The following is a 72,089-nucleotide window of genomic DNA, read 5'->3' as shown; positions in this document are numbered from 1 at the left end:
GTGATGCAGCGGCTAGCTAAGGATGCCGAGGATGGCCAGCACCCCAGAAACCAGGAGAGCGGCCTGGAGCACTCTCCCATGGCGCCTCCAGAAGGAGCCAGCCCTGCTGACACCTTGATTGTAGACTTATGGCCTCCAGAAGTGTCTGAGAATACATTTCTGTTGTTTTAAGCCACCCTACTGGTGGTCATTCATTACAGCGGCTGCGGGAAACTCACACGGAGACCATTCGGTTCAGCTGAGATGTCTCTTGCAGAAAGCAGGGAGCCATTGAAGGTGTTTGAGCTCCAAGCTGAGGGACTTGTATTCTGAGATTGTAGGCAGGATGGACTGCTCTCAGGTTCTGAAGGAGCCAAGAAAAGCTGGAGGCCAGATCTAGGGTACCTCTCAGAACCATGAAGCCATACTGATTACATGTCAAACAGTCAAGCATGACCACCTTTATCTGCTCCCCAGGCTCTGATCAGGGTGTGTGGTTTTGTTTTTTGTTTTTGTTTTTTCATGCCAACACTGAAAACAGCACAAAAGTTACAAAGGTAGGTGTGAAGGAGATCTGAAAGGGCGTTTTCTTTCCTTTTCCCCCAATCCCTACATGGCGAAAATGGCATCCCTGCCAGCAGGCCTAGCTCTTAGGGGGAAGGAGAACCTGTGATCTGGGTAACTTAGAGGACCAGAACTTCTGAGAGCTAGGCCCAGCAAGAGACGCGTCCCCATCCCCATGGCCTTCTTGTCTAGTTTGAGTTTCCTTTGGTTGTTTGAATGTCCTGCAAATGTGTCCGCATCCTCCCACTTCCCCACGTGCTCATGGTTTCTTCTTTCTAGCACCCTCTCTCCACTGGCTTCTGTGCTGATATGGCCTCAGAGCAATGCTGCTAGCAGGTAGGTGGCCTAGGAGGCCCTGGTTACAGCAGTGTGGGTCTGTCTGAAAGAGCTTCAGATCCAATCATATGGGCATCGGGAGGAGTGGCGGTGCTATGTGGGCAAAGTTTTTCCGAGTAACGGGAGGAAAGAATGATCAGATAAACATCCAGAAGAACTTTATTTGCCCCCAAGGGGACATTTGTCAATGTCTAGAGACATTTTTAGATGTCACAACTTGAAGTTTGCTACTGGAGTTTAGTGGGTAGAGTGCACAGAACAGCCCTCACAAGAATTATTCAACCCAGTATGGCACTTATTCAACCCAATAAGCTGTACAGGTTTCTTAACCAGAAGGTAAGAAATGACAGTTATAAAGCCCATGCATGTGACCAGATAAGGGGTCAGATGTTTCTTCCCACGAACACACAGTTGTTGTGAAAAATATGAAAGATAAGAGCCCTGAAGGTTCACCAGAAGTGACAGCTAAGAGCAGAAAATGTGGGATGATTATTCATAAATATGACTGTGAAGGAATTAACTGTGGTCAGTGGTCTGAATGTGTTCCCCCTAAGTTTGTATGTTGAAACTTGATCACCAATGTGATGGTATTAAGAGGTGGGGCCTTTAGGAGATGATTAAGTCATCAGGGCGGATCCATCATGAATGGGATTAATGACCTTATAAAAGAGGTCTAGGGAGCTATCTGTCTCTTTGTCCTTCAATCTCTTCTGCCTGTGAGAACACAGCTCTGTCCTCTTCAGAGGATGTAGCCACAAGACATCCTCTTGGAAGCAGAGAGCAGCCTCACCAGACACTGAATCTGCTAGTACCTTGATCTTGGACTTTCTGGCCTCTAGAACTATAAGCAATCTGTTTCCGTTCTTTGTAAATTACCCAGTCTAAGGTTTTTTGTTATAGCAGCAGGAGTGGAATAAGACAGCCACTATCTCAGGATAGAATGACTTCTAGAAATAACTGATATGTGCACAGTACTTAATAGCTTTTATGAAGTACTTTGTTATACCTGATCAAAAACAGTGAAAACATTTTTAACCAAAATAGCAACATCAACAACAAAACCCACAGGCTGTGGCATGTAAAAGTTTAGTTAAATTTAGCTGGAACATAACTCAGACAAATACTATATAAATATATCGGGTTATCTGCATTGTTAGGTGACAGAAATGACTGTAAAAATCATTTTGTTTACTTGAAAAACTTTTATTTATTGTGTTCTTTGGCAAGTGGTGCAGGATATTAATGGGGATGTGGCATAATACATGCAAGAAAAAGAAGGAAGCAACCCATCATTTAAATATCTAGGAGAAATGCCGCTAACATCTTGGCGAATATAATCAATATCTTTATTATACATGGCTATCAATGACACATATATCTTGTGATGCTTCAATATATACATATACGTATATAAACATCTGCCCACCTGACTAAGTATTTATATACAGCATCACATCAGTTTTTATGGCTGAATGGCAATGCTATACTTTGTAACCATTTTTATCGTAGTCAATGGTGTGGTGAACATCAGGTGTTGTCTTTAGATAATGTAAATGTGAGAAATTGCCTATGGATTGAGAAAGGCTTCTGGTGGCATTTTTATTGTTGTTCGTGACAAGAACATCTCAAGTCCCTCCTGCATTTTGTATGCCCTGTCACTGGATAAGAGGCTTCCTGGGTGTGATGGTTAATTTTATGTGTCAACTTAGTTTGATCCAGATATGTGATCACATATTATTCTGGATGTTCCTGTGAGGGTGTTTTGGATGAGATTTACATTTAAACTGGTGGACTTTGAGTAAAACAGACCACCCTCTATAATGTGTATGGACCTCATCCAATCAGCTGAAGGCCTGGGTAGAATGGAAGACTGTTCTCCCCTGAGCCAGAACTATACCAGCAGAGGCCTTGTTTCCTCATCTGCAACATTGCCTCTTCCTTCCTCCCCAGTAGACTGCCTGTGGACTCAAACTGCCAACTTTTCCTGAGTCTCCAGCCTGCTGAGCTCCCTGACCAGATTTTGGACCCACAATCACATTACCCAATCTCCTAAAATAAATCTGATTCTGTATAACCACACGTGCTATTGCTTCTCTTTTTCTGAAGTGCTCTGACTAATGCACTGGATAAAGACTCCTCCTTGGCCTTGGCCCACTCTGTTGGGCTGTGACTTTTAGGAAAGGCAGGTCTGCAAGACTGGCCAGCCCCGTATTCCTGGCACTGTTCACAAAAAGATGGTTTTCTTGCTCAACGTAGTCACGGGATCCTGGTATTAACAAAGTCACTGGTATGTGCTTAGACTCACTCCCATGCTGGTCATCTCACTTGAATTATGTCACTGACAGTGAGTGGACCATTTACTTTCCAGATGGAGGGACAGGCTCAAGAGATGAATGGCATAAGAAAGATTGTGGGCACCAAAGCTACCTTGTCCTGCTCCTTGTCTGATGACCTACCTGCCCCATGAGCCTCCATGGTGCATTTGAGTGATGTTATTTTCTCCTGAAACATCTGCAGAAGGGAGTCCTGGGTTCGGCAGACCAGAAACCCTGCCACAAAGGACAGTGCAGGTAGCTGAAGGGACTGGAGCTATTTGGCTTAAAGAAGTCAGGTAGGTGGTATTTTCACAAACGAGCTCTTTATAGCATTGGGATTTGGTTTATGTGGTTGCAGGAAGCAGAGTTGGGAACAGTAGGTAGAAGCCGTAGGAAGGATATTTCACATCATGATAAGCTGTTTGGGGCCGGTCATGAGCTTCCTTTGATAAGAGGAATGTAAGAGAGACAGTTTGCAGAAAAAAATACAGCCTGCATTAGATAGGACAGCTTTTCACTTCCTTTCCAGCCCTGGATTCTGTGACTTCACACATATAGCCTGGGTGCAGAAGAAGCTACACGCTCCCAGACCAAGCTGGATAATGAATAATTAAATAGCCACTATGGAAAAGGCATGACATTACCCAAGCTATTTCTAAGGCAAGAGGGCCATCTTTGGCCAGGCAGTCACCTGGGTTCCTGGTTCTAGGCCACTGGGGCATGGGATGCCCACTCGCCCACAGGCACTGAAGATGGTTTCTGTAAACAAGACTCCGCTTGGCTTGTGGGACAAATGGCCTGTGCCTTGTGATCCATGGACTTCCAGGCGCTCTGGGTCTGCACACACTTACAGTACTACCATGCTCCAGCCAAGTGGCCAAGTAATTGATGACGAGCCCTGAATGTTGAGGATTAAACTGAGAAAACTTCTCCCTGAATCTGGTTTGAACTCATTGCAGCTTAACTCTCAAGCTTAAGCAGGTCCTAAGAGGACCCTTCTCCATCAGTTCAGGGGCAAGAGGCTCTGAGACTAGTGGTATATAACTGACCTCAGAGGGCCCAGCCTGGCTCCCACTTCCCAGGGGCTGGAGGGCTCCTACATAAATGGCTCAATCTCTGCTGCCTGCTTTGGAGCCAGTTTCCAACTGTTTCCTACTCCTGGGAACACTGGCAGATAAGAGTCGTTAGAAGGTGTAGACTTCGGTTTCTTCCGAATGCCTTGGACACTTGGGAATCTGAAATTTCAGGAGGGCAGAGGCCTGGTGTAGTGACAGCATGTGTGAGAATGCCTTGGGTTTGTTGTCCAGGGCCAGCTCAGGATCAACGTGATCCATGTTCTGTGGTGGTCCAAAGAGCTTTCACTGCACGGGACATCGGCAGTGTCCAGGGAGAGGGCAGGGACAGCCCTCTGCTCTGCTCTGATGGATGAACCTCTGTTATTTTGTTTTTCTCTGGGCATATGAAGCAGGAGAAAGATGGAGCCAACCTAGTTTGGTGGAGCTGCAGGAATGGCCCAGGGCTGGGCTTTCTAACAGGGATGAGAGATGGCCAGTGACAAGGGGATGTTTAGCACAAACAGAGAAGATTTGGGAGAATGTGAGAGCACTTTTCACACCTCTGAACAGCTGTTAGGAAGGAAAGAGGAGTATTCAATTCTGTGTGGCCCTGGGAGCCAAGAAGCAGAAGTTAAGAGAGAGTGAGTTGACACCTTATAAAGAAGTTCAGTAGTTATATTTCCAAAGGTGCACTGGCTGCCTCAGGAAACAGTGAGCTCCTCATCCTTTCAGGCATGCAAAGTGAGGCCAGCAGACAGAATTACATGTGGGATTGGTGATGTGGTGGAGGTATTGCCAAGATCAACACCAAAGCTCATCTGGGTGTGAGGGGCTGGATTATAAATACCTTTCTAGGTGTTCATATCAGTGAGCTACTGCCACTAAAAGGCTGAGTAACAAACCATCAGACATTCTCAGCCATGAATGACGAAGCACTGATTTATCTCATGCATCTGCAGGTTGGCTGGGGCAGCTGGTCCAGGCTGGATTGGCTAGGAGTAGCTCTGTGTCATATGATCCTCATCCTCCTCCTGGGACCAGTCAATGAGCCTGGGTTTCTTTGTCTCATTGCGATGGCAGAGGGGCAAGAAGGCAAGCAGAAGGGTGCACGGCCTCTGGTGACACCATTGCCTCTGCCCACTGCCCAAAGCAAGTCCCATGGCTGAACCCAAAGAGAAAAGGAAGCCTGCCCTACTCATGGACATAGGGAAGGGCAAAAAATTAGGACCAGTGCTGTGGTCTACCACATGGTTATGATGTCAGTTTTGTTGCACATACATCCACAAAATAGGTTTGCAAAGACTGGAGTAAGTAAGTGGGAAGCTCCAAGCAAACAACGTGGTTTCAAAAGCAGGCTCCTAAAGAAACCAGTGCTCCTCGCAGAATGCAGAAGTTTTGATTGTGTTAATCTTTGCTGGGCACAGTGTCAGGTCTTTGGCTTTTATGCTGTACCTAAAAATTTATAACCTACCTGGAAAAGGACTCAGGCATCATTCAGTCCAAATATTACCTTATTTCACAGTCTCAAACTCCAGGCCCAGAAAGGAGAAAGGCTTGCTCAATCTCACCCTGCCTCAATCCAGCTCTCAACCTAATGTTTCTTCTCCTCCCCTGCAGTGCCAAGGGCCAGCTGGGCTTGCTACACTTCTGAGACAAAGTGCAGGGACTACAGGTGAATGCAAATCAAACGTAAATGAAGCTTAGGATGACTACCTATGGTTGTTATGAGAATTTGAGAAGATGACAAATTTGTAATACCTGGCACATAGTAGCTATGCAATGCCCGATGGCTAGTGCGAATGTGAATCAATAAAGTACGGTGGCTGCTCAGAGGCAGGAAAGGTGGCATGATCGGGGGAGCAGGAACCAACACTGGCTTTAAGAAGACTTTCACCAGGCGCCAGGACAGGAATGGTTTGTAGGTGGCCTGTGCGGTCACACAGCTTTCTCTGCCCTCTTTCAGACTGGCTCTGATTTTGTGCACTGGATGGAAACAATGTGGTCCTAAAGATGAGGCAGATTTTGCCTGAGTAGAAGGACTGATGAGCTGAGTGCCAGTGCAGCAAGCAGGCAGCAGGAAGGGCCTTCTCCACAGCACCACTCACATTTGCCACCTCCCTAAAGAGGGCAGAATCCCCACCAGCCACATCCAGAGAAGTGGCTTCTGTGAAATTGTTAGCTGCATGTTTTCCAGGCCTTTCCAGGAGTTCTCCAACACATCCCACGTCCTGAGTGTTATGCTAGTTGGGAGTGAGGATGTAGAGCATGCCCTCAGGACACCCACAGTCTGCCAGGGCAGAGAAAACTGCCCAGCCCTGAGGTCAAACCAATGGCTCCTGGGTTGCAAGGACACTGAACTCGTTTGTTCAGTTTTACTATTTCCTAAGTTCTTTCAAAGCAGAGATCATGTTTTTTTCCCCAGCCCCTAACAGGGTGTCCTGCACACAGAAAGCACTCAATAAATGTCTGTCAAAGGAATGAGCATTGGATTGGTCTGAGAGGTTACTAAGTCTTTATGGAGGAGACGAAACATGACCCAGGCTCTGATGGATGGGATTGAAATCCTCGATGGTTGATTACTTTGGATATATACTTGCTTTCCCTACACTCAATGCTTCTGCACAAATTACCGTGCATAGACTTAGAGACAACCTTAACCTTTATGGTATTCCACACAATTGTTTATGGTCAAGGAACTCACCTCACAGCAAGTGAAGTACAGCTGTGGACCCTCACTTGCAGAATTCACTGATCTTGCCATATTCCTGCCATTTTGAAGTCTCTGGCTTGATATTAGGTTGGTGCAAAAGTAATTGCTGTTATTGCCAAAAAGTACTTAAGGTTTTTACCATTAAAAGTCATGGCAGAATTACTGTAAATCAGCATTCAGTACATGGTGCTGTTTCTTCCATTGCCAGGATTCACAGGCCCAGGGATCAAGGAGTGGAAATGAGATAGGAAATGGGACTATAATAGTAGTGAGTGCTGCTGCCGCAACTCTGTGATCTCCAGGTCCTCTAAAAGAGATCCTCCTTGATCCCTAGTGATGCTCTAGCATAGCTTTTGTTTTTCATCTCTGTCCCTTTATACTCTGTTGACCTAGAGGTCTTAGTTCCAGAGGGAGGAATGCTTCCGTCAGGAGAAACAACAATGATTCAATTGAACTAGAAGTTAAGATGGGCTCCTCATGCCTCTGAATCAACAGGCAGAAAGAGAATTACAGGGCTGGCTAGGGTGATGGATCCCGACTGTCAAGGGGCAACTGGGTTGCTCCCACACAATGGGAGTTAGGAAGGGTATGTCTGGAACACAGGAGATCCCTTGGGACATCTCTTAGTATTACCATGTCTTGGAATCCAAGTCAATGGAAAACTACAACACTCAATTCAGGCAGGATTGCTAACAGCCCAGATCCTTCAGGAATAAATATTTGGGTCATTCACCAGGCAAAGAACCATGACCAGCTGGGGTGCTTGCTGAGGACAAAGGGAATTGGTGATGAAAGAAGTTATAAATAGCAGCTAAGATCATGTAGCCAGTTGCAGAAATGAGGACTACAATTATATTTCTTCTCATATTTTGTTGTGAATATGTTTTTTGTGTGTATATATATATATTAATTAAATGATTTTGTTTTCTTCTCTTGCTTATCCTCTTATCATCACACATATATATTAACAGCAGCCAGGTTTATGTCATAGTATTTAAGTTACAGAATATCAAGAGAGAAGAGTGGGCATCACCCAAGTACATCACCTCCTCTTCTGCAGAAGGGTTAGCAGGTTTTCGGTTGTATGCAGGACAGTTGTGTTATGTTTGATGGGAGTATGACTGTGTCATTATCTTTATTTAGAGATTAAGCATGGGTTCAGGATACGTATTTAGATTCCAGGTTGACAAGGAGTAGACTGTTTTATGTGATGGTCAGTTTTATATGTCAGCTTGGATAGGTTAGCATCCTGTTATTCAATCAAATACTAATCTAGGTGCTGCTATGAAAGGCTTTGTAGATGTGACTGAAGTACATAGTCAGCTGACTTTCAGTAAGGGAGATTATGCTAGATAGTCTGGAGATAACAGGCGCAGTCTGAGACTGTAGTCCAGAGACAGAATTCCTGGATAGCCTGACCTATAGATTTTAGACTTGTCTGGCCAACCTCCAGAATTGGATTTGCCTTTCCCCTTTCCTTCCCCTTCCTTTTGCCCTTCCCCTTCCCCTCCCCTCACCTCCCTCCCTTCCTTCGTTTTTTCTTTCTTTTTTTTTTTTTTTTAGATAGAGTCTTACTCTGTTGCCCAGGCTGGCGTACAATGGTGCCATCTCAGCTCACTGCAACTTCCACCTCCTAGGTCAAACAATTCTGCCTGCTTCAGCCTCCCAAGTGACTGGGATTACAGGTGCTCACCACCATGCCCAGCTAATTTTTTTGTATTTTTAGTAGAGACAGGGTTTCACCATGTTGGTCAGGCTGGCCTTGAATTCCTGACCTCAGGTGATTCTGCCTGCCTCGGTCTCCCATAATGCTGGGGTTACAGGCATGAGCCACTGTGCCCGACCAGATTAGCCATTTCTTTGCAATAAATGTTTTAATATGTCTCTCCTACTGGTTTTGTTTATCTGGTTGAACTCCATGATACAGAATATATGGACCTCAGCCAGTGTAAGGGGAGTCTGGGGAGAAAGGCATGACATACTATGGGGTGGGTCACAGAGACCAAAAGATGCAGACAAATGAAGGATACTCAGTCCAGTTAGGCCAGGACAGTCAGCAACTAACAGTAGGGAATAGTTGGACCAAGCAGTGTAACGCTTTAGGATTAGAATGTCAGGCTAGGCCATTAAAGCTCAGTGTCGTGGATAGTGGAAGTCATTAAAGGCTTTCACACTGGTATGGACTGATAAAAATCTAGACCTCAGAAGGATTCATCTGGCTTTTTGGCCTTGATGGGCTGGAGCTAAGAAAAACTGAAAGCAGGGAGGAGCCCTTTCATTGGTTCTGTTCTAGAAGGAGCCCATTAAATGCCACGTGCAGGAGTTTAACTGAGACTCACTTACAGGAAGCAACTCTGTGCATCTCTGATGAAGGGAGGTGGAGGCAAGATGTAGGACGATGGCAGCACATTGACTCAAGAATGGAGATGGGACGATGTGGGGAGACTGAAACTTCACACAGTAGATTAGATGCCTGCTGTCAAGTCTTTCTCACTTCTCTGCATGAGAGTACATATCCATGCTCTCTCTCATGAGACTTTTGCCGTTTCCTACTAGAGATGGAGTCTATTCCTCTGATCCATTATCATTGGGATGACTTTCTTCCACCAACAGAATGTAGGTAGAAGTGATAACATGCGTGTTCTGAGCCTCAAAAGGCTTCAAATTTCCGCTCATTATTGTGTGCTTTGTTGATTTGTGATAAGAGCCTTGTAGGCTCTAGCCTGAGTTACAGATTGAACACATGCTGAGTCAGTTGCAGTCCAACCCTCAGCCTGGTGCCAAGCTCATCCAACCTGCATTCCAAAGGAGGCCAGTCCAGGGAAGTCCAGCCCGGGTCACCGAATTCTCCGTTAATTACAGACCCACGAACATGAGGTTATATCCTTGTTATTGTAAGCCCCTGAGTCCCAGGGTGGTTTGTTACATAGCACTGTTGTGGCCATTACTGACTAATGCATTTTGTCCTTTTTAAGAGGGTGTGCCTGCCTCCACCAACATGGCGCATTCTCCCATAGCGCTGATGGTCTGTGATGACTCAAGAACTTCCCAGAAGAATCTGTTCAATTGTGGACCAGAGCTAGGGGTGAGGTTTGAGAAGCTGAAGGAGAGCAGAAGGAACACTCCACTGGGAGTCAGGAGACCCAAGTTCCAGACTCAGATCTGCCATGAATACTCTAAGTGACCTTTGGCTGATCACTTTCCTTCTCTGGGCCTCAGTTCCGTAACCTATGAAACATGGTCACACTAAATGCCTCCTCATTTAACTCTCTCCCCAGTTCAGATATTAGAACCTCAAGTTTATTGAGTGACTGTATTAAGTATTACAGTGTTTCACATCAGAATTCCTTTCCTATAGCTGATAAAAATATTTAACCACACTTTCAAACTCTCAAATATTGGTTATGGCGGTCCAGAGCTGCCTTGAGAAAGAGACCAAGGCTGTGTCCAAGCTTGGCAAGAACAAGTGCTATGGTTGATGGCCCCAGGGGTTACGGAGTGGGGGCACTGTGATTGGCCCCTTGAGGTAACTTCTGTCCACTGGGACAGATGCGTGCAGTGTATGTGACAGGCATGCTTGGGGGTTGCCTGTTCAACGGGTATTCCTGTGGAGCTGAGGCAGGTGCCCTTGGCTGCTCCTGGCACTGAGAGCTTTCTGCCCAGGTTTAACATACCTTACACCCAGGAGCAGATCCTCTGATACTTTGTAGCAATCACAAAAGCAAGAAGAATGTGGTTTCCTTGGGCTTCTTGGAAGGTACCTGGGAAGCAGGCTGTGTGTATTGCTCACTTCAAGTTTCTTGCAGTTGCCCATGGAAGCCCTCGTAATACTATTACCACTCTGTTTCGCTGAGACCTACAGCTGTGATGGGGTATGTGTGCACCCACAGTCCCCTCAGAGGCTCAGGAGAGCAACACAGCTCTGTCCTGGAGACACTCCGTCCCAGCTCCAGATATGCAGTTCCCTGTGTGGTCTTGGGAGGTAAGAGCCAGGAGGATGTACTTGACTCTGGGGTCTGTTACGGCTACTCCAAGATGTTCAGTTTCTGTAGAAAAGGAGTTCAGCTAGAAATCTTAGAACTGGAGGCTGAGGCAAGTCTAGAGTCTTTGAGTTACAAGCGACAGAAAAGCTGAACCAAACTGATTTACGAGGAAAAAACATTGTGGGTTATATAGCTAAAAAGAACAAGGATAGGATCTGGCTGCAGATTTGGCTGGACCCAGGGTTCAGACACCACCACTTAATAGTAACACATCCAACACTCCCTTCATATCTTGACTGTTTTCCCAAGCAGTGGCTCTGCTCTCAGGTAGAATTCCTCCATGTGATGGCTGTCGGCAGCTCCAAAATTCCTCATCTTCTAAAACAAAGACCAGCAGGGAGAGACTTTTATTTCTCCCTTTTTGTCTAGCAAAAGTTCCAGGGTGGTATTTAGTTGGACTGCGTAGCTCCTCTGTCCATCCTGAACCAATCACTGTGACCAGGAGTGAGATTCAATCCCTAAGCCAGGGTTGACCCCATTTCATTGCTAAACACATGGGCAGAGAATGGGGAAAAGGTTATGAAAAAACAGGGGCATGGCTGCTAGAAAGATAACAGCTCCAGCTATCCATGCCACGAGACAAGATCTCTGTTTTTTAGCTGACAGCTGACCCAGCCAGGAGACATTCCTGAGGCTAGGAAAAGCAACAAACAAAAAACACCCAGTCACTCATTATCTGGTGCAAAAACACCAGCCAACACGTATGTGGGTGTTTCCTACGTTCTCAACACAGTCCTAGGTAACTTAGAATTTATAAAAAAGGGAAAAATGGGAAATTGCAGCACCCCGGTCTTTAGGGACGTGCAATGTAGCTGAGGAGAGAAAAATGAGCACCAAACAGTGAAGGAAGTTGACTGATTGAGGTCGAAAGTGTTTGGGTCACACCAGTGCTCTGGAAAATGCAGAAGTGAGAAATTGAGGCGATTATTGTACCTGAACAGTGAGGACAAGAGCCCAAGGGAAAGTCTGGGTTTGAAAAGGCATGGGGAGAAAGGTGGGGTTCCGGGCATTGGGCTGGAGGCGGGAGGTGCCAGGATGACTCACTCAGGGGAATCTGGATGCAGAGTGGAGCCGGCTAAGCAGATGGGGAAAAGACAGGGCAGCCAGCATAGGGCCAGAGTCCAAAGAACCCAGACAGACCCCAGGTAGATTAGATTTACTCTGGCAGCAGCAGGGAGCCATGGATGGCTTCAGAGCAGGGGTAGGACACGGCTCTCACTGCCAGCTCTGCAAGGTGGCCTGGCACAGCTCAATTTGCATCCCCAAGAACTCAAGAGTGCCCACATTAAAAGTGTGTGTGTTAAAATATCAGGTAAAAAGGATAAATACAATGTATATTGTATGATCCCAGTTTGGTGGAAAAACATATATAAAGGTGGGACACTGCCAACTGGTGTACAGTGAGTACCAGTATTTACTGAACACTCCGGTGCTCACTACAGAGCACCCTCAGTTAATTAGTTCTCACCCTATGATGTGAGTATTATCTTCCTCACTCACAGCTCCAGGACTCAGTTTTATACGGCACAGGTGAATGGCAGAGGTGGTGCGATTCCAGATGTGTCAAAATGTACAGTAGCCCCTGTGCTGAAATGTTAACCATGATTGTGACTCTGGGGTAGATTACAAGAGGTTTCCATTTTCCTTTTAAAACTTTTTGGCCAGGCATGGTGGCTCACGCCTGTAATGCCAGCACTTTGAGAGGCCAAGGCAGGCGAATCACCAGGTCAGGAGTTCGAGACTAGCTTGGCCAACATGGTGAAACACCATCTCTACTAAAAATTCAATAAATTAGCCGGGCATGGTGGGGTGCTCCTGTAATCTCAGCTACTTGGGAGGCTGAGGCAGGAGAATCACTTAAATCCAGGAGGTGGAGGCAGTGAGCAGAGATTGCGCCATTGCACTCCAGCCTGGGCAACACAGCAAGACTCCATTTCAAAAAAAATAAAAATAAAAAACTTTTCAATAGCTTAAAAATAATCTACTGTGAATATATGTCACTTTTGCCAGTATAAAACAATTATATGTTTTTTTTTAAATTCCTCTAGCCCTTGTGCTGTGGGACCTTAGGCTTCCAGAGAAATTACCTATTACAACTAGCATTTAATTCCCCCAGCACTTTGTTTGTCACAAAGCCAGCTCACAAAATGGTAGAAAGAGGCTTTACTCTCAGACTTGGAGTCACTAAGATTGTCACAGCACCCATTTCATTCTTTGCCATTTCCTTTCATTGTAAAATTGATTTTAATCGCATAAATAAAATCAAGATAACTGCTTCTTATAAAATATTATAGATAAGACTAAAGTATTATTTGACCACTGCCCCCCCGTCCAATGGCCACCTGCAAGATAACTGTAAGTATTGATTGGGGTGTGTCCTAGACATTTCCCTAGTATTTACATACATAAACATGTATCCAGAAAAAATACAGTATTATTACATGTGTGATTAACATGATTGCATCTTATTTTATGTATCATTCTGCAACTTGCTTTTTGCATCCACCGGGATGCCACAACCTGTTCTGTGAAGCTGTGAAGAGCCAAGAAACGTCACACCAACACTGCACACAGAGTGTTTTCCAGGAAGGAGAAAGCCCTCCAACCAAGCACTCACTCTCAGGCCATGCCTGAGCTTTATGCAGCCTCTTCAGGCTAGAATAGTGTCTGCGCAGGGCCAGGACATGATGTGCACTCAGCAGGTGGAAGTTGTTATCCCTGGCCACCATCGGGGAGTTGAAGGCTTTAGTGACTTGAAGAAACAGTCATGGACACCTGCATGAAGACCACAGCTCCATCACTGCTTCCCAAACTGGGGCTCAGTTTGGTGTAGAAACATAGAAATGAAGCTTAGGGAAGGCCCTTCAATATTTGCTTCACCCAGAGAGTCAAGAGACATAGGAGCAAGGTGGCAGGAACTGGCAGATTTGTCCTTTTCTGGAAGAACTGTGCAGGCATAGGAAAAAGTCCCAGCAGAGGCGATAATAAATTAATAAAGAGGAGGAAATGGGACCACATTTACTTTCATTCATTGCATAAACATGGGGGTCTTCCACGAATCGGAGAATTGGGAGTTCGGGGAGAGCTAACTTTTCATGAGCACAGGTGGGCGGGATGTGAACTGGACTTCATCTGATGTAGAAAAAGATAGAGATGAATCATCTTGTGTTCTCAGTGTCACAGACGTTTTCATAATCCCTTTTCATGGTCTCTGGAAAAGAGCCTGCAACAGCCAAAGGATGGAAGGAGAACCCATGGAGGCAAAGCCTGGCAGAGGGAGGCCCAGAGCTGCCTCCCAAGCTGAGGCAAGGGGAAGCCCAGGGACTTCATGGAAGGAGGCCCGTCCCTGAGATTCGGACCCTGCACTTGCATGAACCCCAAAGTGAGTGTTGATTTAATGTTTGCACCCTCAGATGGAACCTCCCTTGCACCATCTCAGTCCTTGGACCAAACCCATTCATGACAGGAAGTAAGAACAAGTACAGAGGAGGCTGACCCAGGGCTCAAACACATCCAGGTTCAACGACCAACTCTGATCCCTTGCAGCTGTGTGGTGTTGAAAGCCTCAGTCCGCTCTGAGCCTCAGTTTTCTCTCAGGTAAGTGAGGAATCATAACACCCACCTCACACTCAGTGCACAGGTGCCAAAGAGCCTAATGCAAATGCTCAAAGAATGTTGGTTTCCTTTCGCTTGAAGTCTTTATCTGCACTGATTAGTAACAAGAGGTCCCCGACAGCCCCACACCTGGAGTCATGAATAAGACCCAGGCTCACAGAGGCTTGCACCATTCTCAGATCCCCTAACCTACTGTCCCAGGTCTGGCCAGCCTCCCTTCCATGTCATGCCAGTGGGTTAGCTAGCAGGAGATGACAGAAGCTTCTCAAAGGGAGGAAACCTTTCTCTTCTGAGCAGCCTTTTTCTGCTACACCTGTCCCCACCCTGTCGGACTGGACACAGTTATTTACTGTGAGATTGCTTTGAGTGCATCTGGAGGGATGACTTAGGGTGATGTTTGTTTGTGAGGCTGATACTGTTACTGAGCAGTGGGTCCTCCAGGAGCCCGGGTGCTTCCCTGAGCTGCTTGTTCGGAGCCCAGCTCTCATGTAGGGGGGCACATACCATTCAAATGCACATGCATGCCCCTCTGAGGGCCATGCACTGGGCTTCCAGAATAATTGCTTATACCCAGTCACTTCACCCAAATGTTTATACAGCTGGGGAGGATGAGAGTGTTGGTGAATAAGATCAGAAACCATAGTTATTGTGAGAATCACTTGGGAAAATAGATGAGAAAGTCTTTTTAAAAAGCCAAGTGCCGAGAATGCGGGGTGTGTTGAAGCTGCTCACTCCACCACAGCCTCTAGTCAGAGAGGTCCTTGGCCTGGGAGACACCTTTTCCCAAACCTGTGGCTGACTCCACCCCACCAAGAAAGGGCTGTCCCTGTTTGGGCTCCCCATGCCCTCACTCACTGCTGCCGTCTGTGTCACAGTCTGCTGCCAGGTTTCCTTTCTGAACTACTGCCCCTGATAGAGCCCGAACCCCGTTAGGGCCCGTGGGCCTGTGTCTGACTCATTTCCCTAAAACTGAGTGAATTCAGTAATAGTTGATCTTTAAAAATAGGTAATTTTTAAAAAATTAAAAGAGAAAGAGCGCCAACTGAAAGACTGGAATAGAGTGTCGGGCACTCCCAGAACATCTCAGCCGGCTTTGTGCTGGCATCATTGAGGCAACCAGAAGCCTGGGAAGGCTCACAGGTGGCCCGTGGGCTCAGTCTCTGGCTTCCGTGAAAGTGGTTCAGTCCCCGCACCATCCATGCAGCCCACAGCTACCATCCCTTTTCCATCTGAGTACTCCTGGCTTCCAAACACTGGCCTTTCCTTGGCCTCTAGACAAAGACTCCATCTCACAAGGCCCATGTGCACATAGCTCACGTTGCTGATGTCTTTGGGGTGCAAGGTGTGCCAACAGCCTCAGATACTGGGGAGACACCCCTTGGTGGTGGCATTTGCCCCATTGCTAATGTTTTTGGGGTGCAAAGTGTGTTGACAGCTTCAGATACTGGGGAGACACTCTTGCTGGTGGCACTTTCCCCGTTGCTAACATCTTTGGGGTGCAAGGTATACCAACAGCCTTAGGCACTGGGGAGACACCCCTTTGGTGGTGGCACTTGCCCTGTTACTAATGTCTTTGGGGTGCAAGGTGTGCCGACAGCCTCAGATACTGGGGAGACACCTCTTGCTGGCAGCATTTGCCCAGCTCAGCCTGAGGTCCCCGCTCCTCCTCTCTTTGACCTCAAAGGCTCTATCTTCAACTTCCCCCCATCACCTGGATTCACCTTCCTGATAGTCCTCCTCCTGTAAACTCAAAAGCCTTCTTCAGGGGCTGGAAAATTATACTAGCTTGCTCTGAAACATCAAAAAAAAATTTTTTTAAATCCTCAGGGGAGAAGTTCTCTGGTTTTAAGAAACACTGCACTGTTTCCTCCTTGGTGAAGACAGAGAAAGAGAAGAATGTTTCCAGCACTTTCTGGCATATCTGTAGTCACTACCACCAAAAAAGAGACACTAAATATGTTTTCCAGTAAGTTGCTCTGGATGAAATTTCCAGTCCACCCTCTTCATCCTAGTGTCCACTGGAGCCACGCCAAGCTGTGGAAGTTGGAATTTGGATAGCGGTCAGTCGGGGAAGAGCCAAGGTCTCACCTTACTGGGCTGGGGATTCCAGACTCAATGTGTCACATGATGAGAATCCCTTCAGATGGGCGCCCATTGTCAAAATAATTAGTAGAACTTTCTAGACTTATTCTAAAATATTTGTGTTATGATAATGGCTCTCTTGGCTAAAATTTAAGTAAGTATGATTTCCTGGGAAGAGGTGGAGAGAAAGAAAGCAGCTGAGTATATCTGGCGGAATCAACAGAAACTGCAGCTACATTGAGTCTGGTTAGCTCAAAAGAAGAGGAAGCACATGTCTCCTATCCTGGACATGTGGGAAGTTAGCCTGCTGTACCACTCCTGCTGCTAGGCCTGATGACAAAGCAGGTGGCTCTTCCAGGGCCAGAAGAGCTGTCCTGCAATTCTAGTTGGGTAGCAACCCCCCTCGGTTGGCTTGTGTGGGCTCCTGCAGGGTGGGTGAGATTGGGGTGCACCCTGGCCCTCTTCCTCATGCCATGTATGTCAAGGAGAAAGAAACTGGGAAGTAAGCACATGTGTTTAACCCGAACCTTGAGCGTGGCTGCTTTTGATGTTTGGCTCAGCTCAAAGAGAAAGAACCAGAGAAAAGAGTGTAGCCACGTTTGGAACTTGGTGACAGCACAACACTTGGCCAACAGTTGAAAGCTGCAGGGGTGCAGGTGCTGAATGAGAGGATCTGGGAGACCCAGGCCGGGCCAGTGAACAGAAGGCAGTGGGGGTAGCACTTGGAGCCAGGGAAAGCAGAGGCAGAGGCAGAGGAAGGGGAAGGAGGGAGGAAGGCATGGCTTCTGTAGGTTCTATAGGGAGTGCCGATCCTGTCCCCAGGGCTTCACCTCTAATGGAGAGAAAGAGCCCATGGACAGATGGTGAGGCCAGAACCCAATGCTGTAGTGGATAGAAAAACAGGTCAGGCATCAGGGAATTGGTCTCTGCTCCTTGGCTGATGCATCTTGGGGTCTTGGGGGCATCTGCTCACTTCTCTCAGCCTCAGTTTCTCCACCTCTGTGTGCTCTTAGTGACCTTTAGGGGTCCTTCTTGCTGCCTCAGACTACTTCTGGAAAGAAAGGAAGTCAGAGTGGGAAAGCGAGTTAAGAGGGAGAAGTGGGGAGCCTCCTTCTCTGACCTCAGTGTGAGTTTGGCAGCCAACAGGGAAGGCCCCTGCATGGGTCCCATGACCCAGTGCTCCAACAGAGCCCTGAGTTCACAGAGCTGGGAATGCAGGAGATGGGTCAGACAGAAGTATCAGGAGCAGTCTGGCAGACAGATGGCCCTCGCAGGCGAGCAGCTCAAGCAAAGATGGCCATTCCCAGCAGCCCCAGCTCCAGTCTTCCACTGAGAGACCCCAAGCCTGGCTGATCACCTGAGGTATGGGGTCTTCTGCCTGTTTTTGGCTCACTTGCTTGCAGCAGCCCCTTTCTAGAAAACTGTTAAGGAATTCAACACCCCTGTCTCCTGAGCGGAAGATCTCACAGCCTGCAGAGCCACGAGGATTGGAACTGGGGTCCTCCATGAGGGCCAGGTCAGGTTAGCCTCCCATCCCACATCCAGCCTACAGGGGTGGGGCCAACCCTGAGCCTCATGGGGCTGGAGGATGCAGGCCTGCTGAAAGCAGGAAGCGACAAACCCATTGCAAAGAAGAGCCCACATCTGCTCCTTTGTAGCAAGAAGCTCAGCCTCTAACAGAGCCCCCTCCTCAGCCACGTACCAGTCACCATACCCAGGTGAGGGCATGGCATGTGGATGCATCACAGGGGCACTGGGGACATTGTCTTGCTGATTAAGATGTTGTCTTGCTCTCCCATCAACCTGAAATTCATGTTTCCTTTTTTCAAATAATTATGTCCTATTGACCCTTTAGGTAGATCGTGCCGTACCTCCTCCAAGAAACATCCCCAGGCTACACTAACTCACATAGCATCTGGCATTTATCAGACTCCTGTTATAAAATCTTGCACTTAACATTTCTTCCACCATCTCACACTTGTTAAAATTTTTCTCTGTGTCTAACATGGCATATAGAACCTTATTCATGGTGCACTGTTGAAGAGGTTGTTTAAAGGTCACCAACATTCAAGAAGTACCCCATTTTCTTCTATCACTTACAGTCCACTGTCTTCATTTTACAGACAGGGAAGATGAGGCTCAAAGACAGGATATGCTCAACCTAAGGTCTACCTGAATTCACATAGTAAGTCAGTGATAGGGCTGTGCCTAGAGCCCTCAGCACTGCGACTTCAATCCCACAACCAATTCTGTCTTTTTGGGACTCTCTTTGACAGATGGTTTTCCTCCACATGGATGCCTCAGGTTCCTGAGAGCTCAACCCCATGGAAGCAGTTTATGCAGTGCTGGGAAGAAGCCCAGCTTCTTCTACCAAGCAAAAATTTGCTTTATTGCAACCTCCATCCACTGGTCCACCTTTGCCTTTTATTCATTTGTGTTTCTCTCATTCATTCATTCACTTGTGCCAGGTGAATTAAATAAGAATGTCATGCCTCCCAGAGCTGAGACCGTTGCAGAAAGTATTAAATGCCCAATGTGAAATTCTAAGCACCAGGAGGGGAGGGGCTACATCTGTGCTCTCTCCATGTATCTCTAGGGTTAGCCAGAGTGAGTAACACTGCAAAAGTGCCAATCAGTATTTATGGAATAAAAGACTACAATGAATGATAATGATATGAAACAGGAAAAGGGTGGTAACAAAAAGCAACCGGCTACTTATGCTTGTGTTTGGGTTGGGGAAGGAATAGTTAAAGTGGGCTTTCCCAAGGAGGTGCCTTTGAATTAGGTGGGAGTGGGGCTGGGGCTTCAGTAGACAGGGAGGGCCCAGCGGAGCAGAGACCACACTCAAAGAACAGGGGATGGCTGGGCACGGATAAAACCTTCTGTCTGATGCAATCATAGGGCAGGAATGGGAGAAAGGAAGAAATGAGGCAACTAGAAACAGCTGGGCCATGAGGGGCCTTGAACCTAAGCTAAGGTATCTGGAATTGACCTAAGGTGCAAGGGAGGCAGCAGTGGGTTTCTACACACTGAATGCAATATCCGAGCAATGCTTTAGAAAGATCACCATGGTGACCGTGTGTGGAATGCATCTGCCTGGCTCACGGTTTATGTGGGGACCCATCAGGAAGCTGGTGCAATTGTTCAGGTGAGAGATGATTGCAGGGCCGCCAAAAGACCAATCATTTCCCAGTTGAGTGGTAATTGGGCATTCCAAACGCAATCTCAGGGTCACCAGTGTCCCCAGCCATAACTTCCTCCCTGCTGCAGGCTCACCCTGCGTGAGTAGCTTAAGCAGCTTACAGCTAATCCTGTGCTGGCTCTCAGGCACCTCCCCAAACACCGTGGTGGCCAGCCCCAGGTGGGCAGAGCTGGGCTTCTGCACGAGTACTCTAACATCTTTCTCAGCCCTTCTCTGGGCCACCATCGGCCGCCACACAACCCCGAGCCTGCGGCATCAGTCTCCAGCGCATTCTCAACCTCTCTCCTGAAAGCCGGAGTACGGGGCTGGCAACACTCCCCAAGATGGCTTCCCTGGCTCTCAGGCCCAAATTGATTAATCATCACTTGATTCCAGCTATCAGCTCTGCTGCAATTGGCATATTTATTTCTAATCAGCTCTTAAAAATGGCATCATTCAAAAGTGCTTAACCACATTACTTAATTCTCAGCCTGTATTGCTATTGATTTCAAATATTCTCCTCAAGATATGGCTCATCATTCAATGCAGAAGTCTGTTTATATAATAATCTTATCTGGTTACTAAAATCTGTGAAATCTCTTCAATTGCCTCTAAGGCAAGATCGGAGGCTGGTTGCGAAATGAGTCAATTTTACTTTAATTTGGTTTATTTACAGTACATGTTTTAATGCTCCGCATTCCCGTCTTTCACAGCAATGCTGAGAATAAAGGCAAACATAGGCACGAAGGGAGGCCTGTGCTTTTCTCCGTCTGCTGGAGTCAAGGTCGCCTGACTGAGCTCCCTGGCTCTGCATGCCAGCCGAGGGCCTGCAGTGGTTCTCAAACGCCAGCAGCAACAGTGCAGTGCCATCAAAAGAGAACTGGAGGGGAGTCATACAGATTTGCTTCAAGTCTGCCATTCACTGAAGATGAGCAGAATACTCGACATTACCAAGACTCAGTTTCCCCATCTGAGAAATGGGGGTAATGTAGCATGCTTCCAGGTGTGTTAGGAAGACGACCAGTGACTCCAAGTTTCACCATTGCACACCATTGCTATTCTACACGTGAGAGTTCCCAGCTCCTTCGGCTTTCACTGAAAAACCTCAGGAGTTGCCTTTCACCAGACAATGCCTACTTCTCTTTGCCAATCTTGAGGGATGGCTCTTTGGAGCAATTTTTCTAGACATGGAACTCTGGAATGCAAAGAACAGGGGCCGACTTCTTTGAGTATGGTGGATTTATCATACAGTGCAATGAACGCTCCTGGAAGACCAAGGATGTGACCCAAGCAAGGTGGTCTGTGGCTCCCAGATCCAACATGCTTTAAATCGTATTCTGATCAGGAACTTTCTTGAAGTCTCCCTCTGGTGCCTCTGTCCCTCCCCAAGTGTGCATACCAGTTTCCTGTCCCTACGGACCAGCTGGCTTAATCCCAACTCCCTCCACGGCTGCCCCAACCTCTCTATATCACAGTTGTGGTCTCTACTCCCTTTGCTTTGAACCTACTGCTAAGTGACCGCCTCTTTTCGTGTCTCTCTGATGAAATGCCAAGCGAGAAAATGTGATCGAGTCAGCTCCTATGTGAGAGCCAGGCCCTCGTGTCACTGGTTATTGGCAGCCTGTAAACTGCTGTCTATTCCTGGGCTAGTCACCTGTGTCCAGGAAACAGAGGGCAGGGTCAGTGGTAAAGAACCCGGTCGTGCCTCCCCTGCAGAGCCTGAACTATGTCAGATTCTGGGTGCCAGAACTATATCTCAGGGTGCCATGTTGGGCCCCTAGCTTTGAGTTGCCCCTCTCCTTGTTAGAGGGACACTGACAGGTACGCAAAGATGCCACAGCATGTATGTGGATGTCACTGGGCTTGGGAAAGAGATGGTGGGATGCTAAAGGAACTTGATGCTATCCTATTCTTCTTACCCGCTAAGGATGTGAGAGGAGCGGGAACCCTAGGGTACTGTCTTCATCTCCCCTTCAGTAAGGCAGAGCTAAGCAGGCCCCCTGCATGCGGTGAGGCTCAGCCTGCCCCCTGACACTGCAGCTTTCTCCTGGTCAGGTGTGAAAGCTGCCATTTCATGCTCATCTTCTCCAATTAACAACAGCTGGTCCTCTATAAAACCAACTGGTGAGATGGTTTGTTATTGGAAGACAATGCAACATCATTAGGCATTAATGGCTCCCAGCCTCGTTTACTGGGGCCGAGTTCGCAGGGTTAATGTGGCGAGATGTTGGCCCTCACCCTGCAGAACTCCTCACTCCTCTTCTATTTTTAGATACCTTCTTCAAACTTCATTTTCTGAATCATGAACTGCGAGGCGGAGTGAAGGTAGTAGAAGGTCTTGATTTTCTGAAAGGGAAACGGTTCAGGAGGGGATGAAGCCACCACTTAGAAAAAAGAGATCATCACAACAATTTAATAGATAGCAAACATAATTGATAGCAAACAATTCTGAATTCAGAAATGTTTAAGGAAATGATCTTTTTGTGTCTGGATTAATCAGTCTGTTTCTATCAGCATCTAGATAAGCACTCCTTTTCCTCCCTCTCTCTGTCTATCCCTAGATCACCTCCTCTAGCTCATTTGAGAATTTTCATGCTCCTGGTTTGAAAGTTAAGAGGTGAGTCACGAGCTGTGTTCAGACAAGAGCCCTTTCACTGGTGATATAAGAGCTTGACTCAGAGAGATGATCTTGGACCGGCTGTGACCTCGAAGTCACACTAAACACAAGTGGCATTGAGAATAGCTTCGCTACATTTAATTCAAACTGTCCTGCTAATATGAAAATTTTATCATGTGCTTGTGCATTTCCTTGTGATGTAAAATCAAAGCCTTAGTCTGCTTATTCCTCTTGATCTTACTAATCGTGACCATTCTGATTCCATAAGGAGAGTTCCCCTTAAGTAAACAAATCAGAAATCTCCGTAACAGTCATCCATTCTCTTGGCAAACATTAAGTGACTACCAGTTACATATACCAGGCTTTACCCACAAAAATATCTGCCATTCCCAACAAATGCAGAAAAATTAGATGAATCTCATGGCTTTTGTTAAAAGGAAAATTTTCTATTCATCCTTTCTTATTTCTTCCTCCCTTTCTTTTTTGCTTTCTTCTCTCCTTTTTTTCCCTCTGTGTTCCTTCCTTCCTTCCTCTCTCTCACCACCTCCTTCCTTACTTCCTTTCCTTTTTCTGTTCCTTCTTTCCTTCTGATATGGTGGGATCTGTGTCCACACTCAAATCTCATGTTGAATCAGTCTCCAGTGCTGGGCGTGGGGCCTGATGGGAGATGACTGGATCATGGAGGCAGATTTCTCATGACGGTTTAGTACAATCCCCTTGGTGCTATGCTCATGATATTGAGATCTGGTTGTTTAAAAGTGTGGGACACATTCCCACTCTCTCTCTCGCTTGCTCCTGCTACCACCATGTAAGATGTGCCTGCTCTTTCTTTGCCTCCCACCATGATTTTAAGTTTCCTGAGGCTTTTCCTCAGGAAGCTGAGCATATGCCAGCATCATGCTTTCTGTACAGCCTGTGGAATCGTGAGCCAATTAAACCTCTTTTGGGGAGATTGGGGAGGTATAACATTAGGAGAAATACCTAATGTAGGTGACGGAGGAATGGAAGCAGCAAACCACCATGGCATATGTATACCTATGTAACAATCCTGCAAGATCTGCACATGTACCCCAGAACTTAAAGTAAAATAAATACATAAATACATAAATTACCCAGTCTCAGGCATTTATTTATAACAATGTGAGAACAGACTTATATACTTTCCTCTCTTCCTTCCTCCCTTTCTCCCTCCCTTCCTTCCTTGATTCCTACCTTCCTTCCTTCTTTCCCTCTTCCTTTCTTTCCCAAAATTTCCCAAGCATTTATATTTGCTGTAGACTTGATTAAGATTTAGTTTCTTTGCTAAAGAAATGAGGAATTTATCATCTGCATTAGAGTGGCCAAATGGCACCTCTTACTAAGAAGAAGGCCCAAAGCCAGGACTTCCAAACCCTAGTCCAGGAGCCCTGGGTCACCAGCCAACTTTTCTGGCATGAAGTTTGGGCAGAACCTTGGGGGTGAGCCGGCAATGGCGGGCAAAGCCCCTGGACTGAGACACTGCTTCTAGTTCTTTCTATGTTTACTCCCCTGTTCCCTGGATGTTTAAGCAAGTAAATCCTCTCTCAACTCTGCTAAGGAAATCAACAAGGACATATGATATCTATCCCTGGCCAATTCTATCAGGAGAGGAGCACCCCTAGAACCAGCCTGCTATGGCAACATCTACCTCCAAGGGGATGGGGAAACTTGGGACCCCCCTCCAGGACCATTTGATCCAGCCCCTGTAAACTGCCTGTAGTAAAGTTGCAGCCCTTGTGGGTTTGTATTAATGAAGGAGGACAATCCTTCTCTTAGACCCTGAGCAGGAGTCAATTAAAAGGACTCACTGTCTGTCCCACTCCTGAGACACTTAATCAAATTGTGCCATGAGCACTCACATTTATTTTCTACTTGTGTTGTTCTCTAAGTTTCCCTGGGAAGAAGGGTTAACATTAGTGCTACCTTATGCTCCCCAAGGAAAGAAACAGAGTCATACCTACGTTTACTTTACATCTAGGAACGAAAATTAGGATATGCATTGTGGCAAAGGATTGCTGCACCCTTTCTGAGAATGGGAAGTGATTTAGGAAATTCAGTAGTTTAAACACCAACAACATTGGGATTTAGGGCAGTCAAGTGACTTAATGGTACTTGGGATGTCTTCCCGGCTTTTCTACTTGCTGTGTGACTGCAGAAAGGATCCCACCTCTCTGGGTGTCAATTTCTTGTTTAAAAGTGGACTGTTCTGAAGAAGAGAAGGTGGATGGTTGCCAGGATCATAATTCCCTGCCCCTCTCTACCTCCAGCATTCACACCTGAGCCCAAGCCCAGCAAACAGCCAAGTACCCAGGAGTCCTTCAGCAAGCATGTTATGAATGAATGCATGAAAAACTGCAGTTTATATGTGAGAGACATACTCCAAGCAGCCACCCTGTGATGCAGGCTCTTTCCAGTAGGACTTTTGGAAAATCTTGCTAGATGTGTCTTTGTCTGGATGCTGATTTCCTGCAAACCAGCTGACCTGTATTTACAGTATCCACATTTGCTTTGGAAAAAATCCAAATGTCCACTTAACTGGGCTGGAGGCCAGCATAATCTTCCTATATTGTTTGTGACCATGAGATTAATGGTGGGCCTTGCTCCGTACCTTCTGGTGACATCATTCACCTAGGGCTGTCTCTTTGGTACAGATTACAATAATGGATTGGACTTTGCTGTGGCTGTCCTCCTGCTCTGTTTTAGGAGCCTGGGCTTCTGCAGAGAGGCAGCTTGGGAGACAGAGTGGCATCACTTTGGAGATAGGCGATGGTGAGGGCTGAGATAAGGTCCAGACCCTGCTCTCCTGCATACCAGCTGCATGACCTTGGGCAAGCTGCCTAATCTCTTTGAACCTCAGCTTTCCCATGTGTAAGTATCATAGCTCTTCATGCAATTATTGCAAGGATTAAATAAAAGAAGTGTTTCATAAATGCTCATTTTCTGCCCATTGCTACACATACTCATTCAGACATTTCTGTTGCCCGTGAGAAGATGGTTGAGTGGTTCATCTGGTGTTGAAATATGACATAGGTAACAACTAAACAACAACAATAACAAAACCAAGCCCACTAAGAAAAGGGCAAAGGACTTAAATAGGCATTTCTCTGAAAAACATATAGCAACAGCCAATAAGAACATACAAAGATACTCGACATCACTAATCATTAGGGAAGAGCAAATTGAAACCACAATGAGATACCAATTCACACCCATTGAATAGCGGCTAAAAACAACAAGAAACAAACAAAAAAAATAACAAGCGTTGATGAGGATGTGAAGAAACTGGGACCCTGTGGACTGCTGGTGGGAGTAAAACGGGGTAGCTTCTGTTAGGAACAGTATGGTGGCCAGGTGCAGTGGCTCACGCCTATAATCCCAGCACTTTGGGAGGCCAAGGTGGGCAGATCATGAGGTCAGGAGTTTTAGACCAGCCTGACCAACACGGTGACACCCTGTCTCTACTAAAAATACAAAAATTAGCCAGGCGTGGTGGCATGCACCTGTAATCCCAGCTACTCAGGAGGTTGAGGCAGGAGAATAGCTTGAACTCAGAAAATGGAGGTTGCAGTGAGCCAAGATTGCACCACTGCACTTCAGCCTGGGCAACAGAGCAAGACTCTGTCAAAAACAAACAAACAAAGAAAAACAACAAAAAACAAAACAAAACAAAAAAATGATATGGTGATCCCCCCAAAACAAAAGCATAGAGTCCCCTATGGCCCAGCAATGCCCCTTCTGGGTATACAGCCAAAAGAGAGGAAAGCAAGGACTTGAACATCTGTTTGTACACCCATGTTCATAGCAGCATTAGTCACAACAGCCAAAAGGTGGAAGCAACCCCAGTGTCCCCTGACAGAAGAATGATTTTTAAAAATGTGGTCTATACACATCAGTGAAATGCTATTCAGCCTTGAAAAGGATGGAAATTCCAACACATGCTATAACACAGATGAACCTTGAGGACATCATGCTAAGTGGCATAAGTCCAAAAAGACAAATATTGTACAGTTCCACTTACATGAGGGACTTAGACTATCAAATGTAGAAATAGAAAGTAGATGCGGGGTGCGGTGGCTCACGCCTGTAATCCCACCACTTTGGGAGGCTGAGGCGGGTGGATCAGCTGAGGTCAGGAGTGCCAGACCAGCCTGATCTACATGACGAAACCTAGTCTCTACTAAAAATACAAAATTAGCCTGGTGTGGTAGCACACCCCTGTAATTCCAGCTACTCAGTAGGCTGAGGCAGGAAAATTGCTTGAACCTAGGAGGTGGAGGTTGCAGTGAGCTGAGATCGTACCATTGCACACCAGCCTGGGCAATGAGAGCGAAATTCTGTCTGAAAAGAGAGAGGGAAAAAAAAAACAACAAAAGAAAAGAAATAGAAAGTAGAATGTGGTTCCCAGGGGCTGAAGGTTGCCAGGGCTGAAATGAGTAGTTTTAAGTGGTTACAGAGTTTTCAGAAAAAAACTCTGGAATTTTCTTCCTGAAGTCGCTTCAAATGCAAAGCCTGTATTTTCTTCGTCTTTGCATGCAGTGCCTGATATCTGTTAATGACTTGAACTGCAGTCTCAAGACAGAAAGCACGATTCAGCAGAAGATGACAAAGTCCCCTGTGCACACACACAGATAATACACATGTGCACACACACGGAGTGAGAGAGAAGCCTCTGCGGCGGCCCTGAGAATGGACATGGGGAGTGTTGAGTAAGCACATCGGAATAGAGTCTGCGACACCGGTTCAGAGGGTTTTGAGTAGTCCTGGCAAGGGCTGAGAGGGGCTGACCTCAGCTCACTGTACACCTGTACCTTGTTCCTCATGCAGAGCCAGGCAGTAATGAGCAAGTGTGGGTTCTGCAGTCAGGCTTTCTCATTCCAGCTCTAGCAGTTACCAGCTGTGAGGCCTGGGGCAAGTTATTTCACCTTTATGTGTCTTGGATTCTTCTGCTGTCAAATGGAGATGATACTAGAGCCACCTAGGGCTGCGGCAGGGACAGGGACGGAGGGAATCGCAAGCAGCATAAAGAGGGGCATGTGACCCGCTTGCCTGCAAGAGGAGCCTCTTCCCATCACTGTTCAGGCTCCACCCCCGGCCTGCTTCTTGTCCCTTCCCCACCCAAGCCTCGAAGGAGGAGGGTGGGTACTAAATGGCCTGGATGAAAGGCTTTCTGCTGGCAATTGCCTTCATTGCCTGCCATAAAAATACATCTATATTTAAATATGCTGAGATAATTCTTAAGTTTTATTAGTACTTAAATATTTTGGCATGTTTATTTCTCCTGGAACAATTACGGAGGTTTCATTGTTTTACTTGCAAAAAAGAGACTAAATCTCCTTTTACAATAAACCCCCTGACAGGCTGAAGATAGTGCTATCTCCAGTGTGTGTCCCATTATTGTCTAGTCAGCTCCCGGGGGTGCAGAAGCAGGACTGGGGAGGGAGGGGCGTGGTCCCCAGAGAGGCCCCTGTACAGGGCCCTGGACGTCTCCTGCTTGTCCCACCAATCTGTTTTCTGTGTTATCTTGCTTGTACCCTTTGGCCTGCCTGGGTGGGCCATGTGTTCTCTGCCTTCTCAGTGAGTCCTGGCAGTGGGCAGATCAGGCGGGAGACTTAGGGGACAGGGAGAAGAAGACAAATCAGAGTAGGGAGCACTCTGGCTTCCTCCCTTTGGGGTCACTATGGGCTGGGGTACCACTCCACCAATGGGCACAGCTCCTTCCAGCCAGCCTGCTGCCTCTGATCAGCCTTCCCAGGGCCCCTGATGGACACAGAGCCTTCAGTAGGGCTTTCCTTGGTGTGCCTTTGCCACCCACACAAAGGGAAGCACTTTTAAATCTGACAGTGTGGTTAATGCTAGTAACAGCTCTGTAAGTAGACTGGCAGGGCCGTTTTCCCTTATGTTACTGATGGGGACACCAAGGCTCAGAGAGGTTGCCTGCCTTGCTCAAAATCACACAGCTAGTAAGCAACGAAGCTAAGTCTGAAGCCCCAGGCTGCTGAACATAGGATCCAGATTGCTCCCACACCTGCTGGCTGGCTGTGATGGACAGTTAGATACAGGGCTGGAGAAGCACAGATGCTGTTTCTTCTCCCACCTTGGAGAAGACTGGCTCTTACCTGCTGCCCAAACCACTCATCTCCTTCCTGGGGTGAGTGAGGGTGCAGGAGGAGAGAAGTGCAACGCAGGGACATCAGGGGACAGAGGACTGGTCCGTGCCCTGTTTTAGCTGTGTGACCTTGAGCAAGTTACTTCAGCTCTCTGGGTCTGTGTTTCCCACTTCGCTTCCTGCCTCAGCCTCCCAAGTAGCTGGGTACTAATGCTTCGTTTCCCACTTCGTGTTTTGAAAATGGTACTTGCTGGGCAAGACTCGGAGCCAGAGTGATAATATCAGCTTGAGGAAATACTATGCGGGTTCGTGAGCCTGAGCCACGTGACCAGGCTATTCTAAGTGTTTTACCACTTTAGGTGTAATGTTTGGTTGAGATAGCTACTGTTTCTATTGCCCCTACTTGACAAATGCAGATGCCAAAGCCCAGGGAAGTGGTATGGACACTTCCCTCACCCCAATGCTGGCATCTGAGCACAGCCTCGACCTTCACAGAATAGGAGAACTGGAGGGGGCCTCAGGGTGCATCCAGCCCAAGTGGCTTTATGGGTGGAGAAGTAAGGCTCAGACAGCAAGGGCAAGTGCCCTGGTCAGTTTCACACAGTGATGGGCACCAGGCTGTGTGTCCCCAAATTCATGGTTTACCCCCTGTGGAGTTAGCAAAATACAAGCCTCTAAACATCAGCTCTTGCAATCCATTTCTCCAAGTGAACTGTTCTGCCTTCACTCCTTCTCCATGTGAACAGCGGGACCACCGAGCGCACCGAGCTCTAGGGTCCGGGTGGTCCCGAGCTCTGCTGCACACCAGCGCTAATGCAGCTCTTTGTCCTCGGATGGCAAAGCTGGTGTCCTGCAGGAGTGTTTCTCTTGTGAGCAAATGGACTGGACTGCCTGCTCAGGTGTGGTTTGTGGGTAAGCCAGCCCCCACCCACCCCGTAGTGATCACTGACTACAGTCTCACGGATGGTGGGAGAAGACTCCATCAAGCCTGGGACAGGGAGGGATGGAAGCCAGGTTTGAGGTGGAATGGTGTGCTGGTTGCATTGTGTGTGCCACAGATGAAGCAGGCTGCAATGTCTATCTGTGTGACTTTGGGAATTTCCTTCTCCCCTCTGAGCTTTGGTTTTTTCATCCATAAAATGGGGCATCCACAGCAGCATCTGACTTATAAGCAGGTGACATATGAAAATATTAATATATAACAAGTGGTTTGTAGGGGCCGTGACCAATCAGAAGCAATGCCAGCCATAAACCCTGATGCAGCTATTCTGGAGTCAACTAAGTATCCAACCATTCCTGGGTGATTGTCAAGAATCAGAGAGAAAGTGCACAGCGCATCACATGGCAGATGCACCCTACACAGCAGCTATTGTTTTATTGGTAAATTTCAAGAGCTCTGGTTTCCTCCAGGTTGTGACATTTTCGACATTTTAATCCTTTAAGGCATATGGTGGAAATTTTATTACTGCAAGTCTAGGTGTGGGGAAAATGCCAACCACTATGTGGCAAGATTTAATTCAATCCTTCAAACATTGGCTGAGTAACCCCTCTGCGTACAGCACCGGGAGAGAGGCAGAGAGGAATACAGCAGACTCTGTTCTCAGGAGGAGACCCCAGATCTGCAGGAGAAGCCACACAAACAACCCAGGGTAAATAAGTTAGAATGAAAGAAATGCTCAGTGTAGGGACAGGAGACTGGGTAGAGCAATGGAACAAAACACAAGCTTGGGGTCAGGCATTTTTCCCATTACCACCCCACCCCCACCCTGGCAGATTCAGTTCCCTGTCTGTTAAATGGGCCTATTAATATTTACCTCAAGGAGTTGTCGTGGGGACTAACTGAGGCATTGCCCTGTTGAAGCAGCTGGCATGGGGCTTGGCACCATGTGGCCCCCTCTTAAAGACAGGCAGCTGGCCTGGGGTTAAACACTTTTCCCCACTTAGGTTTGGGCAGTCTGGAAAGGCTTCCTAGAGGAGGGGGCATGGAGCTGTCTAGAAGGGTGAGAGGGATTTTGAGTGGTGGAGACAGTGAGGAAACAGCCCCAAGGAAGGCACAGAGGTGAAAGGAAGGGTGTGTGAGGCCACAGAAGGAAACTGCAGGCCCTGGAGCAGGGCAATGGTCTTTGAATGAGGGAGCAAGGTCTTGAAGAAGTTGACCGACAGAGCCTTTGCTCCATAGGTTTCTGCTGATTGTTCTTGTGAATTGATCATAATTTGGAGTGGAATGAATGGCTTCCATCTGAAGAATGTCATATGATCTAAGTCAAAAAGCAAACCCCAACAGAAGCTCCATTATGCCTCCTGCCCATGAAGAAATGGGGATGGGGGCTCAAAGGGAGTGGATAGGGGTCTATGGGAATGGGGAGAAGGACGAAGGCCCAGGGGGTGCTGACCACAGGCTGGAACATCAACTAGGCAGAGCTTATAGCTGCAAGGAGCCAGCTTGCCCAAGAAGAGCGCTTCGGTCTGATGATCACCATAGAAGAGGCTGGTTTCTTCTCAGTCCAGACTGCTGTGCAAAAGACCCCTTCCCCTTAGCCTGGGAATTACTAGCGGGAGAAGGAGCAAGGTGGTGGAGGAGGGTGGAGACCAGGAATGAAGAGGCTCGGGGAGGGAGGGAGGGATAACTCTCTTTGTTCTCACTCACCCAACACTTTCCAGACCAGCTTCGGAAAGGCTGGCCCCAGTCCCCGCCAGGCAGACTTGAGGCAAGTCACAGCTGTTTTGGCTCCTACTCTTGAAAATGTGGCTGAGACCTCACTCCGAGCTCTCTGTAAGGCCCTTTAGGAAGACTTGGAAGGAAGCCAGTAGTGGAGCCTCCATTGCCAAAAGAAACCCAACTCCTGTTATGCCCTTGTTTTAGACAGAGCTGGGGAAGAGAAGTAGAGTCTAAAGTCTTCTCATCTTCAAATAAGAAAGCCATTGCAGTTTCAGTCTGACTAGTGGGTCTTCCGTCAGAACAGGTCAGGTTCTAATGCTAGAGAAAAAGAAATATATTCTGAAGGTCCCAAGAACCTGGTTTGTGGAGAACAGCACGTCCTCCTCAGCCCCCACACTCCTCTCCCAGGTCCCGAGTGCCTGCTTTCCAGCTTAGCACTCAGAGAGGGACCCCCAGCACACAGCAGGTGCCCTCAGGTTTGTGATTGTCATCATCAAACTCTATCCGTCACCCTCATCCTCTCCCTGGCTGTCCATTTTACAGGTGGCAAGCTTGAGGCCAGCCAGAATGAGGAAAGCAGTGCTGGATGGAGCAAAGCCCAGGTTAGAACTAGAACACAGGGATCTTGTCTCCTCGACCTTCCTACTTTGAATGGATTTACAGTAGGAGGCTCTATTTGGGTCCCAGAGCTCAGAAATGGACTTCTAGGTCTTCATCTCCCTATGTCAGATGCAAATGTCAGGTGTCTACGCATTTCTCTGGAGAGAGGATTCACAGCTTTCACTGGGTTTTTTTGATGGCTGGTACTCTCATTCCCTGAGATGTCTTCAGAAAAAAAATTACAAGCCAGCAGTGCATTGCTGTGTTCAACCATTCTCCATCCCTCAGCCTGGAGGCAGGGAGCCCCGCCACCCGCCTTGCAACCGGGAAGCAGGTCCTCTTTCCTGTCTGGAAGTCAGCTGTCTTCACAGTCTGGGGAGGAGGCAGCGGGAGTGACAGCAGGCCCTTCCGTGTCTCCGACACATTTTCCCAGGCCCAAGCAAGGGTGCTAACTCATGCTTGCTCACATCTCCTCCCAAACCCATCCCACACACGCTCCCCCAGAACCCTGGGCACTCTCCGTGCAGTTGCTGTGGGAAGGCACCAGAGCTCCATGGCCATTTCTACCCCACCTTCGTTTTGACTAAAATGCTAGAAAAGGCTGGGGGTCTTCTGGGGTAGCCTTCTCATCTTACAGAGGGGGAAATAGGGAAGGAGCGTGCTCTCATTTACCCCTGTACTAAAGGCAGAACATGATTAGGAAAACAAAGCAGGCTTCAGATTCAGGCAGAGCGTCTTCCTCCCCTGGAAGGCCCCACATGGCAATTTTCGTGGTGAGGCTGGGCATTTCCAGGGAGAAGCCAGCATGCTAGATGGGCTGCTGGTCTGAGCCTCTCTCGTGGGCTGCAGACTGTGGGCTCCTGCCATCTGTCAGGAGTGCAGCCAGCCCAGGTAACCATGTGTAACCACACACGGAGGGGCTTGAGGAGCCGGGAGTTGGCAGAGAACAGAAAAGAATCCATCATTTATTCACTCCCCCACTCATTTATTGAGTTAACCAATATTTATTAAGTTGTTATACTCCAGGTGCTAATAACAACAACGCAACCAAGACAGGCCATGGAGGCATGAGGTTCACATTCTCATGGAACAGCAGCAGACTGAGCTCCACTGCAGGAGGAGGACTGTGCCTTGTTCCCTATACAGTTTAAAGCAGCAGCATCACATTCCGTGGAGAACAGAGGATGCACAGTGGGACCTGTTATTCACTTCCAGTTTCTTCTCGTCACTTACTTACGGTGAAACCCTTAGCCCAGTGTCGCTAAAGAAACCCTTCGCCCTTCCCCACTTCCCCCTTCCCCTTCCCCCTTCCCCCTTCCCTCTTCCCCCTTCCTCCTTCCCCCCTTCCCCTTCCCCCTTCCCCCTTCCCTCTTCTCCTTCCTCTCCCCTTCCCTACCTTCCCCTCCCCCTCCTTTCCTTTCCCTTCCCTTCTCCCTCCATCCTTTCCTCCCTCCCTCTTTCCTTTCTTTGTTCTCTCTCTCCTTCCTTCTTCCCATCTTCATTCCCTCCTTCCTTCCTTTCTCCCATTTTCCTTCCTCCTCCTTCATCCCTCCCTCCCTCCTTCCTTATTTTCATCCCTCCTCCCTCCCTCTTTCCCTCCCTCCCTTTCCTGTCTCCTCTTCCTTCTTCCATCCTTCCCTCCCTCCCTCCCTCCCTTCCTTCTTTCCTTCCTTCCTTCCTCCCTTACTCTCTTCCTCTTTCCCTCTTTCCCTCTTTCCCTCGTTCCTATAGAGATTCTTAGATGCTGTATCCTAGAGAAGATACTGAGGATGCAAAATGAGGCCCAGGAAGGAAGCTGACTAGAATTCAGATCATTACCCTACCACGTGAGGACTCCTAGGCATTAAGGGAGCTCAGTAAAGGGGCCCTCACCCCACACTGGGACATCAGGGTCGGTTTCTGCAGGGAGGTGATGCCAGCCTCCTTCTTTCTGCTGGCTGAGCACCTGTCGTGTTTCAGATGCCATGCTGGGGTCCTGGCATGGAGCAGTGAGGACAGGCCAGACTCCTCCCCACAGGGACCTTTCTGCCTGAGAGGTTGGCTGGATCTGCCTGGTCCCAGTTGGATGTCTCTGCTCATGTTGTACAGGCTCTTGGAGCCTCCTCTCTAGGCCTCTGGCCTCTCTTGCCCTTCCTGATCTGGGCTGGACCATCTCATCTTCTTCAGTGGCCTTTACCTTACTAATGGGAGAGGACACTCGTTGTCTGTCCCTAGCACTGCTCAAAACTTAGAGTGAAGAGTTCAGTCTTCACCTTCTGCATTTCCTGTGTTCTGCTGAGTGTGCGGAGCCAAGGACTGTGAGCCCGCCCCTGCTCATGCCTTGCAGAGGGCCTGTCCTCAGTGACCTACTACACAGAGAGCCCTGCAGGGGTCTTCTCTGTCCCTCTCAGAGCCACCTCTGTGTCTTGACATATTTCAAGGGCAGTTGGGGACCTGCTTTAAGGAGGAAGAGTGACTCCTGGGTTGAGCCAAGGGAAGCATTTCCTCCACTGTTTGGAGGTCTTCCCTGCAGTCATCCTTGTGCACACCTTTGTTAAAGTGCCCTGAATTGTGTGGTACTGGGGTACTAAGTCATATGGACTTTGCATGCCATTAGTGCAACACAGAAGAGAAATCAATGAACCTGTTATTCCAGTAAAATTCAGGAGTGGGGTGGTTTAAATAATACAAGCAATATGACCACTATGCTTAGCATAGGTATTTGATCTTTTAAAATAAGACTGTATTGGGCAGGAGTTTGAGACCAGCCTGGCCGACATGGTGAAACCCCATCTCTACTAAAATACAAAAATTAATTGGATATGGTGGTGCACACCTGTAGTCCCAGCGACTCTGAAGGCTGAGGTATGAGAATTGCTTGAACCCAGGAGGTGGAGGTTGCAGTGAGCCAAGATTGCATCACTGCACTCCAGCCTGGACAACAGAGCAAGACTCTGTCTCAAAAAAAAAAAAAAAAAAAAAACAAGCAAGTAAACAATAAAATAAGTCCTTATTATTCTAAACCAAATTTAAATTTTTTAAAAAAACCTGAAAAATTGCCAATTTCGTGTTTATCAGCTTCCTTGTTGTTCCAATAGAAAGACAGAATCAAAATCAAAACTTGGGTTTCAGACCCCGAGAGGCAGTGTCTGGTATGTGAAGGGCCAATATTATCCACTGTGAATTTGTTGAGTGACCCTGAGCAAGTCAGCTCACCTTCTGTTCCAGTCTCCTTATGTACAAAATAGGGGTGATGCCACCTGCACCGTGGGGTGTGGTACGTGAAATAAGAACAGTGAGGGAGTGTGGTTTTTTACATGATATCATTGGATCACTTGTTTGTTTGTTTTCTTTATTTTTAGCCTTCTTCCATCTACTCGGTAGTGGAGGCTCCAATTAAAGCGGAATGTTGCCCAGATATGAGGGGTCACTTCCTGTTGCCTCTAACTCACAGGGAGACCCAATTTTGAAGAACTGAGAAATGATGTTCCCCATAGGGAGTTCAAATGGAAGCAGAAGAGGTTTCTACACTTCAGGCTCAAGATTTCAACACCTCCTACTTTCAGGGCTAAATGCAATTTTTGAGGGTCCCAGAGCGTGTTCCCGGGTTTAGGATTAAAGAAACAATAGATAGGTCTGACTTCAAAAGCCAATCCTGGCTTCCGCAGCCTCCTCATTCCATCCGGAGCCATTGCTTTGAATTATACATGAGGCACTTGAGGGAGCTGCGATGCTTTTTCAAATATTTCTCTAATTGATGAGTGGGCCTTTGATAAATTGCTGTAGAAACAGGAGCATCTGATCACAAGAATTCTGTCTCGTTCCTCCTTGACAGATGTTTGCTTGACTTAAATGGGGTGCAAGGTCCAAGGAACTACTTCTCCCTCCTGGAACTTTCATTGTAAACAGAAAATTCTATGGTTTTGTTTTCAAAGCCAAACAAAGACAGTTCTCTGAGATCTGAAGTTTGGTGCCTGCCCTCAATCAGATGAAGAACTTGGGGACAGAGAGCTGAAGTGCAGGGTCTTATCCAGCCTGAGTTCTTGCTTTTCCCCCCAAGTCTTCCTCCCTGCTGCCTAAGGGTACTTTCTAAACCTCAGCTCCATGGAGAGAAACAAAATATTTAAGAACCAGGATACACAGGATACCTCCTCCCTGCTGCCTAAGGGTACTTTCTAAACCTCAGCTCCATGGAGAGAGACAAAATATTTAAGAACCAGGATACACAGGCACCAACTAGCCAGAACATCAGAATGAACACTAGCTACAGGCCAACACTGGGGCCTGCTGGGTTAGGCACTAACCTTTACTTGCCGGGACTCTAGGTCAGGGAACTGCAGTGCTGAAATGTGTGAGGAAGTTGGGCAATGACTCAGAGGGGCTTAAACTGTGGCTTTTTCCTAATTGATATGGAAAGATTTCAATATTTTCAAAACTAGTATGCCTATCCCAGTGTAGTTTTTGACGAATTCACTACTGGCCTCCCATCCCACTAAGAGTACATCCAAGTTTATACATGACATTTAAAATCCTTCTCCATCTCCCTCCAAACAGTCTCTCCCACCTCTTTTCCCTCAGTTTCTTCCCATACCCATACCCCTGAGTTCCAGCCACAAAGGTCTCCCATTCATTATCTGTACAAGTCAGCCCCTTCCATGAAGCCTGGCCTGACCCCACTCTAATTTTGGCCCCTGCCTCCAGCACTTCATCACCACTTCCTTCATATTGTCACAAATGTCTAATATAGCCTTTAATGCATTGCATTGCGATTTTTCTAATCTGTGTCAGATAATAACCTATGTAGGACATTGGTCTAATAAATTAGATTTATTGGGCTCTCATTCCCACCTGTTATTGCAGGACCATCAGGCCACCCTCCCTCCAATACTTCCCTAGTAATTTCTGAAGTCATTAGTATAGTTCATGTGCATTCACCAAAAACCCTTATTGGAGAGGAATCTCCTTTCTCTGCCTCCCTGCTTCCATGCAGAGGGACCTCTGCTAGCATAATATGCCTATCATGTCTTCATCTTATGAGTGAGTGAGAAGGAAATGGGCATGCAGGGACTCTCTTCTTACTTCCCTTTTCTTCTTGCTGCCTTGACATCTGCTACACACAGAGAGCACATCTTCTCCTCCAAGCCACATGCCCTGCAGAGGCTAGCTTGTATAAGGGAGCCTGTGTTTTTCAGGACTGCTATGATTAGATGAATAAGCACAATTCAGGGTGTGTTGGCAAACCTCTTGTCCAGATCTAAGCAATGTCCTCCAAGATGGCTTTATCAAGATCAAATGCTACTGCCTGATTCCATCCTGGACAGAGGGAAATGAGGGTGGGGGGTATTTATTCAAGACTTCTGAAAACCCAAAAGTTAGAAAGTCAGAAAACCCTTAGGCATTAAAAGGATAAGAGAGTATTACAAATGATCCTATACATGTAAATCTAATAAATAAAAGAAACCAATTATTTGAAAGCCACAAATTACTAACTCAACTAGGAAGAAATGGATAATCTCAATAGTTCTATATTTATTAAAGAAATAAAATTGATACTTTATAAAATCTCTGATAAACTTTAGGCAAAGATAGTTTCACTTCTACAATCTAGCAGACATTTAAAGAAGAAGAAACATCTATTCTATATAACCACTTTCAGAAAGTAGAATAGGGAACACTTCACAAGTCAAATTATAATGCCAGAATTACCCTGAAATCAAAACCTACAAAAATATCACAAGAAGAGAAAAACTATAGGCCAATGACTCTCATGAACACACAAATATACTCAGCAAAATGTTAGGAAATAAAATCTAGCAATATATAAAAGGAATAATATACCATAACAAAATGAGGTTTATCATAGGAATGCAAGGCTGGTTCAATAGTTGGAAATCGACCAACATAAGACATCATACTGTATTAACAAATGAAAGAATAAATGATACATAGAATATCAATTGACACAGAAAAAGAACTTAACACAATTCAGCATATTCAAGATAAAAATCTTTACCAAAATATAAATCAAATTTTCTTAACTTGACAAAGGGTATCTACAAAGAAATCCATAGCTAACATCAAACATAATGTGAAAAACTGAATGCTTTTTTCCAAAGATGGGAAACAAGGCAACATTTTCCATTCTACCTGGTGCTATTCAGCAGCATACTGGAAATCCCAATGAAATAAGTCAAGGAAAATAAATGAAAGGCATACAGATTGTAAAGAAATAAATAAAACAGTCCCTATTTGTAGACAACGTGACCACAGAACATCCCAAAGAATCTACATAAACAACTCCTAGAATTAATAAATGAGTTTAGCAAGGTTGCAATATATAAGATCAACATAAAAAATCAATCATATTTTATGTACTAGCAATAAGTAATTAAAAACTAGAATTTAAGAAATCAATACCATTTATAAAATTTTCCCAAAATGAATACTTAGCTATAGATGTAAGAGAACATGTACATGACCTGAATAAAGAAAACCATAAAACACTAATGAAATAAATAATAGCTAAATAAATGGAGAGACAAACTGTGTTCCTGGATTGGAAGACTTAATATAATTAAGAGATCAGTTGTCTCTAAGTTGTTCTATAGATGTAATGTACTTCTGATCAAAATCACAGCAGATTTTTTTTGTAGATATAGATAAGCTGATTCTAAAATTTATAGGAAATGAAAACAGAACTAAAATAGCCATAATAGTTTTGAAAAATGAGAAAAAGAATAAATTTGGAGAGCTCACACTACCCAGTATAAAGATGTATTATAACTATAGTAATCAAGACCACAGAGTAGCAGTGAAGTTATAGATGCTTAGATTAGTGGAACAGAATTTACAACCCAGAAATAGAAAGACACAGATATGACTGAGTGATTTTTGACAAATTCAATGTAAATGGGATTACCTTCTCAACAAATAACAATCTGGGACAATTGGACATCCATTACAAAACAAACCAAGGAAAACCTCACCCTTTATACAAAAGGGATCATAGATCTAAATGCAAAATGATAAAAAATAAAACATAAGAGAAAACCTTTCTGACTTTTAGTTGGGCAAAAAGAGTTAGATGTGACACCAAAAGCATAATTCATAAAAGAAAAAAATTGGTAAATTGGACTTCATCAAAATTAAAAAGATTTTCCTTATGAAAAACACTGTTAAGAAAATGAAAAAGCAAATGATACACCGGGAGAAAATACTTATAAACCAAATATTCTGTAAAGGACTTGTATCCAGCATATACAAACAACTCTCAAAACTCAGTAGAAGAAGGCATACAACATAATTTTTTTAAAAAGTGGGCAATTGTATACCTAGAAGACCCCATCGTCTCAGCCCAAAATCTCCTGAAACTGATAAGCAACTTCAGAAAAGTCTCAGGATACAAAATCAATGTGCAAAAATCACAAGCATTCCTATACACCAATAACAGACTTAAAGAGAGCCAAATCAAGAACGAACTGCCATTCACAATTGCTATAAAGAGAATAAAATACCTAGGAATACAACTAACAAGGAACGTAAAGGACCTCTTCAAGGAAAACTACAAACCACTGCTCAACGAAATAAGAGAGGGCACAAACAGATGGAGAAACATTCCATGTTCATGGTTAGGAAGAATCAATATCGTGAAAATGGCCATACTGCCCAAAGTAATTTACAGATTCAATGCTATCCCCATCAAGCTACCAATGACCTTCTTCACAGAACTGGAAAAAACCACCTTAAACTTCATATGGAACCAAAAGAGAGCCCGCATAGCCAAGTCAATTCTAAGCAAAAAGAACAAAGTGGGAGGCATCACAGTACCGGACATCAAACTATACTACAAGGCTACAGTAATCAAAACAGCATGGTACCGGTACCAAAACAGAGATACAGACTAATGGAACAGAACAGAGGCCTCGGAGGCAACACAACATATCTACAACCATCCAGTCTTTGACAAACCTGATAAAAACAAGCAATGGGGAAAGGATTCCCTGTTCAATAAGTGGTGTCGGGAAAACTAGCTAGCCATATGCAGAGAGCAGAAACAGACCCCTTCCTGACACCTTATACTAAAATTAACTCCAGATGGATTAAAGATTTAAACATAAGACCTAAAACCATAAAAACCCTAGAAGAAAACCTAGGCAAAACCATTCAGGACATAGGCGTAGGCAAGGACTTCATGACCAAAACACCAAAAGCATTGGCAACAAAAGCCAAAATAGACAAGTGGGACCTAATCAAACTCCACAGCTTCTGCACAGCAAAAGAAACAGTCATTAGAGTGAATCAGCAACCAACAGAATGGGAAAAAATTTTTGCAGCTTACCCATCTCAAAAAGGGCTGATATCCCGAATTTACAATGAACTAAAACAGATTTACAAGAAAAAAACAAACAAATCCATTCAAAAGTGGGCAAAGGATATGAACAGATACTTTACAAAAGAAGACATACATGAGGCCAACAAACATATGAAAAAATGCTCATCATCACTGGCCATTAGAGAAATGCAAATCAAAACTACATTGAGATACCATCTCACGCCAGTTAGAACGGCGATCATTAAAAAATATGGACACAACAGATGCTGGAGAGGATGTGGAGAAATAGGAACACTTTTACACTGTTGGTGGGAGTGTAAGTTAGTTCAACCATTGTGGGAGACAGTGTGGCGATTCCTTAAGGACCTAGAAATAGAAATTCCATTTGATCCAGCAATCCCATTACTGGGTATATATCCAAAGGATTATAAATCGTTCTACTATAAGGACACATGCACACGAATGTTCATTGCAGCACAGTTTACAATAGCAGAGACCTGGAACCAACCCAAATGCCCATCGATGATAGACTGGACAGGAAAAATGTGGCACATATACACCATGGAATATTATGGAGCCATCAAAAACGATGAGTTCGCGTCCTTTGTAGGGACATGGATGAATCTGGAAACCATCATTCTCAGCAAACTGACACAAGAACACAAAATCAAACACCGCATGTTCTCACTCATAGATGGGTGTTGAACAATGGGAACACACAGACACAGGGAGGGGAGCACTATACACTGGGGTCTTTTGCGGGGGGAGTGGGGGGACAGCAGTGGGTGGGGAGTTGGGGAGAGATAGCATGGGGAGAAATGCCACATATAGGTGAAGGGGAGGAAGGCAGCAAATCACACTGCCACGTATGCACCTATGCAACAATCTTGCATGTTTTTCACATGTATCCCAAAACCTAAAATGCAATAAAATGCAATAAAATAAAATAAAATAAAATAAGTGGGCAAGCAATTTGAACAGACTTCTCCCCAAAGAAGATACACAAGTGACAAATAAGTTCACAAAATTCAAAATAAAATAAAGCCCCAATGAAATGCTATTGGAATCTATTAGAATGGCTATATATATATAATAGATATATAACATATATTTGTAAACATATATGTATACACACATATATATGTTAACATATATATAGCATATATATGTTATAATTAGCCTAGGTCTATGGAGGGTTAGGGTGTGATGACATTGTTCTGTATCTTGATTGTGGAGGTGATGTTACATAAATCTATATTCATATAACTACAGGTAAGCATCGATTAAGGACAGGGATATGCTCTGAGAAATATGTCGTTAGGTGATTTCATCATTGTCTGAACATCACAGAATGCATTTATGCAAACCTGGATGGTACAACCTACTGCACACCTAGGCTATGTGGTAGAACCTATTGCTCCCAGACTACAGACCTGGACAGCAGGTTACTAGACTGCATATTGTAGGCAACTGTAACACAATGTCAAGTATTTGTGTATCTAAACATAGAAAAGGTACAGTAAAAAATATGGAATAAAAGATTAAAGAAACAGTTGGTCCACCTGTAGAGGGCACTCACCGTGAGTGGAGCTCGCAGCACTGGAAGTTGCTCTGGGTGAGTCAGTGAGTGAGTGATGAATGAATGTGAGGTCTAGGACATCACTGCACACTACTGTAGACTTTATAAACACTTCACACTTAGTTAAAATTCATTTACATCAATCAAATTTTTCATTTAAAATTTTTAAAAAATTTATTTAAAATACATTTATCTTAATTTATTTTAAAATTTTCTTTAATAATACATTAACCTTAGCTTGTAACTTTTTTACTATATCTCCTTTTGAAAACTTTTTGACTCTTTTGTAATAACACTTAGCTCAAAACTCATTGTGCAGCAATAAAAGTATTTTCTTTCCTTATATCCTTACTCTATAAGCTTTTCAAATTTTAAATGTTTTTATTATTAGTAGTTTTTTGCTTTTTAAAAGTTTTTGTTAAAAACCAATACACAAATCACACCTTAGCCTAGGTCTACAGAAGGTCAGGAGTATCCATGTCACTGCCTTCCACCGCTACGTCTTGTCCCACCGGAAGAGTCTCAGGACAGTAATACTCCTGGAGCTGTCATCTTGTTTGATAACAATACTTACATTGGGAATACCTGAAGGACAAGCCTGAGGATGTTTCACAGTTAACTTTTACATATATATGTACAATCTAAAATAATAAAAAGTGTAGTATAGTAAATACATAAACCAGTAACATAGTCATTTATTATCACCATTAAGTATTGCGTACTGTACATAAGTGTATGAGCTGTACTCTGATATGACTGGCAGTGTGGTGGGTTTGTTTACATCAGCATCAGCCCAAACACTTGTGCTATGATGTTACCAAGGCTAGGGGCTAGGATGTCACGAGACCATAGGAATTTTCCAGCTCCATTGTAATCTCATGGAAATAGTTGTGTATGTGGTCCGTCGTTGACTGAAATGTTGTTATGCGACTCGTGGCTATCTACACACGCACATGCACGAGCGTGCGTGCACACGCACAGAGCCAGCTGTCCTCTCTGCCAGTCTGTGACAGACACATTAGTTCTATCTTTGTCCAGTCCTTCCCATCCTCGTCCCAGAAGCTCCACGGAGACCTCTCAGCATGACCACTGTTTCCAGTGCCCGACCATCAAAGCTGCCAGGGGGCCAGCCTTCCTGTGCTCCCTAGAACCTGGCCCCACATTCTGCCCTTGGTGCTCCTCCCCCATAGCTGCCCTGGAGCTGCCACCACCACCGCCAAGCACCGCAGCTAGCAGGCAAGCCCACCGGCACCAAGGGGCTACATTGGGCTGTACCCTTCCACTGTGCACCAAAGCCATGAGTATCCTGTGCTCAAGGTGAACACAAAACCGTCCCCTCTCCCTCATCACACTTTCATACAAATGTTGCAAAACACTCCTGACTTGTGTCCTCGCTTATGAGAATTTCTGGAAAAGCAGTCCATGCAGCTTTATTTTTATTTGCAGCTGAGCGCCTGCCCTCATTTCCGTCACACCCTGCCTTGTGGCACAGAGCTGAACTCAAAGTCTCAAGGCCTGGGGCTGAGCTGGAAGACAAGCTTGCATGGAACCCCACGCAGTGCCCAGACTTGGCCTTCCCTCCAGCCACAGAAGCCCACTCTTCTCTTAAGCTGAGTGGGCTCTGAGGAGGCACAGGTCCACTGTTGTAGGCTGAATGGGGCCCTCAGGGAGATTCATACCCTAATCCCCGGAACCTGTGAATATGTTATATTACATGGCAAAAAGGGCTTTGCAGATGTAATTAAGGTTGTGGACCTTACAATAGAGAGATTATCTTAAATTATCTGGGCGAGCCCAATCTAATCACACAAGTCCTTAAAAGCGGGTAACTTTCTCCAAGTGAAGAGAGAGAGTTGAGGCAGAGGGAAAAGCCACAGAGACTGGAAGACTGAGAAGGACTCACTGTGCCATTGCTGGCTTTGAAGCCAGCGGGAGCAAAGTGACGAGGTATCCAGGTGGCCTAAAAGGGCTGAGAGAGGCACCTGGCCACCAGGCAGCAAGAAAACCAGGAGTACAGCCCTACTGCCACAGAGAACTGAACACCACCACCAACCTGCATGAGGCTGGAAGCAGACTCTCCCCGAGAGCCTCCAGGCTAGAGCCCAGGACAGCCGACACCTTGATTTTGGCCCCGTAAGACCTGGGGAGGAGAACCAGCAGAGCTTACTCAGACATCCGACCTACAAAACTGTGAGCTGATGAACTTGTGCTGTTTTGAGCCCTTAAGCTCATGGTAATTTTTATAGCAGAAACAGAAAGCTGACATGGCCATCATGCTAATAAACTCTGGCAGGCCCATCCAACTCACCCAGACATGACTGAGCCCAGTGTCCTGGGGTCACCCCGGAGCCCCCTTGATGTCTGCTTATCTGCTCTCTTAGCCTCCTGGCTTCCCACCCCACAGCCCTTTTCCCCAGCACTTGAGGACTGGCTGACGGACGCCTCACTGAATCCGCCCGTGGAAGTGCCTCACAGAGTCCAATAATTATTAATTTAAATAAATAATTCTAGCTCCTTCTTCACGATCCACCACGACACTGCAGGGTTTACTGCTTCAAACTTAGGCTTCTGGACAGCCTCATTTAAGGCCTCTCTGGAATCCAGGCCAAACATAAATGGTGACCAAGCAGAATCGGGGTGACCAAGTAAAGTGTGATACTTTCTCGAGAACATGAACAAGCCCTTACGCTTCCCCGGCTCAGTTTCCTCTGCTGTAACATAAGAGCGTGGGCCAGATGGTCCCCAAGTTCCTTCCAGCCTTAGGGATCTAGAAATAGAATAGGCTCCTCCCCAGCATCCCCACCACCAGGCTATGCTGGCTTCTGAAGAGCGGACACCGGCTCTGTGGAAAAGTGACCGTGAGCCCACTCCATCAGGGATCCCTGGAAACAGAAGTCAGAAGTGAAACAGCCCAGGGAATTTGGGGTGTTCATTCATTGTTACAGGCTGAATCCTGTCTCCCCAAAAGATATGTGGGAATCTTGACCCCTGGACCTGTCAGTGTGACCTTATTTGGAAATGGGATATTTGCAGATGTCATCAAGTTAGGATAGGGTCCTGAGGAGGGACCTTCAACCAATATGACTGGTGTCCTCAAAAGAACTGATGAGGTCGGGCATGGTGGCTCACACCTATAATCCCAGCACTTTGGGAGACCAAGGCAGGTAGATCTCCTGAGGTCAGGAGTTCAAGACCAGCCTGGCCAAATGGTGAAACTCCGTCTCTACTAAAAATACAAAAATTAGCTGGGCATGGTGGCACACACCCGTAGTCCAAGCTACTCGGGAGGCTGAGACAGGAAAATCGCTTTAGCCCAGGAGGCAGAGGTTGCAGTGAGCTGAGATCGTGCCACTGTACTCCAGCCTGGACAACAGAGTGAGACTCCATCTCAAAAAAACAAAAACAAAAACCCAAGAACGGAGAAGACAGAGACACAGGTTCTGAGACATCACGGAAGATGATCATGTGGTGACAGAGGCAGAGGTTGGGGCCATGCATCTAGAAGCCACGGAATGCCAAGAGCTGATGGCCACACTACAAGCTAGAAGACGCAGGAAAAGATTTTCTGCTGTGGTTTTCAGGTGGGAGGGGCATGGATACCTTGTCTTGGGACTTCTAGTCTCCAGGACAGTCAGATAATAAATTTCTCTTGTTTGAGGTACCCTGGTTTGTGGTACTTGGTTACAACAGCCCTAGGAAACAGATACACCCAGTCAGTCCTTAAATATTTCTTGGGTACCTACTGTGTGACACGCACTGGCCTAGACCCTAGACAGAGATGTAAATCACAAGAATAAAAGGTCCTTTCTTTGTGAAACTTTTATTGATGATTGTCCTGAGGGAACAAGGAATTTGTCAAAACATTCTGATTAGGAAGATGGTGTTTGCAGTCTTCTTGATTTATGTGGAATGGAATATGGGGTCATTTTCCAGAGAGAAATAGCAAATTTCAGAGCTGGAAGGGCCTTTAGAATTTCTCTAGTCCAAATTAATGATGTCCTCAGCAAGGGAACTTAAGTAGAGACTGTCCAGGCTGGCTCCTGGAGTCTGTGTGGTGGCAGCGCCACCCATGCTCCACGTGCTGGGGTGTCTGGACTGGGGATGAGGTCCACATGAATCATGGATTGGGGATGCTCCAGGATGGAGTTTTCTGGGACCCAGCTTTAGAGACTACAGTGGTGCCATAACTTGAGGGGGTTGTGGAAACAAAGAGGCTTTTGTATAGCACCTGGGTGTCCCCAACTCTACACAAGGCACTCACTGTCTGGGATTCTTCGGGAGACACGGGTGAAAAGGAAACCAGTGAGGGCGACATTTTGGTCTGATTCCTAAGAGTGGTTTAGGACTGGGTGTGGTGGCTCACGCCTGTAATCTTGGGAGCCCGAGGCAGGCGATCACCTGAGATCGGGAGTTTGAAACCAGCCTGACCAACATGGAGAAACCCCGTCTCTACTCAAAATACAAAAATTAGCCTGGTTTGGTGGCACATGCCTGTAGTCCCAGATATTTGGGAGGCTGAGGCAGGAGAATTGCTTGAAGCAGGGAGAAAGAGGTTGCAGTGAGTCAATTGTACCATTGCACTCTAGCCTGAGCAACAAGAGCAAAATGCCATCTCAAAAAAAAAAAAAAAGAGTGGCTGAGAGCCAGTGGATCCTGGTGCAGAGTAGACATTTCTCCTGCTGTACAGGACTCCCCTGCTGTGGGCTGAGGCAGGTGCTGAGACCTTCATACACAAGGAGGGGGCTGGGGAAGGTGGGGACGCAGGGAGCAGTCTCACACCCTGCACTGCGGCCTAGCCTGGCTGGCAGGCGGAGGAGCCAGCAGGGGAAAGTGGGTAGGATCAGAGGTAAAGCTATGCCTTTGAATTCAGGGAGACCTGAGCTCCAATTCCTGTCTGCCCGCTGCGAGTAGTATAGCCTTGAGTGAATTAAGTCACCACTGTGAGCATCAATTCTCTTTATCTGCAAAATGGATACATATGGAGTACTTTCTTCAGAGAGTTACTGGGAGGACTAAGTAATACAGCCAATGTAAGTAGTGAGCTGCCATTATTACTACTGGAGCCAGTGGAGGGGGTGCAGTGGGGAGAGTCCCCATAGGAATGGCTGCAGGCTGAACAGTGCCAGGAGAAGCAGGCGGGGACTGCTGGGGTGGCAGTGGTGCTGCCCAGCCTGAGAATGAAGAGTGTGCAGTCAGCCCTTCCCCTCCGTCTGGCTTTGCCAGGATAGGCTCAGCCCAGATGGGGACAGGAAGAGAGAAGGGGCAGGGACCAGAACAGCCACAGTGCTGCTGGGCTCTCACCATTGCCCTGCCCCAGGCCCCTCCCCTGGCCCCTGCTTAGATATGATTCTGTTCACAAAAGGTGCACTTTTGTCTTTCTGTCATCCCCCAGGGTGTAGCACCCGCCTTTAGAAGAACAGCCCAAGCTCAACCACATCCAGGGCTGCTTATTTCTGCTAATGGCGCTGCTGTCCCTTTGGCCTGGGTATTTCCTATTTCTTCACCCTTTCCCAATACAGATTGTCCCCAGGTCGTGCGATGTCACCTCATAAACATCCCCTGCATGCATCCTGTGCTCTCCAGTCTCTCATCACCGCTCTTGGCCGGGCGCGGTGGCTCACACCTGTAATCCCAGCACTTTGGGAGGCTGAGGCGGGTGGATCACGAGGTCAAGAGATCGAGACCATCCTGGTCAACATGGTGAAACCCTGTCTCTACTAAAAATACAAAAAAATTAGCTGGGCATGGTGGCGCGTGCCTGTAATCCCAGCTACTCAGGAGGCTGAGGCAGGAGAATTGCCTGAACCCAGAAGGCGGAGGCTGTGGTAAGCCAAGATCGCGCCATTGCACTCCAGCCTGGGTAACAACAGTGAAACTCCGTCTCAAAAAAAAAAAAAAAAAAAAAATCACCCATGCACCGTCTTCTCACCTGCATGGGTGATGCAAAGGCAATGAATATAATTTTTCTTCATCTGCCTGTCCCTACCCTATACCTCCATCAAAGCTGTCAGAGTGACCTTCCTAAGACACAACTCTGAGGCTGTTTCTCCCTGCTGCCCATCTGATGGCTTCCTGTTGCTCCCTGGAGGAAGGACATGGCTCAAACCTGGGCCAGTGTTCTCCAGAGTTTGTTCCACCTGACTCTCCATGCTCAGCATCAAATGGGCCGTGTCCCTTCCTGCCTCGGGGCCTTTGCCCAAACTACACTCTTTGCCAAGAAAGTTTTTAGTCTTTCTCTTGTTGTTCCCCAACGTACCTTCTACTCATCCTTCATATTTTTGTTCATAGGCCACATTCTCACAGGATTCTTCTCTTCTCCAGATTAGTTCATCTTCTCCTTCATGCTTGTCTCACATTGGCCTGTATTTTCCTTCCTAACATTTTCTCAGCTTGTGACTATATACTCACCCATGTGGTTGCTGTCTGCCTCCCTCCCAGGCTGTATGGGCTGAGAACACAAGGGCATGTTTGCTTGACTCACCATTTATCCCAGCCTCTAGCACTGCCTAGCACGTGGTAGGAGCTGAGTGAAGAAGTTATTGAATGAATTTATGACCCATCAGAGATGATGGTTTTCCTGTGTTCTGCTTGTGTTCCTGTGTAGCTACCAGGTGCCTCTAGTCACCTCTATCCACTTCCAAGCTTTCACACCAGCACACATGTGCCTCCACACTGCCACTCCTTCCGCGTGGCCATGGCTCCCAATGCATTTGATTGATGTTTCCTGCTTTTCACTAGACTCCGACGATGAGGAAGCCCATTGTGTTGCCCAGGGTGGTAAGAAGGAATGTACAGGAAATGAGGCTGGGAATTTGCTTGGGGTTTTAAGTGCTTTGTCCTAGAGTTTGCAGAGTCTTGGGTGGTGTTCAACAGGGGAATAATATAACACCAATACTCCCGGGGCACTCAGACATTTACATGAAGCTTTGCTCCAGAGCTCAAAGCTCTTGCTCTGGCTGAGTCCCAGCATGCCTGGGGTGGCAGAGGAAGGAGCCCAGGGCTTGAGTTGATTTTGCTGTGGGAGGCCAACCATCATTGAAGTGGCAGAGCTGGGGCCAAACTCCCAGCTTTGAAGTCAGATGCCCTTTTCAAACATCAGTGAACTCACCTCCCCTTCATGCTTTAAACCTCTTCTCCCTTTATGGCATGTAAACAGAGGTAGGAGTGAGAAATAGACCATTCACCCCTGGAAGAACAGGCATGAAATGTTCAGGGAGCTTCTGAATGTAGATGGAAGAAAGAAGCTTATAAGCAAAGTGGAGGCAAAGGCACCAGGCAGGAGAGAGACAGAATGGCCCCAGGCACAGAACCCACCAAGGAAGAAGATCCAAGTGCCCTGAGCTCCATGCCACCTGTCATTCTGTGAACACACTCTTTTCAGAGCCCTGGAAGGCAGGGCACGAGTGTCCTGCTGTCTGCAGTCTCTCCCAGCCGTGCCTTGGAGAGGTTTTGGCTTCCAGTGAGCTCTTAGAGAATGGTTTTGGCAGAGCCAGCTTGGTCTATGACATTGAACAACCCTTTTACATCCTGGGCTTCAGTCCCCCACCCCCAGGATAAAAGGGTGAGGCTCAGCAATTGCATCTCATGTCTTTACAGAGCTGAACTGCTAGAAGAGAGGGCCCCTGGGATCCTCCCCTTCCTCTGTTGTTTGCTGGATAGGAAGTCAAATCATTTCTCTTCCATGGTCACCTGAAGGCCAGGGGAGTGCCCAGGGACACAGGTGTCATAGACCAAGTTTAAAATCCTGCTGTACTCCTTCTGAGCCACATGACCTTGAGCAAGCTGCTTTTCCTCTTTTGACCACAATTTCTGTTTCCAAAATAAGAAAGATGACATCTTCATCATAAGGTTTTTTGGGGGTTCCTCAAAGCAATGCACATCACATAATGGACCACACTTGGGGACATTCACAGGGAGTGCTTCCCTTTCTGCATGGCAGGGGGAAGTGCCCATTCCATAGACTTGAGGCTTCTGTAGGGTTTGTGGTTACTCTGGGTTGGGTGCGGGGCACCTCCAGCTTCACCCAGCTAGCAACAGTTTTACCGCAAGCACACAGGCCTCTGGAGAAGAAATCCCATGTGTAGGTGCTGCTCACAGGTAGTATGGAGGATCACTTAGGATGGGCTGTGAGTGAAGAACTAGCCTGTCTTCCAGTTCAAGTGCCCCAGTCCCATATCCATTGCAAAGGGGATCTGTTCTATGTACCCGAGGGACCTCATCCCCTGAACCATGACACTTTTCTTGAATCTCACCTACAGAGCATACAGGCTCAGGCACAAAGGGAAGAACTGAGAGAGAGATCCTGTTCCACACGTTTGCCAACAAGCCTGAAAATGAACATTTGTACCCCAGAATTAAAGCCTGAAAAATTAATGGGAAATTTACCCTGGCAAGTGTGTGGCTCTGTTTGTCTGACACTTTAAAAGAGAAGGAATACCTCTAAGATCTGCAACTAGATTGGTCTTAGATTGGCAAAGGGACCTTGAGTTAGTCACTGAGTTCTGTTGACCATTGTTTTTACCATCTATAGAATGCACATCATCCTGAGTCTCCAATGATATTCCGGGGCTATCGTGAGAACCAAGTGGAGTCATGGTGGCTCATCTCAGATGTGTGGAATTCTCTGTGATAAGATAATTTGGAGGAGAAACCAGGAGGCTCGGGTTCTGAGGGGCAGACTTGGAACCAGACCTTGGATGACAAGATCTGGATTTGAATCTCCTGGCTGTTCCTTCCTAGTGGTACAATTCTGTACGATGTATCAACCAGCCAGAAGTTTCTGTTTCCTTAATTGGAAAAGAGCAAGAAGGGGATGATAATGTCCACCTAAGAGAAGTGTCACGAGCCTTAACTCCAGTCCAGCTGGTGAAAATGCTTCACTTGGTGGCTGGTCATAGGTGTTTGGGACACGTTACCTGGATGAATGGCTGGGTGTCAGCAGGCAGGCAGGCAGGCATACCAGCACACCCACCAGTGCCGGAGGGAGCAGAGCAGGGCATAATGGGGAGGACACCCAGAGCCACACGGCTACACCATCTTTGTTTTTCTTCTCTGTGGAGGTGTATCCTTCACCAACACGGCTGCCAGGACCGTTGCGCAGGGAGATGCCTGCTTTGTGAAACAGACCAACTCTCTGCACTTCAGGCCAGGCATGATTTAATGAAACCTTCTTTACCTGTGGCTGGAGCTACAGTTTTCAAGATTTTCTTGAAAACACATCCCAGATGGCCCTGGGTGGCTCACTTACTCTATACCGGGAATACATGCCTGGTCCTATTGGGCAGCTGGTCCCCATTCCAGGGACATAGTGGCCTAACTGAACACAGAGCTCAGGACTCTGGGTCTGTTTCCCCCATGCTTCCCACCCCTTGGCAATTCCATCAGCCACTGATCCTGCAGTGCCCCAGGAGTGGGTCCTGGGGTTCAGAGAGAGGTCGGGCAAGGAGGCAATCTGTGTGTAGGGAGGCCACCTGCATGGGGCCCCACCACACACCTTCCACAGGCAGGTCTAAAGTGCCCTTTGGGCCCAGAAAGTTTCAGAAGTGAAGCCAGCAGACTGCCCTCAGGGCCACTGTCCCAAACAGAGCTCCCATGTGCTCAGCCTTGCCCCTGACACCTGGGTGCCCCAAGAACTCTCCTGTCTTCATCTCTGTGTCCTCTGCACACCTCACTTTGTGCACTCAGGATTGTCTGCCTCAGTGCCCAGATGTGTTTAATGCAGCAGGATTTCTTGGCAATCACCCTCTGATTTTACAAACAGGCAATGCAAGGCACAGAGAAGACAGCTACGGCCCATGACCATACAGCCAAACAAAGAGAGAGAGAGAGAGAGAGAGAGAGGGAAAGAAAGAACACAGGTACAAAAACAACAACACAGGACTCTAAAATCAGGGATCTGTCCACTCCAGCAAAAGTCTTTTCAGGGAATCAAAGGTGGTAACACAGTCCCTAATTTTAAGGGTGGGGAAACTGAGACCCAGTGATGAGAAAGGGCCTGTCTGAGCCCATTAGGGGAAGAGTGAAGTCAGAACACGGAGTTTCCCTGAGCCCAGAATGCATTTTCCTGTCCAAAATAAATGGAGGTGAATGCAGCAATGGATGGGGCTTGGTGGTTGAGGTAAGGTGGCCTTTTCTGCATCCATCGTTTCAAAGCCAGAGTGTTAGTGCTCATCACCCACCCCTCTACCACCTTAGTCCATTTGGGCTGCTACAACAAAATGCCACAGACCGAGTAATTTATAAATAACAGTGATTTGCTGCTTACCGTTGTAGAGACTGAAGAGTCCCAGATCAAGGTGCCAGCAGATCCAACATCTGGCAAATGCCCGCTTTCCAGTTCACAGACGTCAACTCCAGTGTGTCCTCACATGGTGAAAGAGGCAAACAAGCTCCCTTATAAGGGCACTAATCCCATTCATTAGAGTAGAGCCCTCATAACCTAATTGCTTCCAAAGGTTCACCCCTTAATACTATTGCATTGGGGAATAGTAATCAACATGAGTTTTGCAGGGGACACCAGCACAGCAGGAACAATGCAATGAGCCTCCTGCCAGGAGACCTCCAGCTGTGTGCAAAGTTCTGGCTTGGGCCCAGAGCTGCCTCAAAAAGAACTAAGCCCAGCCCCTGCTGGAGGCTCCTGAAGGTCCTCAGCTGACCTGCTGACCTGTTCTCATGTGTGCAAATATAACAGAGTTTGGACATGATGGAGGAAGTGGCTCCCATGGAGGTGGTCCTGGGGAAGGTCATTCACTCTTAACATCATCATGTCCTTTATTCCATAAATGGAACTTGAAACTCCAAGGCAGAGTCTCCCCTCTTCCCTGCTAAGAGAACCATGATTTTGTTCAGGTGCCATGACATGTCCAACTACATACCTACTACCCATCCTCTTGTGCTATATAGCTAGGGGTAGTCATGTGATCAATCTCTTGCTAATGGGCTGGAAAGAGTCTTCCGGAAGTCTCTGGGGAACCTTTTGCTTTCATGATAAATGAAGAGAAGTGGCAGCTCACTTCACTCCCTTCCATCCAGCCTTGCCTGCAGACGTGATGTCTGGAGTTACAGTGGATCCTGAGCTCAAGGGGAAATCAAGTTTTGGTCAAGGATCAACCAGGAGACCCACAGAGTGTTGGCATTGTTAAAACACTGACACCTCAGCATTCACTTTTCTCCAGATATCTTGGCATGTGAGAAAAAGAAACACTTGTGGTGAAGCAACTAAAAGTTAGGCTTCATATTTGCAACCTAAAGCATTCCTAACTGATCTATATCCAAAGATAATGAATGAATTGCTAGGGAGAGGAATGAACTCAGGGCATCACCCCTTAACTAACAGTGAGCCCTACCTGAGTCTCCACATGGAGGCTTTGCTCAGAATGCCCTTCTCTGACTTCTCCCCTGAGCACTCTCCTTCTCCTCCCTCAAAGCCACTTCAGGTATCACCTCTTCTCTGTGACTTTCTTTGACCACTCCTCATTCCCTGCCCTAGGATGTGATCATCAGCTGGAATCACTCTAGCACTTTATGTACACCCCATTTATGGCCCTTTTGGAGTTTGGAACTGCTAATTAATCATAAACATCTTTTCCTCCACTTTCGACCAGTTGAGAAGTGGACATTCTAGTCAAACGGCAACCACATTCCAGCCTTAACACTAACAAAGCTGGACTGAAGGACTTGATGTGGCCGTGAGGGTTCCTAATACTTCCTTTCAGGCCTGGGCCTCCGTATCCAGGGAGGGAGAGCAGACTCACGATCAACCATCCCATCAACCCCTTTGCTTCCTGCCTGTCAAAGACAAGGATGCTTTTGAGAAGGAGGATGTCTCTGAATCACAGGCCATTGGGAAGTTTAGTACAGGAAAAATGGCCTGCCCACCAGCACTTCACTTCGCATCCTGACCTGCATTCTCCTGAAAGCTGAGCCCTCCACAAAGGCTTGTGTGCAGGGAGTATATTAAGAAATGCACAGGAGGGAGAAGAAGGGAGTAAACCAGGGAAAGAGGGAGAACCTGAGTTGGCCACCACTACAGGTGGCTGGAGGCATGATGAACTGCTCCTCAGGACTGCCTACCTGGGACCAATTGGAGATGCATTTATCCGTCAGCTCCCACCCTCCACCAGTCAAGCTGGCTCCAAACTGCTGACATCTCTCACTCAGGATGTGTAAGTAAAGAGAGATGCCAAGGGCTTGCCACACCATGGAGGACGAGAAGACCAAAGAGCAAGGAGAGGTGGACAGTGCAAGCTGGTGGGGGAAGCACCAGCCCATTCTTGCCCCATGTGGTTGGAGACTGCATGGAATGGGTGATCTAGGCTGTGGCTGGAGTGAGAGCAGTTGCAGAGGATCTGCCATCATGCTCAAGATGGCCTGATGCACTTGGTTAGCCAACAGTCACATGCTCATCTCTTACCCTTCATTTATTGATTCAATACATGCTTATTATGCTTATTAAGGGTCTACTACAGGTCAGACAGTGCTAGCCCTTGGGAATATAGGAGAGAGTTTCTGCAGCTTGGAAAACTTGGAATCCTGCAGGATAGATAATTTAAACAGATAATGATAAACACAAGTTAAAAAGTACATCAAAAGAGAACTTCCTTGTGCTATAAAAATAGGGCTCTAACCTATTCATTTTTTTATTTGTGTGTTTATTTATTCAGGACAGGTTAATGAGGCCCAGCAGCACACAGTTTCGGTTCTAGCCCTATGGATATAGCAGAGAACAAGTAGAAAGCTAGTAAACAAATGCATCTATATTATTTGGTGAGGTAGTAAGACACAAGGCAGGATGCAGGGAAAAAGGATGAATGGAGGACTTCTTTAGATAGGGTAAGGGGAGGGATCTCCCAGGAGGAGAGCAGACCTCATTCATCTTTGCATCCCCAGACCCACAACTCACTGGCAGGGACACCATGGATAAGCTAGTCACTCTCAGAACTTCTGTTTCTTCTTTTCACTCACGCATGCATCCATTCATATATCATCACGTGTTCAACATGATTTGCTTGCTTACTAGGTGCCCAGTAGATGCAATATAGCAGTGAACAAAAGAAACAAAAATTTCTGACCTCATGAAGCTTAAATTCTATTTGGGGAGGGAAAGGAAAAAAATAAATACAAAAAATACATCTTACACACCCTGCACATGTACCCCAGAACTAAAAATAAAACGAAACTAAAAATTAAAAAAAAAAAGAATACATTTTAGTCAACTGGTGAGGATATGGAAAAAAGTGAAGCAGGAGGAGTGTAGGGGAACCTATGGAGAGAGCGGGAGAGGCTGACACTGCAAACGTAGTGACTGGGGACTTTCTGGGGAGGTGGAGATGTGAGCAAGACAAGAATGAAGACAGGGAGTGGTCACAGGCTGGCTCAGGGAAGAGCCGTTGAGGCTGTGATGGCTTATTTTAGGTGTCAAGTTGACTGAGCTAAGACACCTAGCTGATAAAATGTGATTTCTGGGTGTGTCTGTGAGGATGTTTCCAGAAAGAAATAGCATTTGAATCAATAGAGCGACTAAAGAAGACCCACCCTCACCAACATGGGCATCATCATGTTGCTGGCCTAAATCGAAGAAGAAAGCTGAAGAGGCCGGGTATAGTGGATTACGCCTGTAATCCCAGGACTTCGGGAGGCCCAGGTGGGAGGATCACTTGAGGCCAGCCTGGGCAACATAGCATGATCTTGTCTCTACCCAAAACATAAAAACAATTAGCCGGGCATGGAGGCACATGCCTGTAGTTCCAGCTACTTGAGCGGCTGAGGCTGGAGCCCAGGCATTTGAGATTGCAGTGAGCTATGATCATGCCACTGCACTTCAGCATGGACAACAGAGCAAGATCTCGGCTCTGTAAAAAAAAAAAAGGTGGAGGGAAGGTGAATTCCTTCTCAGTTCTTGAGCTGGGACACCCACCTGCCCTTGGACATCAAAGCTCCAGGTTCTGAGGCCTTCAGATTCTAGGACTTACACCAACCTCCCTCTCTACCCTTCTCCAGCTTGCAGCTGGCAGGCTGGGAACTTCTCTCAGCCTCCATAATTACATGAGCCAATTCCCATAACAAATCTCCTCTTATCTGTCTAAATATATCCTATTGGTTCTGTTTCTCTAAAGAACTTTAATACAGAGGCAGAGTGAAAAGTGAAACATAGGTAAAAAGTCACTCAGAAATACTGCAATATAAGGTGTTTGCAAGAATTCAACAAGAGATTGGATCTGTAAAAACATGGCCCATAGTAGGTGTTCAATAAATGTCACATTCCTTTCCACTTTTCTTCTCAAATTTGTTAGCAAAATGGAGCTTTATTTTATTTAAAGTATTTTTTTGTTTTAAAAAAATTACAAGCTGTTTTCCAAGGCAGTTAAAGAAATGTAATCAATCGCACAGTGTCAAGTGACAGATGGAAAAGGAAATGAGGAAAGAACATAGATTGGAAAGGCTCACAGGAACATGTCACCGCTGGAAGGAAGTAAGGCAGTTACCTTCTCCAGAGCTTCTGGTCCACAACAAGAAATTTGATGTTCAGGGGAATGAAAAGGACTTGGCCAAGGTCAGCCCAAGAATAAGCATTAAAGGAAACTGTCTCTCATTGGCTGAAAGAAGCCCAGGAAAAGGGAGATTCCCTGTGTTCAGAAGTGGACAGGTCCCTTTATGCCAAAGGGCATGAAGGAGCACCAGACAGATGTGTTCTGGAGTGAGACAGATCTGAGGTTAGATCCTGAGAACATCAAGTGTTTATGAGGATGTGGAGTAACTGGGACTATCGTATACTCCTTGCGGGAGTATAAAATGGTACGACCAGTTTGGAAACAAGCCTAATAGTTTCTTATAAAAAGAAACATACACCCATTCAATGACCCAGGCATTCCACTCTCAGGTGTTTATCCAAGAGAAATAAAAACATGTCCACACAATATTTATAGCAAGATGTTTGAAGTAGCTTTATTCATAATCATGCCAAACTGGAAACCACCAAAATGTCCACAAACAAAAAAACATTGTGGTACATTTATACAATGGAATAATAGTCAACGATAAAAAAGTGCAACCCATGGATACATGCAAAACATGAACAACAAAAAAACCCACCAAACCAAACCATCACTTGAGCAAAAGAAGCCAAAGTAAGAGATGAAAGCAGTACAATTTGGGAAGCAGAGGTGAGCTAGGAACTCTAAAAGATACTTATCAAGGTTTCTGGCTGCCTTAAACCTTTTAAACACCCCTGTAATGTCTTGTAAGTACATTGCTTTATGAGTTCTGTCTTCCTGCAGCAGAAGTCAGAACACTCACTTACCCAGCCTCCTTTGTAGCTTGGCACAAATATGTGCTCAATCACACAGTGTCAAGTAACGTGTACATGTAAAATTAGATGTACCTGCCAGAGAGATGAATTCAGAGCTGAACAACTGGAGGAAAGAACTCAGCACAGAATCTGAATTTGCTGGCGAGGTGGAGGTTAAGAGGTCTTAGTAGGTTTAGTAGCAGTAGTGATGCACAGTTGTGATTGGGTGCAGAAGTGGCATGGAGCTGATGGCAACTATGATAGAGACAAATCTGAAATTCTGTTATATTGGTATGTAGTGACGATAGGGACATTGATGGCCTGGCAGGTCCCTCCTCAGACCATTTCTGGGGCAAAATTTCAGGCAGTGCTTTTGGAAACTTCATGTACAGATAGGTCCTCTAGTCCTGGCAATAAGTTCATTAGATACCCAATATCCTTACCATGTCCCAAAGTAAACTCTTCACTGTGATAATAGCAGAGCTGTTATCACAACTACTGTGCCACATAATTCTAGAGGTTCTTGTTAACAAAGAAAGAAAAGAGTCGTAGAGTGAAAAGAAAGAGACTTTTCTCCCATCATTAATAGATGATATGATTATTTACAATTAAAAGAAACAGCAACATACAGGATGAATATGTGAGAAGTAATAATGTTCTGCTATACCTCAACGACAAGAAATTGCAATGAAAAATAAGATGATTTACAATAACAACAAATACTCCAAAGTAGCAATTAACTTATTAAAGAATGTACAAAACATTTATGGAAGAAAATTTAAACCTAAGGAGGTGAGATAAAATCCATATTCACGAATACAGAGTATTATAGAGATGCCATTTTTCCTATATTAATCTGTATACTCAAAATAATTCCAATCAAAGCCAAGACAAGAGTTTACAGACAATTTAATAAACTGATTCCAAAAATTATTTATAAGAGAATGAATGCTAAGAAATAATTAAGCCAATATTGACAGAGATCAACATTGGGAGCTTGCCCTATCAGCATTAAGACTTACTACAAAGTAATGGTAATTAAAAGAGTTGATACTCGTATAAACAAAAAAGAAACAAATATATTAATAAAAAAGTATAGAGTCCCAATTATATGAGAACTTGGTATGATTATGAGCTGTTAAGAGTCGGAGCTTGCCACAGTTTCATGGTTGTTAGGAGAAGACACAAGACCCTAGGTTCAAAGACAAAGGGCAGCTGATTACTCATAGCAATGGCAGTAGCCAGAGTATCAGCATTTGTGTTGGTTCCTGGTCCCAGTTTCCACAGGATGACATGAAGAGGTCTAGGTGATGCCTGCACACACAGTAGGTTAATTGTCAGGAGAGAAACACTTAGCTTAAACCCAAACCTTTTGTAATGGGCAGAAAGCTTGCCTGAACTTTGCCGCAGAGGGAGATGCTATTTTATTATATACTTGGCAGTAAACAAACCTGCCCTTTGCTCTGCATGGAGACACTATCTCTATTTCCAAGAGTGTTTGCTATACAAACATCCTTGAGAAGATAGTTGCAAACAGTCTGTCACAGTCTCTGCTTACAATATATGCAGAAATGCAAGACACACGTGAAGAATTGGCTCCCAACAGGTATATGGTAAGAGCTAACATCACAAATCATTGGAGAAAGAATAAATTAGCTAAAATTATATTAGGAATTGTAACTTAGTAACTTCCTCTGCAGAGAAAAATTAAGTTGAGCCCTTATCTCATCCTTTCTATAAAAATAAACGCCAAGTGGTTTAAAATCTAGTTGTCAAAATTAAGCCTAAAACTAATAGAAAAATCATGTAGGTTTTTTTTAACTTTGGAGTCCTGAATAGTTTCTTAAATAAGACTCCAAAAACACAAGCCATAGGGGAAAAACAATTGGATTTACATCAGAATTTAAAGGCAGAATTATGTTTATCAAAGTGCACCGTTAAAAACCTTAACAGATACATGACAATTTGGGAGACTTTGACAAGGCCTAAAACCAGCAAATGATTAATAAGTAGATTGCTCAAATAATTCCTGCAAATCAACAAGAAGAAAAAGAAATAGAAAAACAGGAAAAGAATATGAATAAGCAATTCATAGGAGAAACCCAAGAGGCTAATACAAACTATCAAGAAAGCACAGAAATGAAAATTAGGGTGAGGAACCTCTTTCAACCCCATCTGATTGGCAAACATTAGAAAACTGGAAAACATTAACACCGTGTGTGAATATGAAAAAAACAGGTACCCTTGTGCACAGCTGTAGGAATTATGTTGCAGTTGTTCAGGCGAATCATATAGAAATGTTAGTGAAATAAAGGACCCTGTGGTCCTGCAATTCTGGTCCACACTGTATCTCTCAGAGAGGGTCCAAAAAGAACTATGCTCCGTGACATTGTATCTTTCTTGGTCTGGCCTCTCCTCCCTCATCCTGAGAGACGCAACTCAAGCGTGATCCTCCAAAAGTCTACTCCACCCCATGAATTGACTCTGTGCCTTTCCTCCATGCCTCCATCCCACTCCTGGCCTCATTCTGTCTAGGGGCTCATCACACTGCATGTTTGTGGTTGGTTTAGATGTCATTTACATTTCCCATTAGTCCAGGAGTCCCCTTACAGCACCGACTATATTTTGTTCATCCTGTGTCTACAACTCCAAGCAGTATATCTGGCACAGAACAGGCCTTCAGCTATGTGGAATCAATAAATTCATCCAACACAGGGCCTGGATCTGGGGCCTGGTATTTGTAAGGTGGAATTTCTTTCTCGTGTGCAGATTCCACCCTCGCCCCAGGTATCTTGGCTGGTCTGATAAGGGCAGGGAAGATTACTTCAGTCTTGGGATTCCAGTGTATCAGCAGGAATTCCATGCATCCACTCCTGGCATATCTTTTTGGGGTGAGTCTGCTAATAGCCTGTGTCATTTTGAAGAAGACATCTGCCAGGCCACGATGTGATATGTTCTCAGCACAGCTGGTGTTTGTCAGCCACAAACCCCGCTGCTCCACTAAGCTTCCATTCCTCCTGTTCCCCCTGTGTTCAAGAATGTGGGGCCTCGCTCCCTCTGGGCTCCAAAAATGCCTCAGGCTGGGTCCCATGAAATCCTAACCTTTCCTCCCACCCGTGTTCCCTTAGCATTGCCACCTTCATCATAAAATAATTTATACAAGTGGAAAGGATGAAAAAAAAAATCCAGTGCAGAAATACCATATGTAGAACAACATTACGAAATCTCCTTAATGTCCTGAAAGCTGCACCAGGCCATTTGGAAGATGCATTAGCTAGATAAGTATTAACAGAAGGGCCTATCACAGAAATGTTACCCAAACTACCACCTTTTATTAAGCCCCCAGGAGAACTTAAAACCAGCCCATTACTCTGATGTCTGAGACAGGCCTGTTTCCACACACCCCCCCACCCACCACCCAGTGAAAGTAAGTTTAAGTATTTCAGAATAATGACATGGATTAATCATAGATACCACTGAGGGCTATCACCTTCATGTCAGAACCTGGGGTGGAGGGAAACTTGACTTTCAGCTAACACTCAGAGTTGGGCCAAGTGTCAGTCCCCTGTACACTTCTAGAGAACTGAAAGGCCAAGGAAAGAGAAAGTTTAATACTACTGTATGGATTTATTGCCCACCTCTTTAGTCTTTCTTCAAAAACCAGAGCACTCAGGAGACATTAAGACCTGAATTCTGCCTCTGCTCCTAGCTTTCTGTGTGACCTGAGACAGTTACTTAAGCTCTCTGGCTCTCAGACTTGTTATGTGCAAAAAGGGCAAAATAGCAAAGTCACTAAGTGACCTCTCAGAAGAGGCAGCCCAGGTCATGACAGTGTGGGATCCAGAGGAGACCAGCTGCCAGCTTCACAGGTCTCTCAAGTTCCTAGATGGATGGTTTGCAGGTAATTACCTGCAAACTTACATAACTTGTCAAAGTCTCAGTTTTCTTGTCTGTAAAATGGAATTTAAGAAGAGGGATCACATCCAAGACTAGGCTATAAAAATTCTCTGCATTTTATCTTGTGTATATTGTCTTGCTCTGCCATTTGCTTGCTCTGAAGGAAGCCAGTTTCCATGTTGTAAGCCTTCCTGTGGAGAGATCCATGCAGTGAGAAATGGAGAAAAACTTCCAGGCAACCGCCAGTTAGAGACTGAGCTCTTCAGTCCAACAGCCCACACGGAAATGGCCCCTCCAACAAATACTTGGGTGCACTAAGGAGAGGATCTTCCTCAGTTGAGTCATCAGATGAGACCACAGCCCCAGTCTCCACATCAAGTGCCAGCTGTGGGAGACCCTAACCCAGAGGACCCCACTAAGCCAGGTCTGGATTTCTGACTCCCAGAAACTGTGAGATAATACGTGTTTGAAGAAATTGGTCACACAGCAGTAAGTTCTTCCAGTTCCAATATACTGTTTTTCCAAGGTGATTCCAAACTTGTTCTATTTATAAGACACATAATGATGCCCAGTGAGAACTGTGGTCTGTGAAAAGGAAGAATTTATTGCAATTCGACCACATATAAAGTATTGCAGCTTCTCTAGGTGAGACACAAAGACATCAACACATTTCTTCATGCTTGTATCTGTACAGTAGGAAATACTGTCTAACTCAATTTTCACATTAATAGTTAGAAATTAGCTACAATTGGAGTGCAATGCCATGGAAATCAGCAAATGCTTCAAATCAAGGTTTGTTTTTTGTTTTTCTTAAGAACAATGTTAAACATTTGCTAGCATACCACTGAAGTTAATCCTTAGAAGTCATTATTCTAAGAACTCCAGGAAAACTCAAGAGAAAAAAAGATCTTTTCAACCAGGGAAAGACAAAAGGATTGAGACATGGGTTGCTGGCTGCGAGGTCTTTCAAAGTCCTCCTAGCTCTGTATTCCATATGCTATAAAACTTGCAGAACTCAGATACGACGAAGAACCTTGTCTTTGGAATATGATAGTTTCCTCACCTGTGAAACAAGACTGTTGCACACCTCTGGGGAGTTACTGTAAAGATCAAATGCATGTACAAGTGCCTAGCACTGTGCCTGGCACACAGAAAGTATTCAGCACACACTTGGAAACTTCTTCCCATCTCCTCCTACTGGAAGAGAGAACTACTGGAAGAGAGAAGAGGGTCATGTAACAGGAAGAGGATGCAAAGCCCACATCCAGCCAATGATGCAACGTGCATGGTCCTCTCTGAGAAAATTTATTCTATGCTGATGTAGGACGCCCTGTAGAATGGGACCAAAGAAGTGTTCACTGAGCTGTGAAGCCCTTGCATATGTGGGATATCAACAGCCTCACTTTCATGAGGATCCTTACCATCAAGGTGACAAGGACATTAGCAGCTTCATTTTTGTGTGCACCAGATACTCAAACCTTTCCAGGTGAAGCGGACAAAAGCAAGTCTCCATCTGCTTTGCCCATTGCTGTATCCCTAGGGAATATCCCAATGTCTGGAAAACAGCAAGTGCTCAATAAATAGTTCTTGGGGTTAATGAAAGGGTTGAAGACTGAGCTGGAGGAGATCTTAGGCAATGTAATATCCTAACAACTCCCATGTGCCCTTTTTAGAGATGAGGAGACTGAGTCTTTCCATCATTCGTCAGGAGTCAGTCTCCCCGGCATTATAGTTTGCTCCAGTCTCAGAGGGGAAGGCTGCAGGATCTGGCGCTTCTCTTAGCTCTCAGAGTCTGCTCAAATTTCAGAATACTTCAGAATAATGAGGTATGTTTCAAATGGCAGGAAGGAGAGAATTTTCAGGCCGGTTTTACGATTTTTGATTTTAGTTTAATTTTTTAACATGAAGGAAGCACCATGGTGTTGCAGGAATGACCCTCCTACTCAAAGGAGTTAGGAGAGAAATGGGAGAGTGGGGTGAGGAAGCTTACAAAGTTGAAAACCTGCTGGTTCTTGTTAAAAGAACAGAACAGTGTTCTCTCCTCCCTCCCCCCACAGGGCTCAGAGGGTTTGACCCTCCTCTTCCAGAACCCCTGGTTTTATTTTATAATCTAACTCGGCTGCAAACTCCGTAGCTACGCAGCTGACTTTTTACAGCCTGGACTGGGGAATGACTTCATCCCGGTGAATTTATGGGTCACAGCAGAGGATGGAGCAGGGGAACTGGAAGGGGGAAATCACAGCCAATCGTACCCCCACTCTACTGTGATGATTTTCCCAGCCGTGGCCTTTCAGAGCCAGTTCTTGCCCTGTGAGCAGGGGTGCTGGGCCAGAATCCCCTGCTGCTACCTAACATGTTCTGTGAACTTACAGCAGAACAGAATGCCTGGCAGGCACTGGGGCTGGCTGAACACGTCCAACAAACCAAGGAGGGTGAGCCCAGGGGCCTCTGTGAGACCTTTCTGACTCTGAGGGCCCAGGGCTGGCTGAGGTTAGAGTGACAGTTCTTAAAGATGGTGGTTGCTTTAGACACTCGTCACTGACACTGTCTGCCCTCCAGCAGAGCCGCTCACTGTGCGAAACCCAGCCCTGTGACTCTGGAGGCCCTGACTTTGCTGTCTCGCAAGTGTGATGCCAATGCCTCAGCCTGGAGACATTCCAGGAGCAAACCCACAGGGCTGCCTTATACACAGGGTTTCTAGAACACGCTCTTGCCTTCCTGCCTTTGTGCCTTTTTCCTGGCTATCTCTTGTGCCTGAAACACCACCCTTCTTCTTGGCTAACACCATATCTTGGAAGTCTGACCACTCATCATTCAGAATTGTGAAGCCTACCTTTGAATACCTGCAGGAGGGGCAGCTCTCTCTCTCTCTCTCTTTCTCTCTCTCTCTCTCTCTCTCTCTCTCTCCCCCCGCCTCCCACTCTGTGTGTGTGCGTGTGCATGTGTGTGTGTGTGTGTGCATGCACACTCACGTGTGGTGAGGGAGGGGGTTTGACCTCTGGCACAACAGCAAGGCTCCGTATCTATTTCATCTCGATTTCTTCTCCTTTCTGTCCCCAGTATCTGGCACAGAGTTGGTGCCCAGGAAGGATCATCCACAAACCTGTAAAACAATAGCAAATCCAGAAACCCAAATGTTTGGCAAAACAAAAAGTTCTTCCTCTCTACACAGCTGATGTGTGTCCCTGGCGGGGCAGAGGCTAGGATGAGGTAAGTGATGAGCCCAGGGCATGAACTTTAGAAGGCAGTCACCCCACTGCAAAGGCAGGGTTGGCACATGAGAATGAGAACTTCCTTATATGCTGCGTCTCTCTCACCTCACACTAGTTCTGGCCTAGCTCTTGGAGTGTTGTCTACAACAAAACTTGAACCACACACCATTTAGCCTATGAACTTTAACTCTCTCAGAGGTGGTGTTGGACTGTGGACAGAGTTTGGACTCAGGAAGACCAAGCTCAATCCTCTGCCACCTATGAGCTCTGGGATTTGGACACATTGCTCAATCCTCCTAAGTTTTAGTTCCTTGTTCTGTCCCTTGGGATAGAAACACACCCCTCCCATCTCATCAAGAGCAAGCAAGTGAACAAATCCAGCACTGAGCCTGGCAGGTAGGGGCAGGTGAGAGGGGACCTGGAAAGATTTTAAAGCTGAGTGCAGCCCTTAATTTATTCCAATAACTTACTATGGCTCCATGATAGGCTTTAGGATCCCAAAGTTTAGCAAGCTAGTGTCCTCATCCTTGAGGCACTTGCAGACAAGGAGGTGAGGTAGACAGGTGGACTTTTGACTCTTACCCTACATGGTAGGGGCATTAATACAGATGTACAAGTGGCCAAGAGAGAGTGTGCACTGAAATTTGACTAGGAGGAAGACCATTGTTACAAGGGGGATAAATTAAGGCCATTACCCTGCTGGAGAGGCTGCTGAATGCGCATTGAACTTGAAGAGGAAGGTTTTCAGATGGATAAGGAGAAAAAGAGTGCTCCTGTAGAGGGACCAGCATATGCAAAGGAACGGAGATACACAAAAAATCTGTGATTTTGAGGAAAAGTGAGTAGGTTTAGCCAGAAAGTAAAGTATTTGGGAGAGAAGAATGAAGATGAATGCCCAGGCTGGTCAGGAGGAGCTGAAGATAGGGAATGAACTGTACAACTTTCTTTTTCAAAATTTGCACTCTTGTTGGGTAGAAATGTGGGTGGCTGTGCACATGGTGTGGACGTTGTTTGGGGCACTAAAGAGTTTGACTGTGTTAAGAATTTTGTCTGGTATCATATAGAAAAAGACCTGCTGATTGTATTTGGGAGTGCTGGAGTTCCTTGGGCTTCTGTGGCTTGGATATAAGCATGATCAATGAGACTGTTGAGGTCAAGGCCCTCAAGGTCACTCTCAAGGGAATTAGAATGAGACCTGCTTTACGGCCCTGGAGTTCCAGGCCAGCTTTGTGGCAGAGCCTGGGCCTTGTTCCAGGGGTGGGATTGAGCCATCAGTAATTCAAACCCAGAGCTCCACTGTGCTGCATGCGAGGGCCTCTAAGGGATGTGTGACTGGAAGGTCTGGCTCTGGTGACTTTGCCACAATCCCCCATCCCTCTCCTGCTTCCTACCAGCTCTGTTTCTCCTCATCAACAATGCCTCAGAGATACCTGCTTCCCTGGCAGCCCCTCCTGCCTGTTCCTGTCACCTGCCTGCTCATTCCAGGACCCTGCCGCCCGTCCTCAATGCACCCTGAATCTCTTCTCCGCCTCTCTCATCCCTTTGGAATAATCATTTTAAAAAACCACGCTGCTCTCTTTCCTCAGCCCCATTGAGATCTGAGCTCTCTCTGCTCCTGGCATATTTGATCAATCTTCCTCCCCTTCTTGCCTACTGTCAGGGAAATTGGAATCAGACTTAAACCTGTAACGAGATTAATGTTCTAAAGACAAGCATGTACCTCAGAGTAGAATCGGGGCTGTTGCTCTTTGATAATCTATTCAACTCATTTGGTTCCATCGTTAATAGGCAGCTGTGTATTCTGTGATGATTACAATATACATTAATCAAAGACACGTTACGCTGAGAGTTGAAAATTACACTTCCCTTTTTCCCCTTTGCAGAAAAAAAGGAAAATATTCCACCACTCAATGACAAGGAGAAAGGTATTTAGAGTCGCAGAAAACAAGCAATGAGCCTCTTTCTGAAAGCTCGCGCTGAAAACAATGAGCATTTATCCTGAAATGTCACAGTATCATTAAAATTGTCAGAACAAGAGTGAGGATCAGGGAACTGAGATGGAAAAAGAGCGTCCATAACTTGCATAAGATTCTCCAAGGAGACTTTATCCTCCCAAAAAACTTTCAGAAGTTTCTAAATCAGTGATCCTCCAGGTTCCTGGAGGCCCTGCACAGGCCTGGGGCCACTTATAATGACACATAAATGTGCATTAGGAGAAAAGGAGTAGGTGAGTGGGAAGAAGGCCTTCTGGGCTTGGGCTCAGAGGCCTTGACTTTTTGGAGCGAGATTGGTCTTGAAGGCACAGAATCGCTTCACCTTTCTGAATATTGACATTGCTATCTCAGCAATGGGAATAGCGATATTTACTGACCAAGGGCAAGTCAGGGATTACAGTCAGAAGTGGGGGTAAAATGCACCATAGAGTGGATTACATCATACAAACACACAATACTGGAAAGGGTGGAAGTGTGAGTTCCTCATCTAAGTGCAGAGCCTGGAGCTAAGGGCTTTGAATGTTGACTTTGCCACTTGCCAGCACAGTGAACTTCAGAAGCTTAGCTTTTTTATTCCTCAGTTTCTTCATATTTAGACTGTGGTCATAATAGTACATACCTCTTAAGGTCATTGTGTCTCAGGGACACCAGATGAATTCGTAGACGTAAGCAGTTAGATCATGCCCAGACACAGTGGGCACTGGGGGTTGGTGATCGCCACTGCTCACAATCTGCAGTGGAATAGAAAAGTACATGTACAAAAACCTGAGGCCAAGCATTGTGTGTTACAGCAGGGACCACCTCTATTTTGTTCAATCCTCTCTCCCCAGTGCTTGTGTGATGTTAGAACATAGGAGAAGAGCAAAAATCCTGAATAAATGCACATCAAATGTAACCATTGACTAAGTGAACATCAAATACAACTCAGAACTTCACAGCAGCCCAGCAGCCAGGGAAACATCTTGAGTCATACAGTTCTCAACTGTTGATAAAAAGAAAGACACACATCCTATCATCAAAAGATACAAACTTTTTCCTAGTGCCAATTTTTAAAAAGAATGTATCACTTGGGTCCCAGGTTGGTGCCAAATACCCTAATGGAGCTAACGGATCATGTCTTCATAGGAGTTAACTAGAGGATGCAGAAATTTCTTCCTCTGACTTTGGATGACAGCTGGACCACAATAATCATAATAATATCTGAGAACATCTCAGAGAAAGACCTAAATAAATAAAGTCAGGACAGGTGGCTTCTTTGACCACTTTCATAGTATAAGGACCAAGCTCATCCATTCTCAGAGTGGAGGTTCTTAACCATTTTAGAGTCAAAGACCTCTTCAAATAATCTGATTAAAAAAAAAAAAAAACACCCATAACTAAAGCCTTTCTCCTGAGAAACATACCTTCACTCAACATTTTTCATACAGTTATAGAGGGGTCCATGGATCCCTAAATCTCATTTATTAATCTATTAACCCGCCAGGCATCTATGAACTGAAAACTAAGAACCAGTTAGAGGGGTGGCTGGAGAGACGGCCCTGAGATGCCACGTGTGGAAACAGCCTTTCGGCGCGCAGTGGTGCAGAAGTGCAGCCATTGTTCTCTGCTGTCTCAGCTGGGCTTCCTGCCAGCAGTTGGCTCCAGGCTGAGCTCTCTGGCAAGAGCTTGGAGCACAGATAGCCTCTTTTTGACTGAAGGACAGTCCGCATAGTTCAGATCTAAATGGAAAAGTGGTTCAGACAACCTCCCTTTTCATCATCTTCTCGGGGAGTCAGGTCATGCACCTAATTACCTGAAGTCACCAACATCCTCAGGAAGCAGTTTTGGAGACTTCTCATGAGCTGCAGGCACTAGGAAACCCCTTCTGGAGCAGGAGTACCTTGTCATCATGGGCCTTGGCTGTGGAGAGTGGTAGCTCAGAGGGACCACAACCTTTCCAGCAGCAGTGGCCCCTGGTATCCCTGCCAGAGAAGTGGGTAAAACTGCTTCCAGGACCCTGGGGAGATTTTCTTGATGAGAGAATTGCTAATTCTCCTCCTGGATGTGGGACTTGCAGCCGCCAAAAACGAAGACCAGTTTGGATGTGATACAAATTTTCTGCCACTCTTTTTGGGCAAAATTAGACAGTATAAGAATGCTGCTTTTGATCCTTTCTAGAACATTGGGTGATACTGGCAACAAAGCAGAAAAGTGCCTGCATAAAGGCACAGAATACCTTTCTGGCCTCAGCACCACCCTTCTTCCCTGCCTCAATATATGCTCATCTCGTGCTCCAATTACAGGCACTCCCTACATGTCCACATCATCCCTTAGAATATGAAGCAGCTTCCATTGGTTTTAAGTGCATGACACTCCTTTCACCTTTTAACACTCCTCTCAAATCCGACCTGTTCTTGGAAGCCTTCTGGGATATTCCCACATAGGGAGCCCACAGCATATCCCATATCTGTTGGCCAAGGGCAACCATGCTGGTCCATCAGAGCTGGTTCCTCATCCCCATCATGGGGACAAATGATGGCCCACATAGAGGAGTTGTACCTTAGCATATGTAAAGGGCTCAGAACAGGGCCGGCTGCAGGAAGTCCATGAATGCCAGCAGCAATGCTAACAACGCTCATAGCCAGTTACCATCCCGCAAGCACTTTCACGTCCTCTATCTCAGTGAATCATCATCTCAGGTCTCTGAGAATGGCATCTGTATGATGTTGAATCTGAGTCACCTAGAGGGGAACAACTTGTCCACAGATGCAGAGAGGAAGTGACAGGACCAAGGCTCCCCATGCAGCCATCCTCGTGGCTCCTACCTCTGGAACAAGTGGGCCTCTGAAAAAGCGCTGAATGAGTGGAGAGGGGAAGGCTGCCATGAGGGGACATTTGCATTTTCAAACTGCCTGCGTTTTACCATAGGGAGTCTTTGTGACAGCCTCTTTAACACCCTTCCTCACCCAAATATATTACAAACAATGCTGCTGAAGGGCATTTCAAATGAGTACATAATGATCAGCCCTGACCTGCAAGGTGTTACCGGGCCCACCAGCAAGTGACAATGTTGTGAAAATCATCCCCTAAAAAGAGACGTCCCCATCCAACTTGAGGGACCGAAGAATCGCGGTGACTGAAGGATTCCAGGAATGTCCTCCTGGAAAGGAGAACTCTAAGTCATGCTGGGGACGCTGCTGCTGCCTCGCAGAATGAATGGGGCGGACAGGCTGAAGGACCACTCAGATGTCTGTGCCTGTAAACAAAGCCTGGTCTCATTTCTATAATCCAGAGCCCATCTCTACAGTCGCCTACAGGGGTCTCAGCTCTGTGGAGAGGCTGCTGAGTATCTTTATAAACCTGAGACGGTCGATTTCAGCATCAGTGTTTGGGGAGGCAGAAACTTGGCTTTGTCTGGATGGTCAGTGTTTATCTTTCAAACCATATTGAATTCAACATGAAATTCTTTATTCTATACCACCTTGACTGGTATTTAACGAGGCATGAATTGGATCTAAGAACCAAGTTAAACAACTTCTAGCTCTCTGCTTCAGGTCTATGTTTAGGGACTATACTGGGATAGCCCTAAACCTCCTATAAACACGTGTAAGGATATTTCAAGCCTAGAAACCATTTTCATACCGATGCTCTCTTTCGATTCCTAAGGTAATGCTGTGCATTAATCAGGGCATGGATTCCACACACTACAGTGCAGAAAGACCAAACAGCTTTGTTGCAGGACTTTTCCTTAGTTCAGCTAAAGACAGGGTTCTTGTCCTTCCCACGCCACAAAAATTTAGGGTCACAGGTAGCTTAAAGGGTGAGCAAAACAGGGTTTTATTGGGTGAAAAGGGAAACAAAATTGGAGAAACAGCGATCCTCAGCAAGGCCACAGTCCCCTGCTGGAGCTCTTCCCAAGGGTTCTTTGAATTCCAGGTACCACACAGGAAGTGGGGGGCCAGCCTCCTCCCTGCAGGAAACGTCTCTCACGAACTTCCCAAGGCTCCACCTCAGTGGACAGGCTGGTTGGAATTTCACCAGGGACACCCTCCCGCCTGGCTGTCTGAGCTCGTTGCTGATCATGAAGTTACTGAAGGAACCAAGAGAATTTCTATATCTAGGACTCTCTTTGCTAATCATCCTCCCACCAAAGATCTGTCCTGTGATCAATAACAGAGAAGAGCAGGAGGAGAGGGCCGCCTTGGAGGACATGAGGGGGACAAGAAGTGATTGTGTCCAGCCCAGCCCCACCCTCAGTGCCCAGGGAAGCATGGAGGCTGGTGTGCACGCATCCGTGTGTATATGCGCACTCTCCAAGGCTCCTAGCACCGGAGAGGGGGCCGTTGCCTTCTCTCCTTGCCCAGACATCCAACTCAGCTTAAAGCCTGGGTAGGGCTTGGGGTGCTGACTGGTTTTGGTCCCTTGGGAAGCCTGCCTCTGAAAGGAAGTTTAGCAGGTCCTGTACAGTGGCCAGTGTTTGCCAATGGCCTAATAACACCACTTCTCTTTTACCTATGACAGTGCACATCACAGTTTTCCAATATTCACACTGGCACTCATTCTGCCACACTCATTCTGCAACCACACATTTGCCTTTTATGAAGACAACAGGATGGGGATTCTAATTCCCACCGGACAAATGATCTGCCTGAAGTCTCAAAGCAATCACAGACAGAGTCAGGGCTTAAGCAGCCAGGTCTTATCCTGTGTCCACAGCCAGTCACAGTTTAGATTTTGCCACCTGCCTCCCTCACCGCCCCGTTTATCCAGTAAGCATCTATTTACCAACATCACTAGCCAGCTACTGTCGCCAGGAGAGAGCCCAGAAGCTGCCCATGAGGTTTCTGCTTCGTTAATACGGTGTGTGCTTTACATCCAAATCCTCCTGCCAGCTTCTCTTCCCCAGGAGCTCTGACAGGTTGTACCAGATGTGTATCCTTTATCTGAAAAGCTTGGGACCAGAAGAGTTTTGGATTTTAAGTGTTTGGGGATTTTGGAATGTTTGCATATATATAATAATATATCTTGGGGATGAGACTCAAGTCTAATCACAGAACTCATATATGTTTCATATACAGCATATATACACAACCCAAAGGTAATTTATACAATGCTTATAGTAATATGTGGGACCTGTCACATGAGGTCAGGTGTAGAATTTTCCATTTGCAGGGTCATGTTGGTGCTCAAAAGGTTTGGATTTGGGGACATTTTGGATTTGGGATTTTTGCATTAGGGATGCTCAAACTGTTCACATGCAAGAAGTCAGCGGGCCAGTGGCAGGTGGGGAAACCTCCCTTATCAACAACGGAACAAGCACACAGCTGCCCGCCCTTCCAGCAGGCTCCCATGTGGCTCTTCCCTAACAGCCTGGCTGCAAATACTGCACAAGCCAGAAGGCCGCAGCAAGGCCTCCTTCTTCCTTCCCCTTGAACTCGAGGTGGGCGCGTCTGCGGCACGTCACCCCATCTGACCTTGCTTCCGTGTCTCTTACCCGGGGTGCTCTGAGCAGGCCATGGCCTCTACTCAGGACCCTCCCCTCACATCTGATACCTGTTCATGTTCAGATCCCAGTGGTTGTGTCAGTTTATTTTCCAGCCCCTCAGACCAGCCTTCCCTACTACTGGGTGAAACCACTCGACCACAGCTCTCTGATTGGAGGGCAGAAGCCTTGTCTGTCCTTGTCTCCATTTACCCACTGCACCTGGCACACAGTAGGTCCTTGATGAATCCTTCTGTGCCATAACACCAGGTGGTTGATCTAGAGGACCCAGAGCATAACCTGTAGGCCTCTTTCATTCTGAAGAAAGGGTTATGTATGGGTGCAGAGCCCCAGAGCGGGCCTTAGGTGGCTGGGGACCCCGCCTCCGGGAGAGACTCACCTCCTCCATGTAAAGGGCCCTGTAGCACCCGTCTGAGCACAATCCTTGAACTCGGGCTGAACCCTGCTC

Source organism: Aotus nancymaae, unplaced genomic scaffold, assembly GCF_030222135.1.
Source record: "Aotus nancymaae isolate 86718 unplaced genomic scaffold, 86718_ANA_hifiasm-v0.15.2.pri h1tg000010l, whole genome shotgun sequence".
NCBI classification, from domain to species: Eukaryota; Metazoa; Chordata; class Mammalia; order Primates; family Aotidae; genus Aotus; species Aotus nancymaae.
Note: the sequence above shows the minus strand (reverse complement) of the source record.